This window comes from Camellia sinensis, chromosome 9 (assembly GCF_055761805.1).
Source record: "Camellia sinensis isolate YWXY chromosome 9, ASM5576180v1, whole genome shotgun sequence".
NCBI lineage: Eukaryota > Viridiplantae > Streptophyta > Magnoliopsida > Ericales > Theaceae > Camellia > Camellia sinensis.
Genome location: NC_138969.1, coordinates 92,558,610 through 92,630,698, shown reverse-complemented (window position 1 = coordinate 92,630,698; position 72,089 = coordinate 92,558,610). Strand labels below are relative to the sequence as shown.

At 39.0% G+C, this 72,089-nt stretch overlaps 1 protein-coding gene across 1 annotated transcript; it reads right to left on the bottom strand.

Annotated features, from left to right (window-relative positions):
- Positions 1–26,585: 26,585 nt before the first annotated feature.
- On the bottom strand, positions 26,586–68,237 carry LOC114294061 (uncharacterized). The gene is made up of 4 exons (XM_082889220.1): positions 67,884–68,237; positions 67,704–67,802; positions 67,344–67,543; positions 26,586–26,781 (listed from the first exon to the last, which is right to left on the bottom strand). Exons 1-4 carry the CDS (start codon positions 68,235–68,237, stop codon positions 26,586–26,588), a joined length of 849 nt encoding a protein of 282 aa, XP_082745346.1.
- Between the last annotated feature and the right edge of the window lie 3,852 nt (positions 68,238–72,089).

Below are 72,089 nucleotides of genomic sequence, written 5' to 3'. Positions count from 1 at the left end.
TAATAACTTTTTTTTTTTAAAATGAAATTTTCAAACTGTGACTGAAAGATCAAAATTAGTGACATTTTTTGTGACGATTTTTTAAAAATGTTTTAAAACTTATAATTAGTGACATTTTTCATGATAAAATTTTCAAACTGTTGCAGAAAAATAACAATTAGTGACGTTTTTAATTGTGTTTGATGAAAAATACCATTAATTATTATATGACTTATTAGACAATAAATCCTCCTATTAAAATTTACATGTGAGTCTCCTTTTTAATTTTGTAATTTAAACTATAAGGTAGCGTTTGATAACGTTTATATTTTTTTATTTATATTTACAAAAAAAATTTGTAAACTAATTTTGTTTATTTTTAGAAAAACAAAAATTACAAACATGTTTGGTTTGATCAAAATATTTAAAAAACAAAAACTAAACAACGGGGTCATACAAACAATAAAATTATAATAATTAACCACAATAACCGTATTGGTACAATAGATCAATTTAAAGTTAGATATACATAATTGGGTTCTATTTAGAACTTTAATTAAAAGAAATGCCAACACTGACAACAAAGTGAACAACGATTTTTTAAATAATTTTTTATGAAAAATATACCATCAATATTTTACATTAAAAATATATAAATCCAGGACACAATCCTTTTCAAGTTAGATGAGACACTCATGAGATCCCCATCTAATTAGATTAAACACCAAACATAAGGATCATGAGATGCAACACTCATTAAAAAAGGGGAAATTTCACTGCAGTGGAAGCATTGAAAAATAATTACAAATAAACGATAAATTTTATAAATATTAATAATTAAAAAGATAATTTTTTATTATTTTGTAATAAATTTTTAAAATTACCACTTATTAGTAATTTTTCCTTAAAAATATATATTAAAAAAAAACGATAATTAGAGAAATTATGAAAAATTGCCCATAATTCTACCATGAAAGTGAGGTGTAAGGTGTAAATTTATGACGTATTTGGTTGAGTGATTTGGGAAGGAATTTGGAAAAAGAAAAGGATAAGGTGTGTGAAATTAGGTGAAATGCAGTTATATTTTATTTACATTTCACCTACTTTTTTCCTTTCCTTTTCCAAATTTCTTCTCAAATCTCCCAATAAAATACAACATTAAAGTTAGAGTGCTGTGAGTCATAGGTAGAATAAACCTTATCCCCATATTTAAATTATGGGTAAAATTCTAAATGTTTTTTTTTTTTGTTTTCTAGATATGTAGCACAACTGATAAAAATAAATAAATAAAATTTTCAATATAAAAATATAAGTTTCAATATAAAATGGAAGAGGAGGTTTTGAAGAAGTACACTCGGGCCAAAAGTCTAAATCCCAATTTTATTTCAAGGGAAATTTTTGGTAGCCCGAATTTAGCTACCTCGAATAGCTCGAACCACTGTTCATTGGTTGACCACCTGGATGACTAGGTGAAACATTTGTTTACTGTGGTTGTCACCTTGTCGACTGCGGCTGTCATTCTTTTCACTGGACAACCAGCCGGTTGACCGGGCGGACGACCGACAAGATGAAATTTGAGCCATTCGAGCCAAGCTCAAATTCGAGCTATGTAACAGAGCTCTTATTTCAAACATCTCTCTTTCAAATGGGGGTGCAACTTGGACGGGTTTGGTTGGGTTGAGAGGTTGTCCAAGCTCAACCCAAGTTGTGCTGAGACCTGCCCAAGCCCGCTCAAGCTCGAATTGTAACCCGAGGTTACCTGCTCAAGCCCGACTCAAGTTAAACCCGAATTGCCCGAGTTGTCCAAATTGTAAATGAACATTTTTTTTTTTGCAGCTACATTATTAAATTATTAAAATTTGACTCTATTTACATTTTTTTTAGAAAATCATAAATAACATCAAAATAAATAATTTATATAATATAAGAGAGATGCCATTATTATAGCGATCCCAGTTTTGACCCGGCTCTTGTGATGTTCCGGACTTGGGTTTAATGCTTTCATATTGTTGTCTATCTCTTTCTTCCCTTGTATACCTTTGAAATTGGTCTTTGGGTTGTTGTGGTTGTGTTTGAAACAAGTTGGTTACTTAGTTTTCAAACTTTGTGTTGCCCAGATTTTTGGTCCTCTGCTTGATCGGCCATTCTTGTGCTCGAGCGGGCTTTGTTAATTTTGGTCCTTCGCTTGAACATCCTTTCTTGCGCTCAAGCGGGAGTTGCAAACTCTTAGTACTCTGCACGTCTGCAAAAGTGCTGGAGGAGTGTTTTTCACGCTCAAGCGGTGTTTCCTACGCTCGAGCGGGTGGGAGCTCGAGCGTCCTCTCTTGAGCTCGAGCGGTTGGTCTGTCGTCTGCTAAATACTGGAGGTGTGTATTCTACGCTAGAGCGGGCTTCTTCTTGCTCTCGAGCGGAACAAATCTTTGTGTTTAACGCTCGAGCAGACTGGGCGTATATTAGATCGCGAAAAACACTTTTTACATCACTTTTTCATATCTTTTCAGCCAAAACCCTAAAGTTGAGAGTCTCTCTCTCTCTCTAAAATACTCCATCTTTCTACATTTTGGTTTAGATCCTTTGATCTCTCCACCCTACTCCCTTCGATAAAGAGGTGGAGCTTCTCAAGATCTTCTCTTTGAATCGATTAGAGTTGGATTTCGGCACTTTTGGGGTTTCTCTCTAGCTTGGCTCATCTTCTCTCTTTGAGGTAGGGATATTCTATACTTTAGTATGAGTTTTAACCTAGTTATTTGTGGTTATGTATAAATGGTGGAAATTTTGGGAACTTAAGGTTTGGTCTCAAATTGAAAGAGGGATTTCTATGTTGTGTTACATAGATGATTATGGGGTTTTGACTATGAGGATATCTTGTGTTAAAATGGTGAATTTTAGCCTTTGGGCTAATATTTGAATAATGGGGAGATTTACCCTAAATGTGTCTTGAATATTATTTTGTATAAATAATGAAATTGATGTGAGAAATGTGAAATCGGAAAAAGGTGTAAATGAATGGTGTAGTTGGATTTGTTTAATCACTCATTCATGGAAATTCGATAAATTATCTGTTATAAAGATTGTATATCTATTTAGAAATATCTGTATTGGGCTATTGGTGGAGGATATCTATGATTGTTGTAGAAATTGCATGAGGATTAGGTGAATTGAAACTACTCATTTAAGTTTGTTGTTGAATATGACGGTATGATTAAGGCATTGAATATGTGTTATGATTAGTCATTGTATATGACGATGAATTTAAATGCATTGTATATGTGTAATGTTTTGGAAGAAGAAAGGGGATGTACTCCGTTGTTTGGGCGGAGATAGGGGATGGACTCCATTGAGAATTAAGTTGGCCGGAGTGTCCAGGGTAAAAGACCCAAAATTTTGTGTATACATGGGTGTCGATCCTGCGGACGAAATTTTCGTAAAATGGCAATGGTGAAGTGTTTGTATGATAGTTATGTTAATAGAGAACCATTTGAGTTGCAGTCTCAGTTGGATCATTTGGAGAATTATGTATATCTATCTTATGTCATGAAACGAAATGAATTAACCAAAACTGAATAAATGAGAATGGATCGAGATGTGAGTACCAGTATTGAATGGTCATTGGAAGGATGTAAGTTGGTCATAAATATTGAACATTTGTCTGACGCTTATACGTTAGTTAAACTTCGTACATTGTATTAGACTGTTTCTACTGGGCTTTGACTCACCATACTTGGGAAACCACTTTTAAGTACTGGTGACATGCTTCCTCCAAGGATGTAGCTTGGAAGGTTTTAGGAGCTTGATGCTCTATTTTGTTGTTTTGTGTTGAAATGTTTATTCAAGCCGAGGGCTTTACATGTGTAGAGCTTAGGACTCTCTTTTGTTGTAACCAAGTGATATCTTGGAAAGATGTAAGACCGTAGGGCATTTATTTTGTTGTTATTAACTAATATTACATGCTATAGATTCAGGATGAACATTTATGAATGTATGATGCATGTAATACCTTTTGTAATAGAAACTTTGATGAATGAAAGTATACCCATTCTATTTAGCAATCTTCTCTTATGGATGGGTTAATTGTATTATTTTGGGAGCGTTACAGCTATAGTAGTATTTACAATTTATGAGTAAGAATAATAATAAAAAAAAGAGTAAGATTTTGTGTTATTTGTATATATAATATATATTCAATATAATTTAATAATTCAAATTACTTTAATATCATGTAATGATTAATAATTTATATACATTTAATATTTTTATATATCTATATATGTAAAATTCGAGTTTCGGGTTGCTCGGGTTGTTTGATGTGTTTACCTAAGCCTGCCCAAATTTAATTCAAACTTTTGAATTTTTGCCCAAGCCCGTACAGAATTTGAAAATATCTTGTCTAATCCCTAAAAAAATTCTGGCTAGGTTCGGATTACTCGGGTTGAACCCACCCAAGTTACATCCCTACTTTCAAACACATCTCTCTCTCTCTCTCTCTCTCTCTCTCTCTCTGTTTGAAGTCACCTCTTTGATCGTTTCTTCGATAGCTTCGACAGTCTTGGCACCATCATCATCGATGATGGAGGTGACTATCTAAACCGCTTCAGCAACAACCACCAGTTGGAGATGAGATCCAAGGGTTCTGATCACTTTATTGAGCTAGGTTCCATCATGTACGAGCACGAAATAATTTTCTCGTATAATCCTATTGACCAAGTTTGCACTCCTCCAAATGTCATCGCTTTGCTACCTGAAAACACACGTGAACTAGTCGACGGGTATGTGCTAGAAACCCCTCCGATGCCTAAGTCAGCAAGTTGACAAGAGATAATAACTCTGTGTATTTGTGTTTGATCATTGAATACAAAAGAGTTCTTCTTCGGTGGAGTCCGAGGGTTCGAGCATGAAGTCTTTGAAGGATGCTTGTGGTCATGGATTCGACGTGGATGTTGTGGATTCGACATCAAGTAGATCAATTCCAAGACAAAGGCTTAGTGAAAGAGGAACAAATTGTTGAAGGCAATTTTATAGAGTTTGGATAGATTGTTTGGTAAATTTGTATTTTTTCATTCTTCATAGTAGATTGATTTGTGGCGTTTCGTTCGTAATTTTTTTTTATTATCACAATTAAAGGTGCTCCAACTGTGATTTTTTTCCTATAAAAGTCGTTTGTGTTGATTTATTAATTGTGAAACAACAATCTAAATTTCTTTTGTACGTGCTAGATGATTTAGATTGTCAGTTTTAATTGTTTGGGATTTGTTGCAATTAAATCTATCATGAATCACAAATCACGTAGGTTTTTCAATTGGTATCAAAGCAGGTCATTCTTTATTTTCTAATAAAACTATATGAGTGTGATTTTGTGTGATTCGTGTCATGGATTCAATTTGCGAAGGTAACTCGACCCATAGACCTTTACTTGATGGGACAAACTATTCTTATTGGAAAGCTCATATGAGGGCATTTTTAAAATATATTGATGAGAAAGTTTGGCATTCTGTTATCTATGGGTGGAGTGAACAAGTTATTACCATCGATGGTATTGATATCCCTAAACCAATTGATAAATGGGATATAATTGATTATCAACATTCGAGTGGGAACAGTAAAGCGCTCAATTCTCTCTTTTGCTCCGTCCAGAAGAGTTCCGTCGTATTTGTACGTGTGAGGTAGCAAAAGAGGCTTGGGACATTCTCGAAACTATTCACGAGAGTACTATTGCTGTTAAAAGATCAAAACTTCAACGTCTCACCTCTTCTTTTGAAACTCCTTTTATGCGAGATGATGAGACGTTTGATGATTTTTATGCCAAACTTAGTCACATCGTGAATTCATGTTTCACATTCAGTGAAAAAATTCTTGAATCTAAAGTTGTCGGTAAAAGTTTGAAGTCCTTACCCGATAGATCTAATAAAAGCTGACAGCTATAGAGGAGGCTGAAGATGTTGAGAACCTCAAGCTTAATCAGTTGGTTGGAAACCGACAGATTTATGAAGCCCATCAGATTTCTAAGAAAAAACAAAAAGATAGTGTAGCCTTCACTAGTGCTCATGAGACTGCTAAGAACCCTGAGGTAGAAATTGATGGCTATGTTTACTAATTAGTTTAAAAAAATTTTAAAGAAAAAGAAGCCTAAATTCAAGGACGCTAGTTCTAAAGATAAGGGTAATGAAAAATTTAAAACTATTCCACCCAAAGTTGCTCCTAAAGTTGAGAAGATGAATTTGAGAGTACAAGGAGTCAAGTGCTATGAATGCCAAAGGTTTGGGCATATTGCACTCGAATGTCCTTCGAAAAAGAACCGGAAGAAAGTTTACATCGTGACTTGGGATGATGAAAACGGGTCAAAGCAGGAAGAAGAAGGAATCGAATCCGTTGAAGACGAGATAGTACATACATGGCATTCTCCTCCTGCTTCACTCAACCACCTCCAAAGCCGGTTGAGTTTGCTCGTGGCCCTAGTGTGCATTGTGTTCCAACTTTTGATGGGAGCAATTATCTGTATTGGAAGTATAAAATGAGAGTCTATAAAACAAGCATCATTAAGTCACTTAAATCTTTCTTTGTTAACATAAATAATTTTTTTAATTTAATTTTTCTTTTTTTATAATGATTATCACTAGGAATTTTTTTTCCCCCTTCTCTTGTCTGTAATGCTACTAAAATTTTGCATTTTTAAATTATTATTATTATTTTCTTACTATAAAAAATTCACTTCTAGACCATTAAACCTTTTGTGTTATGAGTTTCTTATAATCATAGGCCTCAACATACATGCCAAAGTTGAGGGCGAAAATAAATTATAAGAATACGAAAGCTTAAATCTTAGGGCTAGCTCCTTGAATTACTTATATTTAGACCAGTTTGGTACATTGACATAAATAGCCTTAACACTCCCCCTCAAGCTAGTGCATGTAAATCGTATGTACCTAAGCTTATTAGAAATATATCTAATTCGTAAACCATACAATGGCTTTGTAAATAAATTTGCCAATTGGTCAATGGACTTCACGTGTTCTATGAAATATTGAATTCTGCTGTTATTTCTCTCAAATCAAATGACAATAAACTTCAATATGTTTTGTTTGCTCATGAAAACATTGGATTAGAAGCAATGTTAACAGTTGCGTGGTTCCTATCTAAAAAAAAAAAAAAAATAGTTCCGTGGTTGTCACACGATAGATTCATTGGATGACGATATTCAAACTCAAGTTTTTCGAACATATGCTTCAATCAAATCGACTACTAGTATAGGCCATAGCTCTATATTTAGACTCAACACTTGACTAGGCAACAACTGTTTGTTTCTAAATCTTCCAAGACACTAAATTAGATGGAGACCCAACCCACCCAACCCAGTATATAACCCTTGATATGAGTATCACCATGATTTTGATATAGTAGACCACAATTAGGTGCACTTCTGAGGTAACTCAAAATGTGCACAACAGCATCCCAATGAGTGGTTTTGAGTATCCAGAAATTTGACTGGCCACAGTTACTTCAAGACAGATGTCTAGTCTAGTGTCAAATAATTCAACTTTCTCACCAGACGACGATATCGTCCTGGGTCAGGTAATAACTCACTTAATCTACCATGAATTTGGTGTTAGGATCCATAGGAGTATTGATAGGTTTAGATCCCAATATTCCTATCTCACTTGATAAGTTAAGAACATATTTTCTTTGAGAAAGAGATAAACATGATCTTGCCACTTCAATGCCAAAAAAAGACCCCAATTGTCCCAAGTCTTTAGTATGAAACTTATAATTCTTGAACATCGTTATAATAGTCCCCTTTTAGAGAAGGAGATTAGTTATAGAGCTAATATGTCTGAAGATGTCTTATGTTTACCTTAATGAACATATGACACCAAAGCTTCCCTAATTTTTGTGAGAGTATAATTGTTTGTTTCAAAATAATTGAAAAGATAGGACAATGTTTTTGATAGTTATGAAAACTTTTCATTAAGTTCTTGATGTAATTGATTATAACATATTAATTGATATTTCCTTATGTATTGAATTTGCATGGTTAACGCATTGATTGTTCTCAGGGTTTAGGGAAATGCTACTGGTCCACACCCCAAAGGGGTGCATTCAGTCTACACCCAAAATTTCAGGGAAAATGATTTGAAACTTCCACCACTTTGTGTCATTATCAAGACCATATTGATTCATAACCAAAAACACCACAAAAGCCTCGTAACCAAGGTCGCCTCGGTTCATAACCTAACACCACAAAGTCTCATAACCAACATAAAATCTCATAACTAAAGCCACTTTGGTTCATAATTCATAATCAACCACCACAAATTTGACCACCATGTAGCTTCATAACTAAGTATAGACATTATTCATAACCAAGACAAAAAGCTTCATAACTAGGGAGCATAGTATACACATTTTAAGGGGTGTATACCATAGAATTAGCTAAGGGTTTATATTGGTAATGTTGATATGGGTCGATTATAACTGAAATCCATATTCTATTGAATATAGAAGTGGCATAATAAATTGGAACCCAGTGACTGATTAAAGTCTTGTTCAACTGTTGTATCATGTATCTTTTAAAAAGGGAAAGGTTAGAGAACGTGCCCAATAGTAGGATAAATAAAAAGGGTAGTACTTAAATTTTTTGCCCAATCATGAAATTCAAATTACGTTGGAGTAAAAAAAATTCCATAATGACTGCTATATATTATGGAATTTATGACTATTAGGAAATAAAACCAAACTAAACCAAGCCAAGCCTTAAGTCTCATAAAATGGGGTCAGCTGCATGAATCATTCTTCCCCGCTTGACTCTATTCAAGGCCATTTTGTAGTCAAATTAAAGAGATTCATATCTCTATTTAATACATTAATCCACGTCAATCTAGGTCTACCCTTTTCCCTAACACTACCATTTGTCGTCACTGTATCGCATTTCTTTACTACTGCCTCTGTTGGTCTCAGTTGTATATGACCAAACCATCTTAATCTATTCTCTCTCAATTTATCTTCTATCGGTACTACTCTTATCTATTTTTGAATATACTCTTTTATAATTCTGTCTTTTCATATTTAGTAGCAGATTGGCTTCACGTAGAGGTGATTAGAGAAGCATATTCATGTAATTCATCTTAAATAATTGAATTCATGCCTTCTAAGTTGAGCATCCTGCATTAGAATGTTGACATCCAATCCAGGATGTGTATGTTGGCTGATAGTTTAAACCTATATTCATTGCGGTTACCCATTTTTTGAAGGTGTTGACCTCCATTCCAGGATCTGTATGCAGGATGTGTATGCCTTCTTTGAAGGTGTTGCTTCTGTCAAAGTAGGCTTTGATAGTTGCAACAATAAAATGGAAGTTGTGACTTGCTCGTGTAGCGGCTTTAGCTGCACTTGCAACAGGTTTACCCAATTTTTTGATTTCTTTGCATCTATAGATGTATATACAAACATATATATAACAAATATAGGATTGTGGATTTTGTTCTGCTGTTTGGTCTTAGACACTCTAATTGAGTTATTGATATCATCTTGATAAGAAATCAACTAAATTGAGACAACAATAGTATGCATGTCAAGGCCTTAACTCAAATTCAATAGTTATAGAAAGCTTCTAGGAATACAATATAGAAAATTACAGCTAGCTAGTCTCTCATGCAATGATATTATAATTGTTTGTACAAAAACAGTAGATTTCCATCCAAGCTCATCAAGCCATGTCCTTTTGATTCAAGATTCTAACTCGAGGAGTAAAAACCTAGCAATTGAGTGAGAAAAAAGTGCAACTTCAATTGCTTTGTGGGAAACCCCTTTGGATGCGAGGACTTAGTGCGAAAATATTGAAACTGATCTTTGTACCTCTTTTAAAAAGTACATAGAATTGGTTATATTGGAGGGTGAAGCAGAAGTAGGGTTGGAAGATGAAGATGATGATGAACTCTTTGGAGACAAAGAAAGAGAATCAGTTGAGCCGATATCTCTTTCTTCTTCGTTGATTGTATCTAACATCTTTGATGCTCTATGTCTCATGACACTCACAAACTGTGGCGGTGCTACCTCAGGGACAAACCTTGCGATGCGAGCATTTGCCATTTTATTGTTCAAAAGATTATGAGACTAAGAGTTGAGGAAGAAGAGGGTGTTTGAAGGGGAAGGCAGGTTTGTGGATGAGCTGTGACACACCCTTCGGATGGAATTTATAAGGCCATACTTGGGCTTAATTTGTGTCATTGGGTAAGATTTGCAAGGGCATGTTTCAATAAGGTTGTTGTGTTGTTGCTGAAATTGTTTTGGCCCCACGAAAAAAGCTTCCAATGCTGTATTCACATAACATTCTGTGCAAAATTATGTGTCTAGAGTATTATTGGGCTTGTGTAGGATTTAATTGAATCACTGGTCCTAATCACCCAAGTTAAATCACTTTTAACTTTTAGTGCCGCCTCTTACTTTTGGAATTAATTGCATGGGCATTGATATTCCCTATTCATTTCAAAGAGACAACTTCACTAGTAGGATCATGGGGGCTTTTCCCAAATTAAGTCAAATTAGCAACCTATTTCCCAAACTAGGCCTAGTTTGGACGGAATTCCCAAACTAGGCTAAAACGTGGTTGTGAACCACGCTTTCAACGTTTTTGTGGCTGTCGCGCGGAAATTTTGTGAAATCGTAAAAGCATGTTTCCAAACCACGCTTTTAATTAATAAAGCGTGATTACAAACCACTCTTTTAATTAAATTTTTTTTTTCTGAAAACGTGGTTGTGAACCACGCTTTTAATAAAAAAATTTTGTTCTGAAAATGTGGTTGTGAAGCACGCTTTTAACTAAAAAAATTTTTCTACTAAAAACGTGGTTGTGAACCACGCTTTTGCTGTTCACCACAGAAAGCGTGGATGATAACCATGCTTTTAACCAAAATCCGTTTTTAAAACTTATATAAAAACTCCCCCAGCCCCGTCATTTGCCAAACCCATTTTCTTTAAAACGGCTTTTCCAATGCCATTTTTGATTAATAAAAAAATAATAAAATTTTCCTTCGTAAAAACGGTTTTTGTAAAACCGTTTTTTAGTAATTTTTTTCCCAATTTATATTTTTCAACATAAATATAAATTGCCACAAAATAATGTAATTCAGAAAATGGGTTTGGTAAAACCGTTTTCTAATACGACTTTCCTAAAGTCGTTTTCATGTTTTTTTTTTTCCTGTTGTCTTTGTTCTGGTGTAATTCAAAATACGGGTTTGTTAAAACCGTTTTCTAATACGGCTTTCCTAAAGCCGTTTTAATGTAAATTTTTTTTTTTAATGTAATTCGAAAAACGGGTTCACTAAAACCGTTTTCTAATACGGCTTTCCTAAAGCCGTTTTCATGTAAATTTTTGTTTTTTTTTTCTGTTGTCTTTGTTTTGGGGATAATGTAATTCAGAAATTTTTTTTGGCTTTGCTAAACCCGTTCTCATGTTAATTTTTTTTTTCTTTTGTCTTTGTTTTGGGTTAGAAGGTATAATTCAGAAGTTTTTTTGGGCTTTACTAAAGCCGTTTTCATGTAATTTTTTTTTGTTTTTTCTTTTCTCTTTGTTTTGGGTTAGAAGGTGATAATGTAATTCAGAATTTTTTTTTGGCATTACTAAAGCCGATTTCATGTAATTTTTTTTTTCTTTTGTCTTTGTGTTGGGTTAGAAGGTGTAATTCAGAATTTTTTTTTTTGTCTTTACTAAAGCTGTTTTCATTTATTTTTTTTTTCTTTTGTCTTTGTTTTGGGTTAGAAGGTAATATACATGCTCTATAGTCCGAAGCACACCCACACACTCTGCAGTTTGATGAACAGCGACGAAGGGTGAAATGCGAAAAGCATCGCGGAGGAGGCCAAGAAGACGAAGGCCACCACGAGAGCTGCAGCAAGAAGGAAGAAGAGAAAGACCTCAATTTTTGGTGATGTATTTTTTACATACGAATGGTACTTTTTCTGTTTTTTGCTATGTAATGTAACTTGTATGTAATTTGGTGTCTGATTACGAATAGAAACTTATGTAATGTAAATATTGGGTTGGAGTTGATGTTATTGTAATTCACTTGGTTTCGCTTATTTCATAAGACTGATGTTGTGCAATGAATGAATGAATGGAAATGTTATTTGTTTTATTCAATTGGTAGTGTATTTTTTGTAACAATGAGAACGTTATTTGTTGTATTCAATGAATAATGGTTGCATTTTTGGGTTGTCACGATTGAGAAGATGAACAAGTTAAGAGAATGTGTATCTCCCCTAAAATAAATTTTGTCAACATTTTTGTAATAAAACTTAATACATAATATACGAAGTCACTAATTTACTAAATACTCATACGGGCATGAAAACAACATAACTGAAGTTGCAACTGTAACAGTTTTCAGTTACATAGGTAGTACAGACATAAGTCTCCCACAAAAATACAATCTGGACACCATGAACTGAACACACAATACATACATCCTGGACACCCTGAACTGAACACACAATACATAAACATAACAGTTAGATAGACCAATATTAGGCAGACAATCTGACAGACTCATTACGGAAACACTTAGTCTAACACACACAGTACATATTAATGCATGACCTAATATTACCGAAGTATAAACATAAACACCTAATTCGCGCTTAAATCGGCAATCTCAGAGTCTGAATACCCGAAAGCTCAGGGTCAGAGACAAATTCAGGATCCTCCATGATACCCTTGATAGCCGCAACATTTGGTTCTGTTCTGTTCTGTTCTTCTGGACATCCTTCGTAACTATGTATAGTTGCATATCGCGGGCTAACCTACGGCGCATTTGAGAAATCTTACGTTGTAGTCTTTCATATAGTCGATCAACATTATCAGGACCTTCCTTTCGGATCTCAACAGAACGTGCTCTTGGCACCTTAAGTTGATTTTCCCGACTTAAGGTTTCCAGCTGTACCTGCTCTATAAATAGTACGGGTCACTTGAGACGAGCAGGGTCAGATAAACCATATCCTGCTTGATTGTCAGATGGCTCCATACATGAACCTCCTTGAACTCGATAATACTTGGGCATAAAAAAATGTCACTTCCCAAACCTATCACGATAACCACAAGCATAATCTAAAACAGGTATTGTTGTTTCATCTTCAGCATCGCCACGTCCCCTTCCCCTTCTTCGTCGAGAACTGTCACCCGTTTGCAAGTTTCCACCACCTTTACAATTCGCACTCCCTTCCATGAATCGTGTAGCCATGCTGATTTTTTTAAACAAATGAATGATAATTTCGTAGGGCGAAATGAGTTGTAAGGTTGTGTCTTCACCTTTAGTCGTTTATATAGTTAGTTATGAACGGCTTTAGAAAGACACTGAAGGAAAAACCATAGAAAATAAATGCCTTTGCATTACAATCCCACATATACGAACAAGGTATGAGTTGTCAGTAGAATAAAAAAATAGAGAAAAGCAAATACTGTGTACCAAGTCACGTGACTTGACAATCCATCTGCATATACTGACAAAATAAGGGCATGCTCACTGTAAGGTAAATCAGTGAATTCACTGTTGCCATGTGACTTTCTAAATTGACAATCCCACATATATCAATAAGAGATGAGTTGTCACTGTAATCAGAAAACATGGAAAAGCAATGCCTGTGCACCAAGTCACATGACTTGACAATCCATCTGCATATACCGACAAGTCGCTCCACGATTTGACTACTCAATGTGTGAAAAAAGGAAGCTTATGTAGGCAATGTTGTGCTTCACTTAGCTATGCATCATTTGTTGTTACGAGCAACTATTTGTATTTCATTGAAAAGTATGACTATTTGAATTTTTGTTGTCATTTGAAATTATTTTAAAATCAACTTTTGAATATTCAATTTGTAATATTTTGGGAAACATTTACAACATCAACTGAACATTGGTCGTAACGTACCCATCCGTAGATCAATCGTAACAAATTTATAAATCCCACGCACGCCCACTTAACCCCATAGGTATAGAAGATTAATTGTTGTTTTGATTTTTTCTGGAAATCACTCGTAATAAATTTGCAAATCTCACGCACAACCACTTAACCCAATAGTATTGAAAGACTAGTGTATGAAAATGTTGTTAGAATGAAAATGTATATATTAAAATAATTTTTATAAATTTTAAATCCAAAACTTACTTGGTTTTCGAATTTCCAAGAACAGTTTTTTGAAAATTTATTAATCCCCCAACTGGACCAACCACATGGCTTTGAGCATGTTTGTCCTGCCCCCAAGTTTAGTTTTCTGTCAACCCCCCATTCTTTACCAGAGTCATCATTTTGACTGGACTACCAAGAATTGAAAGGTGACTCTTGCTTCTTTCCTGATGGAGATTGAAATTCTTTACGTAGAGGATCACTATTTGAGGAGCCCCAATTAAGGGAAGCTTTTGATTGAGCTACCTGTTCTGTTTTCTGTGTTGTTGAAAGCGGTAGTTCGTTTGTTTGAACTTTATTAGTCCCCCAACTGGACCAACCACTTGTTTTTGGGTAATGTTTGTCCAGCCCCCAAGTTTGGTTTTCTGTCAACCCCCCATTCCTTACCGGAGTCATCATTTTCACTGGACTTCCAGGAATTGGAAGGTGACTATTTCTTTTTTCCTGATGAATATTGAAATTCTTTACGTAGAGGTCACTATTTGAGGAGCCCTTGTTGAGGGAAAATTTTGACTAAGCTACCTGTTCTGTGAGAACCCGAATATAAAAATTAAGTACATAATTAAATAATAATAATATTACAATCTCAAATATTTTGGTGGTCAATCCTAACGTGCAAATTAAATATTTGGAAGGTCTTTTAATTAATTTTTAAACCTAAAATAAATTTATGGTGGAAATCTCTAATTTAGAGATAAGATTTTAATAATAACAAAATAAATAAATAAATAAAAGCAAAAGGATAAGGGAGTCAGATTTTTTAAAGTGTGTGGGTAACCCTAAACTCTCATATTATTCAACTAGCAGCCATGAAGAGGAGATAGGAGTAGCTTTTGGTGAAAATTGAACAACTAGTTTGGTGCTTTAATAACTCCATCTCCAAGGTTGAAACCAATATTCTGTGAATATATTTATTTTGTGTTTATGTTTCTGTGCATTCATTGGAAGAAGAAGGAATGAAAGCTTAACTGATTAGGTGGCTTGAATATCAATAAGGTCAATAGTTGGTGTGAAATAGTGTAATGGGTATAGAATATCAAATCAGCGTCATTAGAATTGGTTACAAGTCTAGTTTCTTACATTTTTGACCTTGCGTTGATTGCTATTCTATACTAAGAGAATCGTCAATTTCTTTGAAGAGTTGCAGAAAACAATCTGTTTGGGTATAATTAATTGTAAATAGTTATTTTGACAAGCAAATCAAGTAAAACCAATTGGGTTTGAAACTTAGTCCCCCAACTGGACCAACCACTTGGCTTTGAGCTTGTTTGTCCGGCCTCTAAGTTTAGTTTTTTGTCAACCCCCCATTCCTTACCAGAGTCATCATTTTAACTGGATTTCCAGGAATTAGAAGGCGACTCTTTCTTCTTTCCTGATAGAGATTGAAATTATTTACGTAGAGGATCACTATTTGACGAGCCCCAGTTAAGGGAAGCTGTTCACTGAGCTACCTGTTCTTTTTTATGTGTTATTGAAGGCGGTAGTTCGTTTGTCTGAACTTTATTAGTCCCCCAATTCAATATTCACATAATTCAACATACATTAATCCATTCATTAATCCGGAACATTCATTAACTCATTGCAATTCAACAAAGAAAGTCATGAACTAATAAATGTGTACTTATAAATGTAGTTATTTCATAAACTTCAAGTTCATATAACAAATAGTTGAAATACATCCGTAAGTTAGATGAACAACAACATTGTCTTACACTCCAGTAACGAAGATACGACACAACATACAAATATATATGAAAGATAAAGGTGTTTGATTTCTCATTCCTCATCTGACATGTAGTAGTCAGAGAGATATTTTTTATTGTTTAAGACATTATTTCGCTCAATCATTGTCAAATCTTTGTTGTTTGCTTCTGCCATTTCGGTGGCTAGCTGAAGCATGAAATGTCGACATCTCTGCATCAACATTCTGTTGTTCTCCTTCTTAATTCTGCTAACGGCTTTTTCATAGTCAGTCATATTTCGTCTAGCCATGGTCAATGAACGATGATGAGGTACCGGTGCCCCAAAGTTACATAGATCATTAAACAATCCTTCTTGCTCCGTTACCCTGAACGCCCATTCTGCTCGGATACCCGCATAATAATCCTTCGGACTCGAGTACTTTTGGCTCTTGTAGTCATAAGTAAAAGGAGGAAGCAACCACACTTTCGGATTTCTTGGCCGGCGTGAACTTCCTGCACCTCTTGAAGACATTGTTCATAAAATAGAAAAATTAATAATAATAGTAATTGTAGATATATTACTATTGTTATGACTTGAACAAACATCATACTGGGGGTAGCGCTATTTATAGACATCATACTGAGGGTTAACTAGAGATGATCTGGTGACGATAATTGAGTTGGGGCACTATGGAAGAAGTGATACCTGTGATATTATTTTATCTTATTCATTTCATGCAATCCTGAGTACCTGTGACTTTGTGTACCTGTGATGAAGTCACGGACGTGGTTGTCAGATAAAATCATAATTGTAGGCCGTCCTTTTCACAATGCAATCCCTTCATAATCGAGCAGTGAGTTGTCAAATTAATCAGTAATGCAGTGAGTTGTCACATCGCCACATTAAACTATTTTTTCATGCTTACTTTTTTAATATAGTAAGTAGTCACTTCGAACTGACGATTTCAGTACAAATTGGTGTTTTTAAAAAATTATAATTAAATCATAAAATGAAACAGCGGCTTTAATTTTCTTTGTTTTAAAGTAATACTGTTCATAAACAACTATGAAACAGAGTGCAAGTAAATACACAACCGTCCAACTCACTTCGACCTACAAAACTATCGTTGATTTTTTCACCAAAACAATGTTCAAAACGAAAGAAAACAAAATAATAAAATGGTCACCTGATATGTAAAGAAGATTGGCACTGCAGCTTATATTTTATCTTATTTTCACTTAATGAACTTCACAGTCATCCCCTTGTCTCCTCTTTGCATTTTCTGCTTCTTTTTATATTCGGTAAATTACACTTCACTCCTTCAGTCCTTTATATAATTGTTTATCAACACTATTGCCATGTGGTCGTATTAATGTGACTTAGATGAATTCTGAAATGTGAGAAAAAAACAAAGCATCTAAGTTGCGCTGCACAAAGTCACATGCATCACGTAATGTGAGGAAAAAAAGTCACAAAGTATATAATTTACAAAGTCAAAAAGTGACATGCATCACTGCATCACTGCATAAAGTGACATGCATCACTGCACAAAGCCACATGCATCACATGCATCACTACATCGCTGCACAAAGTCACATAGCATTTGAGGAAAAAACAAAGCATACAAATTATTACGTCTGTTCAAGTCACTGCACTGCATCTCTGAGAAATGTTGGACGTATCACTGCACCGAGCTACAATTTATTATCGTACCATAGCTACTGTGCCCATGTGAATTTTGCAATTCATAATGGGATGAGGGGGTGTAAGAACAAAATAAAAAAACAATTAGACCGTTTGTGTTTAAAAAGCCACCCTATGCAGCTCCAAATAGATTCATAAAGGTTGAAGATAAAATATTATAGAGTTAGAATGTATTGAAGATTAATTTGTAGTAGAGTTAGAATGAATGGGTTTTTCGATGTACAGAACTTCAAAGTGTTACAGATAAAACCTAGCCTAGTATGCAGACAAGAACAACACCAACTTAAATCAACACATAATTAACTTCAAATTAAATTGGTCAAATTTCTCCAATTAAATTAAATGAAATATGTAAGGTGAAAAGTGAAATTAAATATATTGTCAAGGCAAAATAAATTGAATTATATTTGTAAGCGGAAAAATTAAATTAAATTTCTAAGCGGATTTGAACTTTGCTTAAAACCTTCAAATATGCATTGAGTAGTAAATAAAAGTCGAAGTGACAACTCCTATAAAGTTGATGCATAGTTGTTCAGTTCATAAAAGTTGACGTGATAATTCTAATGCATAGTTGTTTACAATAATTTTATACATATAGCTACCATGTGTATACGTGGTATAAATATCGCATCATACCACAACAAAAGTTTTATAGCTATTTCGAGCGATATCATCAAGAGATATACGGTGGTCGATCTATATTCAGCAATGGGTCGCTATTGGGTTACAGATGGAGATGAATTTCAATACCTATTAAATCCAAATTTGTGTTACTCACATACCACAGTCAATACCATGAGAGCTGAGTGGGAATTTCGCATAACTCGAGCTAACATTCTCGTTGAGCTATGTCATGAAGTTAATATTAAATTTCCTCACCGGTTAGCCATGCGTATGCCAACTGACACTCCACAGCTGTTGCAAAGGGCATTGCATCGTATCCGCGACGAAGTTAATCGCATGACCCAATGTTTGCAAAGGTCCGAACTAATGAAGACTGCAAATGAGCGTGCCGAAGATAGGTTAATGGATGATGCACACCAGTACTTCGCCTGGAGCATGGATTTTATGTATGAATCTGATATTGAGATGTCAGATGATGATGATAATGAATGAAATTGTTTGGATGAATGACCAAACCATTTATCTTGTAATGGATTTGTAATGTTTATCCACGACTTATCAATGATGGGAGATATTTCATTAGTTTTGAATAGTTCTTGTAATTTTATAAATAACAAATACCTTTGCTTTCTCTCTGTTATTGTTATTTTGAAGAACGCTACTTGAACTAGACTTTCATGATTTCATGCATTATTGATGTGAAATATAATGATGCTACTGAATGAACTTGGTTGCATGTATGACCAAACGTTTTCATTCAGTATAATGGCTTTGCAATGCTTATACATGAGTTATTAATAGGAAGAGAAATTCGTAACGAATCTTGACATGTGTACTTATAAATGTAGTGATTTCATAAACTTCAGGTTCATATAACAAATAGTTGAAATACATCCATAAGCTAGATGAACAATAACATTGTCTTACACTCCAGTAACGAAGATACGACACAACATAGAACATTGTTTAAGACATTATTTCGCTCAATCATTGTAAATTTTCTGTTGCTTGCTTCTGCCATTTCAATGCAGTAAGTTGTCACATCGCCACAGTAAACTGTTTTCTGGTGCTTGGTTTTTTAATACAGTAAGAAGTCACTTCGAATTGACGATTTTCAGTACAAATTAGTGTTTGCAAAAAATTATAAATTAAATCATAAAATGTGGGCCACAGTGACAATAGGAAGGAGGAATGTGGGGTTGGCAAATCAAAGAATTTGGGTGCTGGAGAAACTATTTATTATTACAGAATTTGGGCCCAGTTGGAGGGTTAATATATTCTATTATTAAAGGGGATCACCAATTTTGGTGTCATGAATCTGAAGCCTGGCTTACAAATTTTTTTTCTATTTTTCCTAAAATGACCATAACTTGTTAAATAATCTATTATTTTAACTTATATCAAATTGTAATTATGGGTAAAATCGTAAATTAGCAACTCAGTAAATAGCTTCCACGTTTCCACTTCCCACATTTTAGAAACTGCTGTGCAGTTCCACGTTTCACCATCTTCTCTTTTTTTTAATTGTTTATTTTTTGTATTTTATATTTTAAATTTATAACAAATTGCTGTATAAGTTCCACAATTCATCATCTTCACTCTATTGAAAAACTAATTTTTTTTTTTCCAGAAAGACTATTCAAGTATTAAAAAACTTTTTTCTTTCTTTGTTTCTTTCTGTTTTTTTGGGGGAAAAAAAGCAGAGTATATAAAATTTGTGTTTTTGTTTTCTTAATGTTGTATGTGTGTGTCTGCGCACGTTGTTTAAAAAAATCAATGTTCTTCAAATTTTTATTATATTATCAGGTTCTGTACCTTTTTTTTTTTGGATAGTCTTATGTTATCTGAAATTTGTGTGTTTGTATTTTAAAAAAAAAAATTGTTCTTAAATTTATCAGTATGTTATCAAATTCTTTGGGAAAAAAAGTACAAAATAATAAATAAAATTTATGTAATTATTTATTTTGTGTTTTTTGTAAAGAAGTAATTATGTAGTTAAAAAAAAATTATTTTAAAAAAAACTACATGAAAAATTATATAGCTTATTATTGTAAAACGAAAATCCACTTGGTACCAAATGCAGCACAACTTGAATCTCTTATGTATATAGCCACCCTGTTTAAATCCATTGTGACATCATGATTTGAATATTTGAAGTATTTAGGAAATCATCAAAATAAGTAAGGATAAAAAATTGTAAAATTATATTTTCAAATAAATAAGTATGACACATTTACATCCTCTGTACAAGTTTGATTTACAAAAACTATAACAAAAACTACAAATAAAAGAAACTATACACTCCATATCACACCCGTTAATGCCCTAACCTGCCCCCAGTCCCATAATCCCGACTGTGGACCTCCCTCCTCGGTCTCCTGTGGTAGACTCTCCGAATATCTGGCTCCCCCAATCGTAAATGCATATCCAGTGGCACTCCCTCCCCTGCATGTGTCCCTCCACTGACTGCCTGTGGAGCCTGTGAGTGTGACCCCCCTCTCCTGCATGTGCTGCCCTTGATCCTGTCTCCGGCCGAAGATCGGATACTGCTGTGAGTTGTGAAACTCCCTCATCTGGTGCAACTGTATCACGATCTGCAGCTGGACCTCGACCTCTACCTCTGCTCGTACCGCGACCTCGGCCACGACATCCGCCACGACCATAACCTCGGCCTCTCCCTCGCGCTCTGGGGGGAGGGGCTCAATATGGGCCTGATCCTCAACGTGGGAAATGTCAGTGAGAACTGCATCATGTGTACTCATGGTCGCGGTCGAACTAGTCCCCAGAAAAGTAGGTGTATGTAGCGTGGGACTATGTGATGTACATGTATCAACCCCAACACTACAAACACCTGAACTGTCTGGTGGTGGTAACTGGGTGGATGGGGTAACAACGTCATGCGTGTATTGGGGTGGTGTCCAATCAGGGTCAGCTACATAAGGTATGCCAGTATGCTGGGTAGGAAGTACGTGGAGGGAATCTGGAGATATGCATGGGGTAGCATGTGGTGGGGTGACTGATGTCCAAGGAGCTGATGTGGCTAGCGCTGAAATGGAAGGCGCTGACGTGGATGGCGCTGATGTGTCTGGAGCAGCTGCTGCACTGTGTACACCGTAGTGGCCAAAATGCAGACGATCTCCCTGATGGGCAAGCTGGATCGCCTCGTACAATAACTCTCGGATCTCTGTAACGGCTTACAAGGCATGCTATCCATCACGTCTGAAAAGGGCATCCTCAGCCAAGTGATATGACCTCCCAGCTCCAACCACCTGAACAAAAATTCAAACGTATTAGGCTACAGTTGAGTCAAAGTAAATTAATAATTATCTGACACATACTATGATACTCGCCAATGCCTCAAGATAAGGCCCAACTCCGTGATATTCGAACTCAGACAGGTGGCTCGGATTACTGACTAGTAGATGTGTGTGTCGCCGATACCACAACATGTATGGTTCGGAAGAGGGGAGCACCTCATCGCTGTGGACAGCCTGTACAATACTGTCCCGATGGGCATCCCACAACTGTATATATCGCATATAAAACAGACTCCAGTCAGTGCCAGCTTGGCCAAGCCTATCAGTGACGTGCAACCGCCACTCGGTGTCGAACCGATCCGGCACGGACTGGACCCGACCAAACTGTCGGAGGACACGATGAGGAAGATGCCACTCAACCACGTCAAAACAAATAAGTGGCACTCTCGCCATCTATATCTCCTAACCTAGTCGGTAGTAGTCGGGGAGCATACTGAGGACCCTAGTGTAAGGTTGCCAGATAAACTACAATAACGACAAGTATATTAAAATTCGCTGGTGACCTCAAAACATATACAATGAACAAGACAACTAAAATTGAGAGCAAAATTTCTTACCTCGCCCTCGATCATCCAGTCGAGCTGGTCTCTATAAACTACGACTACGTTGGTTGAGACGACCTCGTGGCCCAAGTCAACCCTCCACCGGCTACCTCGAGGTCCGGGTGGCAACTGCATGTCTCCCTCGCCCATGGGAAGCTCATCAGGACGAACCACTTGTCGCCTAGACGGGGCAACGCGAATCAATTTCTCACATGCCCAAATCTGCAATAGTTTGAACACAATTACAATACTGATATATGTCATACAATATGAATTGACATGTAATAAAATTCTTTCTAACTTGTATCAAGACAAGTGGTCCTCCAATCTCCCTCGTACCCACCTGAGCTGCTTGACATAGCATCCTCTACAAGCATGCCAGAGCTGCGCTACCCCGGCTGTACTGGACAATCTCGTCAATGTCTCTCAGCAGTGGCAAGTACATCAGCTTGAGCAGGTTCTGTGACTTATCAGGGAGAAGTACCCCCCTAATAAGTCACCAAATATATGCTCGGGCATGCTGCTGTACCAACTCATCTGGAGCATGATCTGGAAGAGGAGCAAATTGTTCGGCCAGCCACCTCAGCCTCAGTCTACCTGCATGTAAGTCTGTAGGTGTAGGTGCTACTCCCAGTAGCTCAGCATATAGGGCTATCCACTGCTCCCTCGTCAATGATAGGTCAACTCCAGTAATTGCTCGCCCATCAATCAGTAGACCATACAGGACAAATACGTCCTGTAATGTGACCGTGGCCTCCCCGATCGGGAAATGAAATGTATGAGTTTCGGTGCACCACCTCTCGACGAGAGCAGTGATGAGTGGGTGGTCCAGTCTAATATGCCCGACACGGTAGACACCATAGAATCCCATGCATAGTATATACTGCAAGACTCTATGGTCCAAAGGATGCTCCCACAAGCCAGAATATGCTCGGCGGCAGGTCAACACGGTGCATGCCTCGTCCTGCATAACAGAATGACTAGTTTAAATAATAGCATTATCACATAATATAAAACAAAATGCAGGGTATTTTAATTGTATGTGTAAAGTCCAACAAAGGTTATTGCATGCCGAACGCTCCCATATACAGTTAGCCCGATGTGGCTGACTGAAAAGTGGGACCTCCTCAGGTACATGTGCCATGCAGCCTGTACAAGTGAAATACTAGATCATAATCATAACAGAAAAACTGTAATTATTCCATAAATTACGATTTGTAAAAGAAAAGTATACTCAGCTATTTCAAAATTTAAATTTGTGTCATACTATTTATGGAAGCAATTCGCTAAAATGTAATTAATTTTTATTTCAAAAAACTCTATTGGTTAACTGTAATTTAACTATGACAATTAAACTCTAATTATTCCATACACGACGACTTGAAAAAAAAAGTGGTCGGTTATTTTAAAATTATCAATTTCTGTGCCACTAACATGGAAGCAATTCACTAAAATCTAATTATAATCATAAAAAAAACTCTAATTATTCCATAATTTTTTTTAAATATATACATATATATATATATATACACATTTGTACTTTAAGATTTAAAATTGTGTGTCATTAAATAGGATAAACAATTCAACAAAACCTACCGTTATCTATGCTATAACTAATATAGAAATCTTTTCCAAAATAATTTTAGGGTCTCAGTTACATAAGCTTAATAATGACCATGAACATAGTACAGTAACATGTGGATAGTTTTCCTACATAAATATTTGCTAAAAAATTGAATGACAAATTTTTTTTTTCAATAATAGGTTGATGATTACATTTATGGCATATTTGACAAAACTGAATTATTGATTTTGTAATGCTAAAAGTTTCAATAAAGTTCATAAAATTTTTAAATTACGTAAATGTATTCATAAATTGTAAATGTGAAAAATGCTTGCAGCATTCGAAAATATTAAATTTATTCATAAATATTAAATTTTCAAATGGTAGAAGAACTATGTGATTAAGTATAGAATTTTGTAATACACATTTTCAATCAAGTACACAATAAAAAACTTAGGCCTATGTGGTACAGTTAAATGTTTTTGCATACATATTTAGTTTAATTTATTTGCTTAGTATGTTAGTTGTAAATTTATTTTTAATATAAAACAATTACAATATATAAAGACTTAAAAATTAGAAATGATCTATTACAAATAAAAAATTATCTATTTAAATGTACGACCCCGTTTACAAATAAAGAATTAAAAAATAAAGAATTAAATGATCTATTACAAATAAAGAATTTAAAAATGATCTATTACAATATATAAGTATTACATAGTCTTCATCGACCAAGTCGCGCCGGACGTGTTCGCCTGTCATGACCTGTCTGCTGGCACTCACTGCAACGAGCGGTCAAATGCCTATCTGATATATCCATCTCATTCGGAATACGAGACATAGATGTACGACCCCATTTTACTTCTCGCAAACGAAGTACATTAGGCATTAAGGTCCACTGCGGATCATCCCAATAATCTTGATGCGTTATTGGATTGAATTTAGTTTCCCAAACCCTCATGTATACAGGAAGCCTATATACTCGATCAACGTACTCGAATGGATTGTCACCGCATTCAGACATTACAGCGAACATATGGGAACATGGATAGTGTCTTATGTCATATTTCCCACAACTGCACGTGGGTTGATTCATCCGCACAATCTGTCTATTGCGACCTCGTCCATGGCGAAAAGATGTTTGCACCTCAGATACGCGGCGGGGCCTATCAGACAATATTGATACAAACTAATCAAGTTCATGTTTTTAGGTGTAATTAACTTAACAACATAATAATAACAATTTAGTTCACATTACAAACTAACTTGTCATACGATATCAACTGGAAAGTATTTCCCCTTGCAATGCCCTCCTCGATAGTTTTTTGCATCTCTCTAGGGTATTGGAACTCATTCCGTACATCTGTTTCAGCTTGGGCTTCCATCTCGTCAAAATATTTAACGAGCCGTCAAAATGTAAATTAACCATAGCTGAGATAGGTAAGTTCCTTGCACCTTTCAAGATGCTGTTGAAGCACTCTACATCATTGCTGGTCAATACCCCCCACCGATATCCACCGTCATATGCAAGGGCCCACTCCACAGGATTCATCTTGTGGAGCCAATCGATGGCATCTTGGTTAATAGCCTGTATCTGTTCTAAGTAAGCCTGTATCGATGGCATCTTATGGACCCAATTGGGGCGTATCTCACAATCATGACAGCCCTGATCTAAGTCGACTGTACCCCCGACTGGTGACTCAACTCTGAGTGGAGACGCTAATTGTACCACATCTAGCCCCAATGCAGATGCGAATGCAGTAGATATGAATGAATGAGACACTCCCGTATCTATCAACACACTGGCCAAAGAATTACACATAACAAAAATACCTCTTACTACTGAGGATCCTGGCAACTAATCTAGTGTGGTAACTGCATACACGCGCCCCTGTGGCCTCTGCTTAACCTGCTCATCCATCGGAGCATAGGCCTGCTGTACTGACTGAGCCGAAGCGGCTCCCTGATGAACTCGTGAAGCCTGAGCTGAGTGAGCCTGCTGGTGGCTCTGTGTCTACCTAGACCCTGAAACGCCAGACGTGCCTCCCAACTGAGGGCAAGCTCTCTTCATATGCCCTGACTACCCACACTGAAAGCAAGTAGGCCCCTGACCCCTACTTTGAGACTGACTCTAAGATCTGTTAGGTGGTGGTGATGGCAAACTCTGCTGTCCTCCTCCCTTCTGTGGACAAGCAAAAGTCTTGTGACCCGGCTGGCCACACTTGAAGCAAGAAAACCCACTCTGTGCATTCTTTCCCTAGCCTACACTAGGCAAGGGGTAAGTAGATCTAGACTGTTGCAATTGAGACTAAGATGAAAAGGTGCTCTTACTCTTTTTGTTGGGCCTAAAGTCCCCCTGTGACCCTTGGCCCCTAGACCTCGAATTCTAAAGTCTCTCCTCCTCGGCCTCCACAATAATCTCTACATATGCAGCCGCCTCCACAAGGCGATCATAATCTCAGATCATGTTCCCGGCAAACTTGAACAAAATCTTCGTCCTCAACCTTTGCTCGAACTCAAAGCAACGGCACTCCTCCGTCGCTACCAATTATGGTGCAAACTGGGACAAGCTAGAAAAGGCCGCTTCGAACTCGGCCACTGACATGTTTAGTTGCTTAAGGTCCTTGAACTCCTGCCTCAACCTCTCCCTAGCAGTGGGAGGTAGGTACTTGTCTTGGAAGGCTATCACAAATGCCTCCCATGTTGGTGCTATTCGACCCTTGGCGTACTTCCACCATTGCCTTGCATCCCCTTTGAGGTAGTAACTCACAAGAGTCACCCTCAACTCACTATCTTCTATATGGAGCATCTCAAAAAGCTTTACCGTTTGTTCTAGCCATTCGTTTGCCTTCTTCGAATCGGGGCCACTATGGAACTCATCCGGTTTGGCCCGTAAAAACTCCCTCGTGAGGAAGCTCGCCCTTGTTTCCGCTACATTCTCCCTAGCTTGAGTCTCAGCCCTCAAGATATTAATAGACTCCCTCAATGCCCCCGCCATTTCCTAGGCTAAAGCCCCCATTGCGGCTTGGCCGGCTTGCCCCGGCACCTCCGCTTGCCCTACTTGTTCACCCATATTAGCTTGGCCTACACCTTCTTCTTGCACCGGTGCCTCAGGGACCGATACTTCATGCACACCGCGGCGTCCCCTACCACGCCTTCCTCCTCTACCACCATGACTTTGAACCCTTCCTGACATCCTAATTAAGGGACAAGATAAATAATTTAGCGCATGATTTCAAATGTGCTCGCAACTTGCCTCACACGTTAAACTATAACAATTATATACATTCTGCACACAAACAATTCAATTCACTCCACATAAGCACGTAGTCACATAAACACATACGAATTATCCTTTAGTGATGGAATTCGTCCCATGAGAAACGAAGAATTCTTAGTAGAATGAGTATTGATCAAGTACCCTTCTAATAAGACCTCAAGGGATCTAATAGGCGCAAATAACATCCCAAAAGTCTAATCCCATACCCACATAGTCACATAAACATGCTGTCACATAGTCACAAATAAACAAGACATTTCCTAATCATGCGAGATGAACCCATTGTGGTATAACAACCACTCCCTGCGAGCCCCAAGTATTCAAACCCGGTAGCTCTGATACCAAGTTTTCACACCTCGAAATAATCCCAACATGAATGATACATCAACCACATACATTCATTAATTACAACTATTCTCCATTTTCTATATCAAAAATCTCCATCGTTTATACAAGGGTTCCACATGCAAATTATACATTCATAGGTAAGAAGACACATGAATCTACATCACGTGAAGCATAAAATTTCAAAATAAATAGGATGCCCTTACGGCTACAACCCCCAAGGCTTAAGCCCGGCTACACAAAAGTGGTCTCTCGGACCCATACAAAAATAGCCCTTGGCTGGCAATTTAATCACAACAACAAAAGAGTATTACTCTTCACAACAATTCCACGCCTTCAATTCGGCTGGATCACCACATCTTTACCTGCACCAAAACCCATAGGGGTAAGCATGAAGCCCAGTAGAGAATTCTCACAAAGTATATACAGTTATGCATATTCCTCGACATAAAAGTGAAGAACATAAATGTAATGCCATGCCAAAGTTAATAAATGAGGAAAATATTCATTTCAATGCACTATTTCAAAATCACTATGCTCTCAATGTTATCTTGTAATCTCTTCAATTTCAAACTTCCAATATTAATTCATTAGGGACGGTAAATGTGACACTGGTAATCCCTAGGCTGGTGTCTGCAAGTAGACTCTACAAGTACTACCAAACTGTCATTTTTACTAGTATTAACCGGAAGGCTCGACACCTATCCGCGCGGGTTTCTGGTCTTTCACCATGGACACTTAGGCCAACTTATCAAATCATCTACACCTCCTATCTGGACTTACCACCATATTCGCCCCATAAACATTTCTACAATTCTCATTACACTATAAATCTTTCTCAAGATAAACATTTTCCAACTCATTTCATGATGTGCAATAATGACAATAAATCAAAGTAGGACATGATGCAATGCATATTATTTCATAACGTTTCTCCATTTCAAACATTTCTACAACAATATCCATTTACCAATTTTATCATTTCTTCACCTCAACATTATGTCACAAATAGCCGAACCATCAATTCATAGCAACAATAACTTTCCATCGTGCTCAAATCTCAACAAGCTAGCCTCTTCTAGGCAATATGTGATGTTCTCAAAATAATTTCTTTAAAATTTTACTACATTCACATTCCATGTGCTTAATCATTCACCACTTTCCCACAACATAATTTCAAGCATTTATCAACATGTTAAAATAACATTTTGTGTCTCATATATCAAAAAGGTTTCCATTTTACCAAACAAGCTATGAGGTTTACTCTCATTCATCCTGTTGACACAAAATGGTATAAAAAGTTTGATAGATATTTCCTTATTTTCCAAAATCCCAAAATTCTAGGGTTTTCAGAAAAGAGCAAACCCTTCTCATTTTCCATGAAAACTCCCTCAAAATACCTTTCATGAGTTTAATAGAGGTAAACCCTCAAGAAATAGTAAAAGATTTGAGATTCAAACCCTCTTTCAAAACTCTCTCCACAATATAAATTAAAACCTAAGATTAACACAAACGTCTCAAGAATACCTTTTTAAAACAACATTAAATGGCAAAACTTGTATATATGACTCAAGAAATCCCTACCTCAAGGATTGATGAAGAAGGAGAAGTGAAACCCTAACTTCAAGGGTGAGAAGGAGCCTTGATTCCCACCACACCAAGGAGAGCCCCAACTTGATCTTCAAGATTAGAGAGTGAGAATGATGATCTAAACCCAATGGAATGCAAGAATCAAGGAGTTTTGATGTTTGGGGATGTTTTCTAGAGAGAAGGAGGAGGAGAAATGTAACGCTCTCAAAATTAACCCATTATATATATCATTGACATGCATTATTTAAAGAAAACACTTTAATAATTCATTATAATATTCATCAGAGTCTTACCAAACAAAAGCATTACATGTAACATCAAATTAAATGCCCTAACGGCTTACATCTTTCCAAGCCAACACTTGGACACAAAAGTATGAGTTCTAACTCAAATATAAATAAAGCCCTAGGCTTGAGTGTTTACATGTACTAACAATGAAAAACAAATAACTAAAAATAGTCTTCAAAATCCAAGTCCTTCCAAGCTAAGTCCTTGGAGGTAGCTTATCACCTGAACCTGAAAATGATGTTCCCATAAAGGGTGAGCCACAGCCCAGTAGAAATATACTAAACCAAATATAAGCTTTGAATAAAGCAATAGCATTCAATAGATGGTTAACCAAGATAATCAATTACATCATTATCCAATCTCATGACACTATTGTCAACGACACGTTTCACTTTCCAACACTATCAATATGGCTCAGAACCTGGCCAAACTTACAACAGTTAATTATATATATATCATATTCACACTCTTCCAATGTCAACAAACAAATGAGACTCAAGCTCAAATCAAAACACTTCATACTTCCAGATTGATACACATTTTAGTGCTGTATCAATAAAAACACTTCTATATAAATAAGCACACATAAAAGTGATGCTAATGGAGTCCATCCCCTATCTCCTCCCAAAAAAAATCTGGTTTAGAGGTCCATCCCCTATCTTCCCCTAAACCGTGGAGTACATCCCCTATCTCCTCCCACACAAAACAATGTATGTAAACACATAACGTATACAAAACACAATCAATACACATAATGTCTGTATTAATTCAACAGTCAAAATTTATGACTTATTCAATGATTAATTTCAGTTATCCCTAATCCACATGCAGTGTCTACAACAATCACAGCTATCCTCCACCGATAGCCCAAAACAGTTATTTCTAAACTGAAACTAAATATATCAACGATTCAATGGGTAAGTGATTTAAATTATCCAACTACACCACTTAATCAATGAATTCCTCAATTCCATGAATTTAACCATATTTCCCCAATTTCCTTTAATTAATTATACAAATTAACTTATTAATACAACTAGGGTTTTTCCCAAAATTACCAAAGTATCCCCAACATATCAAAATACCAAAACTTAGAACAAAACTTATAAAATGGAGTAGGAAATCCCTACCTCGAAGAAATAGCCCCAAAAGAAAAGATGGAGATGAAGACCCAAACTCCAAAGTGCTCCAAACTGCCAACAATTCAGATTAAATGGAAGCCCTCGACCCACTCTATCTTTTTAATAAAGGATCTAAGGTAGAAACTCACTCTAAGTAGATCAATCCTAAGAGAGAAGGTGTGTAGAGGGAGAGAGAACTCGTACCTAGGGTTTTTGGAATCTGAAAGTGGATGAAAAACTGATCTGAAACACGCTGCTGGCTATTTAAACCTGACAGTCTCGCTCGAGCGACCAGACACAGAAAAGCTACGCTCGAGCCAAGGAAGCCTTGCTCGAGCCAACAACCCAAAAGCTCGCTCGAGCGAAAGAAATCTCGCTCGAGCAAAGAACTCAAACCCTCAGGTCTGTAACCAGACACACGCTCGAGCGAAGGAACTCTCGCTCAAGCGAAGAACGAACTAACTCGCTCGAGCGAAGAAAAGCTCGCTCGAGCCAAAAACCTCTGCTCTCAGGTCTTACTACAAAACGTAATCCTCGCTCGATCGAAGAAACCCTGGCTCGAGCGACGGACCAAAACAAAGAGCTCGCTCGAGCGAAGAGCTGCTAGCTCGAGCGAAGGGTCAAAATTCTGGGCAGCAACCCTTTGCTCCCAAGCTCAACCAACCTGCTACGAACCTGCCCATTGCATCCCCCAACTCAGAAATAGGAAATTCAAGGACGGTAACAATCATAATACAATGGCAGGAGCTACGGAACCTAAGTCCGGATACAATAATCAAATGGGAAAAGACCGGGGTCGCTATAAGAAATAGGTTTTAGAGTGAGAGAAAAGAGCCCTAAATGAGATACACTTCGGCCAAAAAGAGAATTAAAAACAGAGATCTGGACTGCCCATCTGCCGCACGTGCGGCGCACCTTCTCGTACGTGTGGAGCCCCTCTCCCGCACTTGCGGCCCTCACTCCCGCACGTGCGGTGACTCTCGTGCACCACTTCCCGCACGTGCTTTTAAAGCAGAAGGCAACCCACAGAAGTTCAAACCTCACCGCACGTGCAGCCCCCATCCCGCACGTGCCGCCCAAGGCCACCGTACGTGCCGCCCTGGCCCAGCAGCCCATAAAATTTCGATTCGGCTCCTGAGCACCCCGGACTCGACCGTACCCTCCTCGGAATGGGCGAAATTCAATCACCGAACAAAAACAAAAAAGGAAACTTTATTTGAGTGCGACCTCCGAACGTTCGAAACCTATTCAATCAAAAAGAATGGAGTCGAGGAAAAGGAAAAAGAAAAAGAGGGAAAAGACCCGGTCACTATAGGTAAAATACATTTGATTATAAGAAGATATGATATCTTACATGTCATTAATTACGTGTGTTATGTCGAGATATTTGCTGATATTTTTAATATCATATATGATGATATTACATTAAATAGTACCTAAATGTGTTAATCAAATGTGCATAACCAACTGAAATAATTTGTTTGATCAAAATGTATGTATCTTATTAGGAGGTTAGTTGTTTGAATAGCTCCACATAAATGTGAGTATTATTCCCTGTTTATTTATGAGAGTTTTTTTTCATACAAATTATGTATTTATTAGTTTTTTTCTTTTCTAAGATTGTTCTTCATATCTAGTAGTCGTATGTAACGTAGATGCGTGCACCCATCAATGGTTACTTGTATATAACGTAGATGTGTGCCCATAGATATGGGTGTAGGTGTAGTTAACTGAAGTATATGTTTGGTTTTGGCTTTTTGGCTAAAAAAGCACAAAAGATAAAATTAGTTACATAAGTCAATAAGATAAAATGTCACATTCAAATCATAATCATTACACTTTTTCTCTTACAAAGTCAAAAAAGCCAAAAATAAAAACCAAACGAGACTAAAACAGCCAGGTTAAAATAACTAAAAAACTAAAAAGCCAAAGTATTTTAACTCTTAACAAACGAAGAGTGAGATTCCATAGTGTTGATACAATATGTTATTTATTTTGCATAACTATTTGGGTGTAATTATAGGTTGTAATTGAAAATATAGTAATCCCAATTGTGTTACATCGTCTTTGTTTGAAATTAGTGAATTAATGAAATGAAACAAATCACTCTTAGTCATTCAAATCTATGTAATCTATATGATACTAAGTAATAAAGACATATAATAGGTGTGGGTGAGACCTTTTTGAAGATAATGGATTATAAAATTTTATTGAAAAAGGTTTGACCCCCTGTTTGAGAGGTCATGCTCTCAAGGATAGATGGACACCTAAAATAATGGATTATAAAATTTCAATGACTTGTAATGTAGATGGAGACCTAAAATGAGAAAGCTGATGAGAATATCTTTTTTAGATAGTGATGGCCTTCTAAATAATTGTGAGCCGGCCCTTTCCAATGAACCCTGACCAAACCACACATTTGTAATGTTATACAAATAAATTTTTTATACAAAAATTTTAAACACAATGATGTGTCTCATTTATATCTATTTATTGAAAATCAAAAATGTTATTGTCATATTATTCTATTCTTAAATTTTACAAAAAATTAGTGTATGAATATCGTTTTTTTTTACAAGGTAACTTAACAACCAAATGAGCACTTCATTTTGGGTGCTTTTAAATACACTCTTTAATTTTTATATTTTTTTATTTACATATAACACATGCTTTGTAACACTTATACAACTGTTGCACAAATAAGAGTAGAGATTTGATTAGTGGGTGCATTTAGAAACTCCTTATTTTTTCCATCTACATTCTTAGCAATTGTGTATAGCTATTAATTGTGTTATCAACAATTAGAAGGACGAACTCCAGAATGAACTGTAAATTCAAACATCTTTTGGACTTAAATAATAGTTTAGTGAGATTCCTTGTAAAAAAAAAGAAAAAGAAAAGTAAAAATAAAAGTGACAGTTTAAACTCTTAAGAAAAATTTTTTTGTCTGCAATCTAAAATTGTTGCTTCATTTCTTTGGGTAATCAAGAAATAAGCTTTTAAAAAATAGAACAAAGTTTTATTTGTGTAATAAGCATAAATGCGATCTTTGATAACGATACAGCCCAAGTAATTTTATTCATAATAAGATTCAATTATATAATTAGATTACATGATTATGCAAGAACATTCAACATCTTCAAGATGTATTTAATTTTAGTATCTAAATCACGATCTTGAATAGCCTGAGCATAATCATTCTCCAAATCCAGAAGAGTCTTCAACAAATTATGATATTTAGGATGATCAATTAACCTTTTCTGGGTATACCAGTCGGCGTGTTTTTGACAATCCTCATAACTTAAAACAACATCTGACATCGCCAGAACTCTTGCCCAAAGGCCAAATTCACCTTCATCCAAATAAGTTCGGACAATCGATATAACTTCAAAATCTCGCTTCCTTATTCATCGTAATCCAACTTCAAATGAACGCCTCCTTCTAAACTGCTGCTTCCTATTGAAAACATTCTACATATCTGAGAACGACGGATACTGATTCTGAGCTCTGGCGAGATCTTCTTCCATTTTGATCTAATTCAATCGTCAAAGAGACGCTTATTTATAGAGAAGAAAATATCCTCGATTTAATTATTCCTACACACACGTTGATGATGATGAATCTATAACAATCCTTTCTATTTCTTTGGCTCAATTGGTAAGAAAGTAAAACACCAGGCATGACGATGATAGAGTAATTGTATTAAAGCAATGCATTACTAGGTAAGTAATTATGTATAAAATTTATGAAAATTCAATTATCAAATATAGTAAAATCACATGTATCATTCATTACTAGGTATAAGTAATTGTATTAAAGCAATGCATCTTGTTTTGATACGATCTTATTTGAAAAAATAAACTATATCATTTTAATCAAGATTCAAATATTAAAGTGTTGTGCTATATTTGGCATGGATTTTTTTTGACTATTTTAGTCAAAAAAAAAAAAAAAACAAAATAAGCTACAAAATTAATAAGACAAAATGTTACATCTAAATTATAATTATTTTATTTTTTTTCTCACAAAGGTTAAAAAAAGTCAAAAAGTTCATCTCAAATGAAACTTTTTAATCCCAAGTAAAAAAACCAAAATATTAAAAAGTTGACCCACATCTCAAACGAAGGTTTGCATTGCAGTCCCAACACAACCATTAAAAAACGAAGGCTTTCACTTTAGAAGATTATTCAGAGATCTCACACTAGAGCATCTTGATATGAGGCCGAGCACGTGTACAAGACAATATGACGGCATGTCACTCCCATATCCTCAAACGCCCCGACACAGTTTTTAGACACATTTGCTATTTGCTATTGGGAAAAAAGGTACAATTTGGAGCACCAAACCAAATACATGAAATAGAAGGTGTAAAAATTGACATGAGTTTGTCCCCTCTTCCCTACTCCTTTTCTTGATAATTACTTCATCCCATGTTTTCTTTTTTTAACTTGCATTAAAAAATAAAAATAAAATAAAAAAAACAATATTTTTCACTGTAATCTCCTTATCTTTTTTTTATTTTCTTTTCCGGCACTTTGCATTATTATTGTTGAAGTACATCATGATTTGTTTGCTTCATTGCATTTAATTTTCTCAATCTTACTGATTTAAAAATATATGATATTTTTGGGTATAAAATATAAAAGGAAAAGTTAATTGTCATAAAATGACCCAAGTCAGATCTAACAAAATGATTCAATAATGCTAAGGTAAAATACATTTGATTATAACAGAATATGATATCTTACGTGTCATTAATTACATGTCATTAATTACGTGTGTTATGTCGAGATATTTGCTGACATTTTTAATATCATATATGATGATATTACATTAAATAGTACCTAAATGTGTTAATCAAATGTGCATAACCAACTGAAATAATTTGTTTGATCAAAATGTATGTATCTTATTAGGAGGTTAGTTGTTTGAATAGCTCCACATAAATGTGAGTTTTATTCCGTGTTTATTTGTGAGAGTTTTTTTCATACAAATTATGTATTTATTATTATTTTTTCTTTTCTAAGATTGTTCTTCATATCTAGTAGTCGTATGTAACGTAGATGCGTGCACCCATCATTGGTTACTTTTATATAACGTAGATGTGTGCCCATAGATATGGGTGTAGGTGTAGTTAATTGAAGTATATGTTTGGTTTTGGCTTTTTGGCTAAAAAAGCACAAAAGATAAAATTAGTTACATAAGTCAATAAGATAAAATGTCACATTCAAATCATAATCATTACAGTTTTTCTCTTACAAAGTCAAAAAAGCCAAAAATAAAAACTAAACGAGACTAAAACAGCCAGGTTAAAATAGCTAAAAAACTAAAAAGCCAGAGTATTTTAACTCTTACCAAACGACGAGTGAGATTCCATAGTGTTGATACAATATGTTATTTATTTTGCATAACTATTTGGGTGTAATTATAGGTTGTACTTGAAAAAATAGTAATCCCAATTGTGTTACATCGTCTTTGTTTGAAATTAATGAATTAATGAAACAAATCACTCTTAGCCATTCAAATCTATGTAATCTATATAATACTAAGTAATAGAGACATATAATAGGTGTGGGTGAGACTTTTTTTGAAGAAAATGGATTATAAAATTTTATTGAAAAAGGTTTGACCCCCTGTTTGAGAGGTCATGCTCTCAAGGATTATTATTATTATTTTTATTATTAATTTCATTGACTTGTAATGTAGATGGAGACACAAAATGAGAAAGGTAAGGAGAATAGGTTTTTTAGACAGCAATGGCCTTCTATATAATTGTGAGCCGGCCCTTTGCAATGAACCCTGACCAAACCACACATTTGTAATGTTATACAAATAAATTTTTTATACAAAAATTTTAAACACAATGAGGTGTCTCATTTATATCTATTTATTGAAAATCAAAAATGTTATTGTCATATTATTCTATTCTTAAATTTTACAAAAAATTAGTGCATGAATATCGTTTTTTTTTACAAGGTAACTTAACAACCAAATGAGCACTTCATTTTGGGTGCTTTTAAATACACTCTTTAATTTTTATATTTTTTATTTACATATAACACATGCTTTGTAACACTTATACAACTGTTGCCCAAATAGGTGTAGAGATTTGATTAGTGGGTGCATTTAGAAACTCCTTATTTTTTCCATCTACATTCTTAGCAATTGTGTATAGCTATTAATTGTGTTATCAACAATTAGAAGGACGAACTCCAGAATGAACTGTGAATTCAAACGTCTTTTGGACTTAAATAATAGTTTAGTGAGATTCCTTGTAAAAAAAAAAGAAAAAGAAAAGTAAAAATAAAAGTGACAGTTTAAATTCTTAAGAAAAAAATAATTTGTCGGCAATCTAAAATTGTTGCTTCATTTCTTTGGGTAATCAAGAAATAAGCTTTTAAAAAATAGAACAAAGTTTTATTTGTCTAAAGCAATATGAGATTTAACAATTACACTCAAATAAAAATCTGAAGGAAAAAAAAAAGGTGTAAACCTACTTTGCAAAGTAAAGAAAAGAAAAGGAAGCAAAATGCTTTTTGAATATTTGGAAGGAGAAGAAGAGAAAAAGAAGAAAGCAGAGGAGAAAAAGAGAAAAGAAGAAGAGGAAAGAAGAAGAGAAGAGAATATCTCACCTCGATCATCGATCGCCTTTTAGTGTGTCACTCGTTGTTGGTTGGATGATGAAGAAGATTGCCGTCGCCGTCGTCGGTAGATGGGTAGGGTTTTTTGGGGGGAGAGAGAGAGAGAGAGGGAGAGTCTGTCGAAGAAAAGGGCTGAGAAAGAGAGAGAGTGTGTCTCTATCTCTTATGATGGGTGTAAACAATATATTAAAAAAAAAATTGAGAGTAGCGGACAGGTCAGGGTGAAATGGCGGATCAACCGTAACCTAACCTGAACCCGTGAAAAGGCAGAATCCTGGCCTGCATCCGCCCGCCACGTGTCACGCATCCATCCATATGTGGTGGGGTCGGGTCGGGTCGGGTCGGGCAAATTTGGCGGGTTGGTGGATTCGCTGCACAACTCTAACATATGATGCTCTTTTAAAAGTGGAACGTTATATCTCTTCCATTAGTGGAGCCTATTAAATTTAAAAGAACCATTATGGTTGTACATATAAGTGGATTTATGAGTCGGCATTAGGTTAGGTTGACCCATGAATCAAAATTATAGGCCCAAGCCATATCCAATAGACTTAGGCCCCTTTTGGGAAGTGGGTTATAATCCACTTCCCAGATTATAACCCACTTCCCTCCGTCACAAAAAGCTGATTATAATTAGCTTATAATCAGCTTTTAACCAAAAAGTTGATTATAACCATCTTCCCAAAATAACCCTTAGTCTAGATAGATTGAGTTGTGTGCTTAACCAATAAATTAAGACTAAGTTATATATTTTATGAGTTATTATTATTATTTTTAAATATTTTCTCCTATCGTTTCATTTTTTCCATTTTTAGGATATTTTTTCCATTTTTCATTTTTAAATTATTATTTTATGAGTGGTGACTGGTTTTATTTTTTTTCCTATTATTCTAGTCGTCTAGGATATTTCATTTGTTGGGAACTATTTATTGTTAGAAGTTTCTCTCTTTGGGAACTATTTTAGATAGAAGGCTTATCTTAGGTTGTAACCCATCCAGGCCTTTAGAAGTTTTAAAAACTTTTTATTTTGGTGTCATTTGAGTGCTATTGATGATATTCTGATTCATGCAATTTTGGAAAGTTTAATTTGTGGCCATATAAGGATTTTTAACATCAATGAATTGGGCTATTTCACACTAGATCAAAAGCCATTTCAAAACTAGAGAATTTCGGTCAATTTTGGTGATACCGGTATTCTGGGGGTTTTTCCCAAATTAAACCAAATTAGCAACCTATTTCCCAAACTAGGCCTAGTTTGGACGGAATTCCCAAACTAGGCTAAAACGTGGTTGTGAACCACACTTTCACTGTTTTTGTAGTTGTCGCACGGAAATTTTGTGAAATCGTAAAAGCGTGGTTACAAATCATGCTTTTAATTAAGAAGACGTGGTTACAAACCACGATTTTAAGTTAATCACAAAACGTGGTTTCAAACCATGCTTTTAAGTAAAATTTTTTTTTTTGCTGAAAACGTGGTTGTGAACCACGCTTTAACTATGCTTTTAAATAAAAAAAATTTCTTCAGAAAACGTGGTTCACAACTACGCTTTTAAGCGAATTTTTTTTTTTTGAGAAAATGTGGTTTGGAACCACGCTTTTACTGTTGAGCTTTTGTCCACAATCCGTTTTTAAGTAAAAGCGTGGTTCGTAACCACGCTTTTAAAACTTATATAAAACTCCCCCATCCCCCTCATTTGCAACCACGCTTTTTACACTTAGGTTTTTTGACTTCAGGCTGTCTCACTCTCTACTCTCGCTCTCACTCTCTCTCTACTCTCGCTCCCTCTGTTCTCAGACTCTCTCTCTCTGCTCTCTCTCCGTCCGTGGGTTGCTCACCACCGCTGGTATGGCGTCTGTCTCTCTCTGTCTCATTTGAATTTTATGTGTTTATTATGTTTGTGAAAATGTGAATGTGGGTACAATGTGGGTATAATATGGGTAGAATAGGGTTTATGAATGTGAAAATGTTGTGAATCGATGAAATGTTGGTAGAATAGGGTTTGTGAATGTGAAAATGTTGTGAATTGAAATTGATATCAATGTGGGTAGAATAGGCTTTGTGAATTGAAATTGTGGTTTTGAATTGGTAAAATGTTGTGGTTTTGAATTGTGAAAATTTTCTAGGGTTTTCAATTGAATGTGACATCATAAATTAGGGTTAGTGTTTTGAATTGTGAAATCAGAAATTAGGGTTAGGGTTTCAGAAATTAGGGTTTTGAATTGTGAATATTGTCTATATTTTTTGCATTGTGAATTGTGAATCCTGTCTATATTTTTTGAAATTAGGGTTTTGAATTTTAAATTGTGAATCCTGTCTACATTTTTTGAATTGAAAATTTTATTTTTTGCTTGTTAATCCTGTCTATATGGTTAAATCTTCTTATTCTTTCGCTTATCTCTTAAGCTACATCATTAGGCCACTATAACTAGTAGAAACAATTTTTTTGGGTTGTTTTAGGAAATATGTTAAAAGCTAATTTTTTTATTTTTTTTTTAAAAACGTGTAAAAAAAAAAGTAGAAAAATAATGTGACCCAAAAAAAATTAGACATCAAAAAATGACTTTTAACCTCTTTGCCAAAAGAGACCTTTGAAGTCATCTTCAAAAATGTTATTATGAAAACATTTTATATAAATTAAAAAATTTTGTTTAAAAATTATGTTTGAAAAAATTAAAATTTTTTATTTATAAAATGACTCAGTCTCGAAAATTTTTACACACTTGAACTATCCAATTGACTTATTCCCTATGCATCTGGATTATGTTTATTCAATTAAGCTTTATATTTTTATGATAGTCGGATGTCTAAATCATTTTACGTATTTCTCGACTAATCTAAGAATACACACCAAACGTTCCTTCCACATAGATTGGACAAATCTCAAATAATACCTATAAACATGATCTCAAGAAATTGATAACACATAATGAGAGTTCAACTCTAGACCTGAAACGAGCATACCTAATTTTTAACACATAATGAGAGCTCATTAATATTAATGAAACTCAAGTTTGACTCGGTTTGGCTCGATAATTTTTTTTAATGTTATTTATATTGTTTAAATAAAAATAAATGAGTCGAGCTTGACGAACCGAGCCAAGCCCTTAACAAGCTCAATCAAGCTTGTTCATGAAAAGTTCGACTCATTTGCAGCCCTATTTGAAACGACTCATGATTGGGGATTTGGGAGAAGTATTTCAAATATCACCATACTTTACTAGAAATAATATAAAATTATAACTCATAATTATTAACTTTCAAATTTTTAATTTTTATCTTTTATAACTGAGTATGTAAGTCAATTTATACGCACCTCGACTAAATTTAAAATTATAATATATACATCAAAAGAGTCTTAAAACATTCTAATTAATAGTCCATATAAATTTCCTAGGTAAGAAGAAAAAAAAAATGGCATTTTTATGGCTAAGTCTGTGTTTCATAGTACCAAATAATTGCTACGGATGACCCAATAGATTGACATGGATTAGTATCCAAAATTTACTACATAGATTTAACCACCAACATAAGCCCATAAGCCAAGGCACAAGCCTCTTTTGAGAACATGAAAAAAATTAATTTATTGGTTTATTTTGATTATATTATCTCTCTATTTTTTTTTTGTATGTTTAAAAAAAAAAGAGTAAATAAATTAATTTTTTTTTCTTACTTTTCAAAACAAGGCAAACTGAGCTTTTTGTTTGAATTTCATGACAAAGTCTCTATGACCTCTAAAAAGTGGACGAGGGTTACCATTTCACATAGGAAATAACTTTGTCATTAAGGGACCTTAATGGCACAAGTTTGAGCAAATAAAAGTAACTTCTTTTTAATTGTCCATAAATCTCAAGAATTGGATCACCAGTTTTAAAAAATTAAGAACAATGTTTGAAACCTCTATTTCATATTGTCCAAATCAGTCGAGTTATTTTAACTCAATGAAAAAAAATAATAATTTCATACGAAACTTACACTATGATTTAAGATTTTGGTATAACTTATCCAATTTTGTCCAATCTCACTGAGTAAAAACAATACTTGATAGAATGAAGTTGTTTTAAAATTATACTATAAAATTATATGAAGAGAAAAATAAAACAAGAATCCTCATAATGTCTTAAGATTCAAAATTAGTAATCCATTATGCTATTTATTAAATAAAAATACTAAAAAAATAGAAATTAAATGTGTGATATATCTGTCTACTTTATCAAAATACTAAAAAATGGATCAAGATTTATCAAAATAAAACAAAATAAGTATTTAAAAAAAAAATTGTTAAACAAAGTAACTGAGATGGACATGAGTGTAGGTTGTGACACAAAATGAAGTTAAAAATTTAAATTGATGAAATTAAAACTTTCGAGTTTAAATTAAAAAATACGTAAAACTCTTGAGTTTTTTTTTTGTAATTTGTCTAATATTTTAAACATGTTTATGTTCATTTGTTGGCAAAAATGAAAATAAAAATATATTTAGTATACACTGTAATGTAAAAATTTCATGCCACTAATAAATGTAATTTTAAGAAACCAAATAATTTAATGCTAAATGGTATACCTTTTTAAAAATAAAATTTTGTTCTTCACAGGATAGTAATTCATTACCAAATGTCTAATTTCATCCTTAAATAGTAGAGACAATTGGTGAAAAGTTTATTTCAAAGGGGTATAAAGTATTACATTCAAGGTAAAATCTTGTTTGGTAACAAGGTGAAAATTGTTGACGATGTTGAAAAAGTTGCCAGAAAAAATTATGTTTGTTTTTATCACACACCATAGATTCGTCATTGTATTTGTATCATAGAATAGCATAATAGACTTTTAATAATTCTAATTTTTATCATAAAAAATTAGAAATCTCTTGTAAAATTTATCCAAAATTAATAAAAGATCTTTAAAACAAAAACTTAGCTGAATTATGACATAATGTGATTAGTTATAACATATTGTGAGGTCAATTATGACATTATTTTGATTATGATGTAAGAGTTGTTTAGTTATTAAGTGTGTAAAAATATAATTTTCCCGTCCCCATCCTATTTTCTCATTGAAGTGATATTGGGAAAAATTACCATCTCTATTCAAAACTCAATTAAGTTATGAGCTCTTACCATAAAAGTTCTTCAAGTGGACAAAAAGAGAGTTTTTTTTGGGTATCATCGGCATTGGCTGAATCCCTCGCTCCAATTTGTTGGATATCATTAGCACTGCCTTCGACATGTTTGTAGTAAATTTAACACAAAGTTCAAAAATAAGGAGCTGAAACAACTTCTATGAAAAGCAGGAAGTGCTGATCAACAACGAAAGTGTAATGCTTACTTAGAACAGATACAGGCTATTAACCAAGATGCCATCGATTGGGTCCACAAGATGAATCTTGTGGAGTGGGACCTTGCACATGACGGTGGATATCGGTGGGGGGTATTGACCAGTAATGATGCAGAGTGCTTCAACAGCGTCTTGAAAGGTGCAAGGAACTTACCTATCTCAGCTATGGTTGAATTTACATTTCGACGGCTCGTTAAATATTTTGACGAGATGGGAGCCCAAGCTGAAACAGATGTACGGAATGAGTTCCAATACCCTAGAGAGATGCAAAAAAACTATCGAGGAGGGCATCGCAAGGGGAAATACTTTCCAGTTGATATCGTATGACAGGTTAGTTTGTAATGTGAACTAAATTGTTATTATTATGTTGTTAAGTTAATTACACCTAAAAACATGAACTTGATTAGTTTGTATCAATATTTTCTGATAGGCCCCGCCACGTATTAAAGGTGCAAACATCTTTTCGCCATGGACGAGGTCGCAATAGACAGATTGTGCAGATGAATCAACCCATGTGCAATTGTGGGAAATATGACATAAGACACTATCCATGTTCCCATATGTTCGCTGTAATGTCTGAATGCGGTGACAATCCATTCGAGTATGTTGATCAAGTATATAGGCTTCTTGTATACATGAGGGTTTGGGAAACTAAATTCAATCCAATACCGCATCAAGATTATTGGAATGATCCGCAGTGGACCTTAATGCCTAATGTACTTTGTCTACGAGAAGTAAAACGGGGTCGTACATCTATGTCTCATATTCCGAATGAGATGGATATATCAGATAGGCGTTTGACCGCTCGTTGCAGTGAGTACCAGCAGACAGGTCATGACAGGCGAACACGTCCGGCGCGACTTAGTCGATGAAGACTATGTAATACTTATATATTGTAATAGATCATTTTTAAATTCTTTATTTGTAATAGATAATTTAATTCTTTATTTTTTAATTCTTTATTTGTAAATGGGGTCATACATTTAAATAGATAATTTTTTATTTGTAATAGATCATTTCTAATTTTTAAGTCTTTATATATTGTAATTGTTTTATATTAAAAATAAATTTACAACTAACATACTAAGCAAATAAACTAAACTAAATATGTATGCAAAAACATTTAACTGTACCACATAGGCCTAAGTTTTTTATTGTGTACTTGATTGAAAATGTGTATTACAAAATTCTATACTTAATCACGTAGTTCTTCTACCATTTGAAAATTTAATATTTATTGTAATAGATCGTTTTTAAATTCCTTATTTGTAATAGATCATTTAATTCTTTATTTTTTAATTCTTTATTTGTAAACGGGGTCGTACATTTAAATAGATAATTTTTTATTTGTAATATATCATTTCTAATTTTTAAGTCTTTATATATTGTAATTGTTTTATATTAAAAATAAATTTACAACTAACAAACTAAGCAAATAAATTAAACTAAATATGTATGCAAAAGCATTTAACTGTACCACATAGGCCTAAGTTTTTTATTGTGTACTTGATTGAAAATGTGTATTACAAAATTCTATACTTAATCACATAGTTCTTCTACCATTTGAAAATTTAATATTTATGAATAAATTTAATATTTTCGAATGCTGCAAGCATTTTTCACATTTACAATTTATGAATACATTTACGTAATTTAAAATTTTATGAACATTATTGAAACTTTTAGCATTACAAAATCAATAATTAAGTTTTGTCAAATCTGCCATAAATGTAATCATCAACCTATTATTGAAAAAAAAAATTGTCATTCAATTTTTTGGCAAATATTTATGTAGGAAAACTATCCACATGTTACTGCATTATGTTCATGGTCATTATTAAGCTTATGTAACTGAGACCCTAAAATTATTTTGGAAACGATTTTTATATTAGTTATAGCATAGATAACGGTAGGTTCTGTTGAATAGTTTATCCTATTTAGTGACACTTTATTTTAAATCCTAAAGTACAAATATATATATATATATATATATGTATATATTTAAAAATAAAAAATTATGGAATAATTAGATTTTTTTTAATGATTATAATTAGATTTTAGTGAATTGCTTCCATGTTAGTGGCACAAAAATTGATAATTTTAAAATAACCGACCACATTTTTTTTTTCAAGTCGTCATGTATAGAATAATTAGAGTTTAATTGTTATAGTTAAATTACAGTTAACCAATAGAGTTTTTTGAAATAAAAATTAATTACATTTTAGTGAATTGCTTCCATACATAGTGTTAGGTTTTTATTCTTGGCAACCCCGTTTGACAAAACTCCTTTAAGTTGTATTTGTTTTCGCACTTTTTATTTCAGTGAGGCTATGAGTGTTTAGATGCGAATCCAACCTGAATTGTGCCTTGCAGAGAAGTTTGTGATGTTAATACTTTCAAGATTGCCACTTCGCTGATTATGACGGGGATCGAGCTGTCCGGTCAGCTCGCGGGGGTCCAGGGGGTAGCGCCCCTTGGCGGGTCCGGGGTAGCGCCACGGCGGGGTCGAGAGGCAGCGCCCCTGAAGCAAAATGCAAAATTGCATTCAAAGTTGCCTGTCCGCCCTTGCTCGCTCGAGCGAAGAAGTCGTCACTCGAGCGAAGGGTGCGTGGCTCGAACGAAGCCACTTATGGAAAACACGCGTTTTTGGTTCCTCGCTCGAGCGAGAGAGTCTTCGCTCGAGCGAGCATCGCGATTCAAATTTCTATAAGTACGTGTTTCTGTCAGATTTTTGGATTACTTCTCCAGATCTTCTTCTTGGGTTCTAGGGTTTATATATGGGGATATTTTGCTAGTTTTTTTTGATATTTTGATTGAGTATTCAACTCATGGTTTAAAGAGTATACATCAAAGGATTATTTGTTTGTTCTACACAAAAGAGAGAGTTGTTCTTCGGTGGATTCTGAAGAATTCAAGCTTGAAGTTTTGGTAGATTCCGAAGTGGCTCATCGTCAAGACAATTCCGAGGTGAAGACGGGGTTGGAAGAGGCACATAGAGGTTGGTTCAATTCGGGCATGGATTCGCTAGGTAATTGAGAGTATACCTGTGTAATTCCTTTATATCTTCCTAGTGGATTGTTTTGTGGTTGTTGCCCGTTGTTTTTTTTATCACAATTGGAGGTGTCCAATTGTGGTTTTTCCACGTAAAATTGTTGTGTCGATTTGTCTTGATTGTTTGATTGGGATTGTTATATACTGCTTAAAATTGATACATAATCACAAATCAACATCTAGGTGATTTCTAGATTTTTCAATTGGTATCAGAGCGGGTTGTTCATTTGTTTTTTAAAACTTTTGCGCGAGATCTTGTTTGATTTGTGATAATGGATTCAATTCGTTAGGGAAATTCTATGGTTCGACCACCCCTACTTGACGGATCCAATTATTCTTTTTGGAAAGCTCGGATGAGATCATTTTTGAAATCTATAGATGAAAAAGTTTGGCAATCTGTCATGAATGGGTGGACCGAACCAACAATTACCGTTGATGGAGTAACTTTCCCCAAGCCAATTGATAAGTGGGACACAATTTATTACCAAAATAGTAGCTGGAATAGTAAAGCTATCAATTCTCTTTTTTGCGCTGTCACATCTGAAGAGTTTAGTCGTATTTGTAATTGTGCAGTCGCAAAAGAGGCTTGGGATATCTTACAAACTATTCATGAGGGCACTCGTTCTGTTAAACGCTCAAAACTTCAAAGGCCCACGTCTAGTTTCGAAAACCTTTCAATGAAAGATAATGAGACCTTTGATGAATTTTATGCGAAGTTGAGTGACATTGTAAATTCTAGCTTCAATTTAGGTGAAAAAAATACTAGAATCCAAAGTTGTGGGAAAAATTTTGAGATCCTTGCCCGATCGGTTCCAACCAAAAGTTACGGCTATTGAGAAGGCTCAAGATGTTGACAACCTCAAGCTACATCACTTGGTTGGAAATCTCCAAACTTATGAGGCACATAGGAATTTCAAAAAGATATTGCTTTTAGTAGTGCTCATAGAGTTGGAGAGGTTTCTAATGAGGATTGTGAGATAGATTCCAAGATTACGGCTGCTTTTGTTAAACAATTTAAAAAATCTTTTTTGAAAAAGAATCCTAATCTTTTGGAATCTACTCATACCCATAAATCTAAAGGCAAAGATAAACTCAAAATTAATTCTATAGCCAAGAAGGAGAAAGGAAAGATACAAGGGAACTCTGAAAGAGTCCAATGCTATGATTGCCAAGGATTTGGCCACTTTGCTTCAGAATGCCCCACTCGTTTGAAGAAGAAGAAAGCCCTCGCCATCACTTGGGATGATGAATCAGAATCTGATGAAGATGAAAGTGACAACGAAGATCAAGGCGAAGAGGGACATAAACAATTCCTTGCTTTCATGGCGGCTTCCGAAACTGAAGGACGAACAAAGTATCCGAAGTGCCTAGTTGTGAATGCCACTGATGATGAATCCTCGGGAAGTGATGATCAAGAGCTTGAGCAAGCTTATGAAAAGTTGTATAAGTAATCTCTTAAGTTATCCAAATTGAATGACAAACTCACTATGAAACTCACAGCATGTGAAAGTGATAATGTCAAACTAAAGGAGGAGATTTCCGAGGCTAGGATTGATGCCATCAAGATAGCTAATGATCGACAAGCTCTTTGTGCAAAACTCATGACTTGTGAGACAGAGAGGAACGAGCTACAACAAATCTATGCAACATATGAAGAAAATATTGAAACTCTCGAGATGTCTCAAGTTGCTTTGGAAGAACTAATGATCAAGAAAGAGGAAGAACTCAAGTGTGCTATGGCTACCATTGGTCTTTGGAACAGAGGATCAAAGACTTTGGACAATATCATTGGGTCTCAACAAATTTGTTCTGACAAGAGTGGCATTGGCTTTGGTGATAACAAAGAGCAAAAACAGAGTGCATCTACATCTCATGATACAAGAACTCAAGAAAAGGAAGAACAAAAAATTCAACATAAGGATGGACTTCTCAAACTTCCTAGAGTTGGTAAGATAAAAGAAAAGAAGGTCCACCCTGTACACCCTGTTTTTATTTGTCATCATTGTGGTATGCATGGTCATATTCGCCCTTATTGTTATAAGTTGCATGGGAGAGTGTCTCATAAAGATGGAAGAAATTCTAACATCTCATGGGGTAAGAGACACTTCATTGGTCGTAAGGAGGTTAAGGGTCATAATAAACCTTGCTATTTTGATTTGCTTGTGACCAAACATGAACAGGGGTTGTGTTTACCTAGACCTAGAAATAGGAAGTTGGAAACCATGTCGAGACAGGTTCCCATTGAAATGGAAGGGAACCACAATGTCAAGACACCACCCAAGAACCGCAATTCTCACAACTTTGTTCGTACTAAAGCAGTTTGGGTGAGAAAACTTGACTTGTGTTAATTTGTTTTGTCGTTTTAGTTTTTGGGTTTCTGTGTGTGTGTGTGTTTTTTTTTTGTCATTACATGTGTGCTTGTTCATTTTTTTGTCTTGCTTTATTTTTGAAAAAAAAAAAAATCCCAAAAAGATTTTCTTTGTATGGTTTAAGCAAGCTTAAAATTTTTGAGTGGTCCTTGGGGCATATTGGAATTGATAAGAATATCCATTACATGTTAATATGTGTGTGCTTTCTGTGGTCATTACTCATTTTGGAGTGTGTGTTTTTTGATTAGTATGTCTCATTCTGTACACACTCTTGGATTAGCAAATATCAGAGTCTTTCGCCTTAGTGATTATTTTTTTTCTATGGACTTCTGGCATTGTATCTTTTTCTTTTCTAGAGGAATTGACCCATACTAGCAAATCATGGGTGATGCTGAGTCTCTTAACCATCTTTCATCTTTTTGCATCTCCACGACTTTCCCCTCTATTCTTTGTAGTCCAGCCATGAGGAAAATGCTACCTCAGAGTCACCAACTAGGCCATCCTTATTATATCCATGCTTCTCTGGTTCGGTTTCCATATTCTTGAGCGTGTCAGCCGCCAATGAGTGTGCAAAAGAAAGAAAAAAATGTGCAAAAGAAAGAAACAAAAAAAAAAAAAGGAAAAAAATAAAGGATTCATTGATTAAGGGGGAGCCTCCGCCTTTACTCACCAAATACCCCTTGATTCTTAGTGCTTTGACTTTCCTTTGTTGTGCTTAGATTCTCTTGTTGGAGGTCCAACTTTCAGATCACTACTAGGATTGAATCTAGTGTTTGTCGAACTCGAAGAGTCACACACACACTTTTATCATGGGATCTATGCTTTTCACATAATGCATCACTTTCTTTTATGAGGAATCTTCTAGAGGCTGTGCACATTGTGTTTTCAAGTAATTGTGCTTCTTGGATAATCTTGTGTGTTTTAAGGTAAAAATCTGAGATTTCTTGCTTGCTCCACCATATTATTTTTGTCGTTTACTTTTTGTTCACTGTTTTCAGTGTTTGTGGTTGCTTTTAGTGAGGGGGAGTTTGGTTTATCTTTGTAAGAGTTTATTAGCATGGACACTTTGATTTGTTTGGTAAGGGAGATTGGCTTTAGTTGTTTTGCATGTTGCTATGCACTGTTTGCTTGTTATTTCCTTTTTGCATGCCCCTGATATTTACATCATCATATTATTGCTTGTGTGGTTTATGATCTTGCTTTTGTTGTTTGAGCATCCTTTGTCAGTTCGTGACAAAAATGGGGAGAAAGTTGTTTTTCATGTGTCGTAGGATTTCATGTATTCATGTCATGTGTTTTCATCTGTCCATGCTACATGTTCTTAAAATCTCCAAGTCACATCTATTCATGTTTTCCATCTCATACTTCAAGTTAATCTTGTCATATGTTTATTGTTTTTTCATATTCTCTTTTGGGACTAATAATTGTTTTGGAGATTGTGGCACTAATAGCTGTTTTGCAGATCATGACCTCGAGAAAGAAGTTTGCTTTTGTTGGCTGTAAGGGTTGGGGTGTTTAGGATTTTATTTGTTAGGTGTGTTTTGTCACGACATTGCCAAGGGGGGAGATTGTTAGGTTTTTATTCTTGGCAACCTGGTGTGACAAAACTCCTTTAAGTTGTATTTGTTTTCGCACTTTTTATTTCAGTGAGGCTATGAGTGTTTAGATGCGAATCCAACCCGAATTGTGCCTTGCAGAGAAGTTTGTGATGTTAATACTTTCAAGATTGCCACTTCGCTGATTATGACGGGGATCGAGCTGCCTGGTCAGCTCGCGGGGGTCCAGGGGGCAGCGCCCTTTGGCGGGTCCGGGGTAGCGCCACGGCGGGGTCAAGGGGCAACGCCCCTGAAGCAAAATGCAAAATTGCATTAAAAGTTGCCTCTCTGCTCCTGCTTGCTCAAGCGAAGAAGTCCTCGCTCGAGCGAAGGCTGCGTCTGTGTAAAAGCCTGAAAGAGATGAATGTATGCTTAAGCGAAGGGTGCGTGGCTTGAGCGAAGCCACTTATGGAAAACACGCGTTTTTTCCTCGCTCGAGCGAGAGAGTCTTCGCTCGAGCAAGCATCGCGATTCAGATTTCTATAAGTACATGCTTCTGTCAGATTTTAGGATTACTTCTCTAGATCTTCTTCTTGGGTTCTAGGGTTTACATCTGGGGATATTTTGCTAGTTTTCTTTGATGTTTTGATTGAGTATTCAACTCATGGTTTAAAGAGTATACATCAAAGGATTATTTGTTTGTTCTACACAAAAGAGAGAGTTGTTCTTCGGTGGATTCTGAAGAATTCGAGCCTGAAGATTTGGTGGATTCCGGAGTGGCTCATCATCTAGACAATTCCGAGGTGAAGACGGGATTGGAAGAGGCACATAGAGGTTGGTTCAATTCAGGCGTGGATTCGCTAGGTAATTGAGAGTATACCTGTGTAATTCCTTTATATCTTCTTAGTGGATTGTTTTGTGGTTGTTGCCCGTGGTTTTTTTTTATCACAATTGGAGGTGTCCAATTGTGATTTTTTCACGTAAAATTTTTGTGTCGATTTGTCTTGATTGTTTGATTGGGATTGTTATATACTGCTTAAAATTGACACATAATCACAGATCAACATCTAGGGGATTTCTAGATTTTTCACATAGTATGACACAAATTTAAATTTTGAAATAGCTGAATATACTTTTGTTTTACAAATCGTAATTTATGAAATAATTTCAGTTTTTCTGTTATGATTGAATGAGATTTTTAGTGTTATGATCTTGTATTTCAGTTGTACAGGCTGCATGGCACATGTACCTGAGGAGGTCCCACTTTTCAGTCAGCCACATCGGGCTGACAGTATATGGGAGCGTCCAGTATGCAATAATGTTTGTTGGACTTTACGCTTACAATTAAATTGCCCTGCATTTTGTTTTATATTATGTGATAATGCTATTATTTAAACTAGTCATTCTATTATGCAGGACGAGGCATGCACCGTGTTGACCTACCGCCGGGCAGATTCTGGCTTGTGGGAGCATCCTTTGGACCATACAGTCTTGCAGTATATACAACGAGCGGGATTCTATGGTGTCTACCGTGTCGGGCATATTAGACTGGACCACCTGTAGACACCCCATTTTTTACCGACCTTAAGACTCAGATGTCACCGATTGAGCGCTTGGTGATATTACTTAATGTGCTCGTTCAGAAGTTTCAGAGTCGCGGCCGTGAGCCCTGCCTCCGGACTTCCGAACTCTCTTTTGTGCTTTGCCTCAGTTTGCGAACCAGGCTCGGTTTTCTCTGTTTCTTTTCCTGAGAGGAGGGAGAGGTCCCGTAGACCATCTCTCAGTGGCCGTGGGCTACATTTGGTGGCCGTGGGCCATTTTGCCCATTTCAGAGCTCGGTTTCCGGTTTTTCGGGACCGTTGGCCATGTGCCTCGGTTCGGGACCGCCTAACCATCTCCGTTTGCTCTGATTTTCGGCATACTTCTTATTTACTCCCTTTTGATGGACACTGGGGTCTGAGAGACCCACTTCGTCCCCGAATGCCACTTTCAGTGCTTAATAGGCAATTTTCGGGGCCTCGAACTGCGCGTTTTGGCCCCCGAGCATTCGTTTTGCATCGGTTTTTGTTCATTTTTGGCAGGTACCTCTGTTTTATCACCGGGAAGGCTGTAGAAGGGTGGGAGGCCAGCAATTGTTTCAACAACCAGTTTTTGCTCCTCCGGCGCCCTCCGACGCCCGTTTTTCTCACTTCTGAGCTAATGTTGAACAACCTGGGCCCTTTTTCTTGAACTTTGAACCACATATTTGTGATGAACACACATGGGAGGACCCTAAAAGTTGGTGGTCGGCCACTAATGTTGCTTGACCCTTTTGAACCCCTCATTTCGAGCCAATGTTGAACACCCTTGGGCCACTTTCTTGAACTTTGAACCACATATTTGTGTTGTACACACATGGGAGGACCCTAAAAGTTCATGGCCGGCCAGAAAATCCAATTGAACCTTTTGAACCCCTCCTAAAAATGGCTTGTTCTCCCTCCTGTTTTAGAGTTTCAAAATTCGAACCACAGGGTTGTGATGAGGGGACTTGGGAGGCCATCTTTTTGTGGTGGCCGGCCACTAACTCAACTTGACCTTTTTGAACCCTAGTCGGCCAGCTAGGGGGGGTGGCCAGCCGGCCACCTGCAAGTCCAAAAACCAGCCGGCCATGTTCCTCACAAAACACACTTTACAGCTGTATAGCTGTATCCCCCAGAAAATATCTCAATCCGGGGGATATTTTTTGGGGGAAAACTTGCCTCCTTTTCCCCCACATTTACACCCTCTTTTTGTTCCATATAACCAGGGGCTAGCATTTGTATTAGAGGTTAGAAAAATTTGCTTCAAGCATAGGCATCCAAACCTCCCTCTATCTCTCTCATTTTCTCAAAAGCTCCTAAGTTCTACCCCATTCCTTCATCACCACCAAGCACTACCACCAGCACTCCATTTCTAGCAACAAGGAGGGCTTCTCAGAGGCTAAAGGTGCTGCAACTTGGTCCAAGAAGCAACCAAAGATTGGTCTACAAGGGTGAGTTGCCATTTCCCCCTTTTTGAGCTTATTTTTGCAACATTTCTTAACCATATATGCTTTTTGCTTTGAGCTCCATCCATAACTGAAAGTGGCCTTATTTTGAGCTCTTTTTCACTTTTTCTTAAGGGCTCAACCCTGTTTGAGCCCCCCATCTTGCACTTGCTTCAATATCTTCCTTAAATGCTATTTTCTTGCATGCTTTGGCAGCCTATTATGCTTCGGTTTTTGGCCTTTTTACAGTACTAAAAATAGTCTTATTTTGGTCCATTCTTCATGTTTTATTAAGGGCCTTTCATGGTTTGGGACCTCCATATGCTACTTCATGTTATATCCCTCCTTGGTCCCCTTTTCTTGCATGTTTTGGCAGCCTATTATGCTTCGGTTTTTGGCCTTTTTACAGTACTAAAAATAGTCTTATTTTGGTCCATTCTTCATGTTTTATTAAGGGCCTTTCGTGGTTTGGGACCTCCATATGCTACTTCATGTTATATCCCTCCTTGGTCCCCTTTTCTTGCATGTTTTGGCAGCCTATTATGCTTCGGTTTTTGGCCTTTCTACAGAACTAAAAATAGTCTTATTTTGCTCCATTATTCATGTTTCATTAAGGGTCTTTGGCTTTTTGATGAATATTTTGTATACTTTGTGTTATAGCCACTTTTGAGCCTCATTTTGCATTGCATTTCTAGCATGTTTGTATACTGATTTTGGGGCTTCCATAAACTGTAAATGTGCATATTTTTGGTCCCTATTCAGTGTTGTAGAAGGTAATTTTTCAGTTTGGGTTTTGCATATACCACTTGTTTCATTGCCCTCTCTTGGCCCCTATTTTTGCATGCCATTGTGGCCCTATCTTTTCTTGCTGTTTGGCCATGATTTGTACTGGTAAAATGCTTATTTTGGGGCTGCCTTGCTTCTTTCTTTTCATTCCATGTACCAATTGTGCATGCTTTGTATAGCTGTAGTTCATTCTATGTGCCTAATTTTGCATTTCGGGAGAGATTCCATGCATCGGGTGTACTTTCGCCTCATTTCGGGGCTGTTTGCCCCACATTTCATTGCTGAAAATCCATTAGCATGTTTGCATATCATTTTAGCCATATTGCATTGCGTATGCCATTGCCTCGGTTTGCGTGCCCGTGTGCACGCATTTCGAGGCACTTCATCTTCATCCATCGGCCTCTTATGTGAGTGTGGCTGAGGCTCTCTCATGTTAGTATAAGTCCATGTTGCATTCTATATGCCATTTCCATGCCATTGCATTGCATATGCCATTGCCTCGGTTTGCGTGCCCGTGTGCACGCATTTCGAGGCACTTCATTTTCATCCATCGGCCTCTTACGTGAGTGTGGCTGAGGCTCTCTCATGTTAGTGTAAGCCCATATCATATTTCCATGTCATTTGCATTGCGTATGTCATTTTCTCGGTTTGCGTGCCCGTGTGCATGCATTTCGAGGCATCTCATTTTTACAGCATAGTGCATACTAGGTTGTATCTTAGATCGCATTCTGTCATTTTCTCGATTTGCATGCCCGTGTGCACGCATTTCGAGGCATCTCATTTTTACAGCATAGTGCATACTAGGTTGCATCTTAGATCGCATTTTGTCATTTTCTCGGTTTGCGTGCCCGTGTGCACGCATTTCGAGGCATCTCATTTTCATAGCATTGTGTATGTTAGGATTGTATCTTAGTCGCATTTCATGCATGTCATGCATATTGCATCGTGTTCGGGATAGGAGTTAGCCCGGACACGGGAAACGAGGTGCGTTTCGTACTCCGAGTGACGGAACGTGTCTCAATTCCCTAGTCACCGACACTCCGGATCATCCATGATGGAGTTAGGTTCTTGTTGTGTTTATACGTGCATTCATTCTATATTGAGTTGTGCAATTCGACTCCTCAGTCATCATGCCTCGGTATGCGTAATTGGTGGCACGAGGATCGAGGCATGCATATATTTGTGAAAATACATTGCTATGCCCCTTTCCTGCTCTCTGCTGCAGCAAAATGAAGAATCAGTAACTTTTCGGGGCTTGGCACGCTTTTTAAGAACAGGTGTAAACAGAGGCTAATTGGGGCATCCCAGTGGATTTCCGCGCAAAGCAGCCTAAATATACATCATTCATCAGAAGCAAGGCAGTCCCTGGCTTGCACGCTAGTTTTACAGTTTTCTTAGTTAATTTGATTAATTAGGAATTTGTATATTATTCGGACTGTAATATTTGGACTGTAATATTCTTTTATTCGGGACTGTATATTTATTCGGACCCTCCGACGAGGGCAAAACTGTAATAAGTGTGCGTGAGTGTGATGTATGTCTTCCAACCCCACGTCTTTCTTCCCTTTTATTTATCTGCTTATGATGGTTAGATTAGGGCATATTTCAATTAGCATACAGTATGACAGCATGTTTGCATTATTCGTCTGTTTTGCATGCATCGGGCTCGGCGCATCATACTAACTGCATTTGTATTTGAATTTCAAGTTGAATACATGTTAGCTGTAGCATTCCATATGCCATGTTTAGAATAGCCGAGCCTGCTATAGTTTGCATTCTTGCATGTGTTGCATTAGGCATTTTTGTATACTTAGGATCATGCATGATTTCTAATGTAGTTTCTATTTTGGCTTGGAGTACTCGGTAAGTTTTATGCTTTAGCATCCTTGCATGCGTGTGAGTGAATGCCATGATAGCATGCTTACCATGAGGCAATATGCTTATGTGATATAACTGCCTGAATGCCTGTGGGTGAAGGTTGGGTTATTTGAATTGGAATAATTCATCAAATGTTTGTTTTAAGCCCACTAGATAGTGGCAAAACCATCTTTTCTAAGCCCACACGAGGGTGGCAAAATCTGCATTTTAAGCCTACTTGCGAGTAGCAAACCATCTTTCGAAAAAATAAACATGAAATGTTTTGTTCCAATTCAGGCGACCCAGTCTATACTTATATGCTGTGTGCATCACATAGTAACCTAGGCTAATAACCGGAATAAGGACACACAAAGTTTTCAAAAATTAATATCATGGTTAGTAGAGGCCGATCTTTGATCGGGCGAGCGGGGGTGCTCACGAAGTGACCTTCCCCAATCGTACCCAAGTTCCCGAGCCGAGGCAACTTTGGTGATGACGGACACGTGGCCTTTGGCACCGAGTCAGGGTTTCCTAAATTTCCCATTTTAAAAACATTTAGGTGGCGACTCTGTATCTGGCAAAGCAGTCCATGTTTGGCACTTCTTTCAAAAATCACTTTTCTCAAAACGATTTGCCGGATTTGGACTCTTTGGTTCAGACTTAGAATCGTGACAAATTTGAGAGTCCTGAGCTGTAGTGACCCCAAATGAACCGAACGGGAGCTCGTTCCTCCCGGGGCGTTCGGGGACGTCTACAGTTTCTGGCGACTCTGCTGGGGATTTAGAGAACTTGACTCGAACTCGTGATATCTGTTTTTGACTACACTTGTGTGTTTCTTTGCATTGCATTTGCATTGGTGCGCCTAGGACACCGTGTTTGCCATCTGCTATTCCTGAACGGTTTGCCGGAGGCTTGTCTTGTCAAGGCATGACCATAAGGCTGACCGGTTGTGGGCTCTGCCAGTATGGGAACACAAACCCCGGTTTTACCGGGGCACCCTTTTTGACCATTCGACCTAGTGCATATTCGGATCCATAGTGACCATTCCAAACTAGGACAGGTTGCTTACCCGTTTATAGGTTGTTTGAAACCGCTGCGTGCGTAGTGAAACCCTAGCTCCTGACAAGATAGGACAGGGAAACCCTACCCCAACATAGGGGTGTTTTGGCTCTCACTTATCTGTTATGTTCTTTAGAGTGCGTCTCTACAGGAATGCATGTATCAGTATATGAGTTTGGGCATCAAGCCTGCGGGCATCAGTTCAGTATTGTCAGCATCAGGCCTACGGGCATCAGTTCAGTATATGAGTTTGGGGCATCAGGCCTGCGGGCATCAGTTCAGTAGTATGGGTATCAGGCCTGCGGGCATCAGCCAGTATTTGAGAATTAGTTATCTGCGGGTATCAGATTCTGTTTTAGGGGACAGTGATACAGGGATAATAATCAGTGTTTGAGGACAGTGTGTATTCAGCTTATTGACTGTGTGTCGTTATGCCCGGCTGTGTGTCATGCATTTTATTTTAAGCTGTTATGCTGTCCGTTTATCTGTTTATTTATTTCCTTTTCGCTTTATTTATCTTTTGCTAAGTCAGTTCTAGCACAATTGCTTCCAACCCAGCAGGCATTCCTCAAGCACTTTGGTCACGAGGTCGTCGACTCAATCGATCTGAGGATCTAATCGACGGACAGCCAGTGTTCCATTCTCTACCCTCCGTTACCAAAAGAAAGCCGAAAAAGCGCAGTGTGTCAGAACAGAGGTTGTCAGAGCAGTGGGTTACTTCATCAGAGGACTATAGGACTGAGGTCTCAATTACTGCTATAGAAATAGACATACCAGTTAGTCAGATGGACCAGCAAAATACATCAGGGATGGAGGCTCTAATGCGCCAGATGCAGGAGAGCATGAGACAGATGCATGATGATGCTGCCCGTCAAGCGGAGTTCTCCAAACAGCAGGCCGTGATCATGGCCCAACAGGCCGAACTAATCACCAGACTGCAACAGCAGAATGCGGCATCTGCTTCACACCAAATTCCTCCTCCGACAGGGGCTCCATTACCTGAGCAAACGCCTATTGTTCAGAACGCTCCGCCAAACACCCAGAACGCTGTGCCAAATCTCCAAAACTTATAAGAGGACACGAATCTTCCAACGGGGCCAGCTTCGCCCCCGCTTCCGCCACAACTGTCCAAGGTCCATACACCCAATCACCCGGACTCTCCCTTCGAGTTCGAGGTTGATCATACAGCTCTGAAATTGAGCAAACTTGAGAAGCTCTTCAAGAAATCCCAAGGGGTCAAGGCTATCCCGGATATCGAGGACGGATATACCGACGTGGCCGTAACATTGCCCGATAGGTTCAAAATGCCTCAAATTGACCGCTTTGAGGGGTCCGGGGACCCCATGGTCCATCTCCGACTGTTCTCAGACATCTTGCGGCCAATGGGCCTAACGCGACCACAGAAGCTTTCATTATTCGGCCGAACCCTGTCGGGTGTGGCCGCCCACTGGTACGCAAAGTTAGAGGATGAAGTGAAGAAGAATTGGGATGAAATGGCTGAGGCCTTTGTCGCGCAATATTCGTACAACACTCAAATCGAGATTACAACTCGTGATCTTGAAACGACAAGGCAAGAGCCCAAGGAAACTTTCTCGGACTTTGTAATCCGATGGAGGGCAAAGGCGTCAATGATGACTCTAAGGCCCACAGATAAGTACCAAATCCGGATGATTGTGCGCAATCTCCACCCAAAGTTGATGCAGAGAATGATTGTGATCTCCTTTCCTACTTTCTCAGATTTACACGAGATGGGGGTGCAAATCGAAGATGCAATGAAACAAGGTCTGTTTGACCACGATAGGGAACAACCGAGGAGGACTTTCAACCGTAACAACAATGCGGGCCCGAGTGGCGCTGCAAATACAAGAACCTCGGAAGTCAGTATGGTCACCACCACTCCCCCTCCCCCTCCAAGGCCCATGGCTGCCACACCCTTCTCCGGCGCGTCCGGAAGCAACACACAAACCACCAGATTCCAACCTCGAGGCCAAAGAACCTTCACCCCATTATATATGCCCCTGTCCAAAGCTCTAGGGGTATTGATCAGGAAAAAGCATTTGAAACCCCTGGAGCCGAAACCACTACCGAATCCACTCTCTCCCTCTCATGACCCAACAAAGTACTGCGCGTATCACCAACAACACGGTCACGACACCGACCGTCGTTTCAGATTGCGTCATGAGATCCAAGACCTTATCGACAAACAGGTGATCGCGCCTCCCGATAAACCCAATGTCACAACCAACCCTCTCCCACCACATAACCAAGCTCCCCCTCCCAACAGAATCAATTTTATCCAAACTGGGGTCGCATCTTACGATCCCAGTATCTATATCACCCCATCCTACCTACCCAAGCGGGAGGTGTTCCTCTCCGATTGCACTGACTTCTTGTGCATGGTGGACATCTCCAAAACCCAACCAGAACCGACGGTGGTGACCGTCGAAGATGGGGCAGGGCAGATTTCAGGAGAGAATGAGATTGTTGAATCTGGGACTGGACAGAGTTTTGCTGGGGGAGCCTATGATCCAAGCGAGTACATCCTATCAATGAGCCGAATTGGGCTAGGTATAGAATTGCCAGAGACAGGAGAGCTGTGCATGATCCAGGGGGATGGATCTGGGTTAAGGGCAGATGATCTGACAGCCGTAGAAGAGGACTTTGCCAACCTGCAATTTTTCGATAACCAGGAACCGGGGGATTCGGCAATCAACTGGTTCGACTATGAGGAATCAGTGGAGGCCACTGGATGGCTCGAGGATCAACCAGATGAAGTGGGGGAAGCCCAACCAAAACAGAGCCCGGCAGGGGCAGGAGTATCAGCTGTGGCCGGAATGGCCGGAAGTCAAGTTGTATCACCGGAGAGCGCCGGTGCTAAGAATTCCGCTCGAGACATGGGCATTATGGATACGAGAATTGTTGAACAACCAGCTGTACTGATGCAGCTGGAACGAGAAAGATTTGAGGATGCCGAGAGAATTAGGAAAGCTAAGGGCCCTGAGGGGACTGAAACTGCTGTGTGCACGAAGATAGAGAATGCTACGAGCATGTGGACAGAGAGTACTGCGAGTGCAACTGAACCGGAGCCAGACAGGTGTCTGTTGGCTGCCGACGGAATGTGGTGGGAAGACGATGACTTATGTCTTGCCCACACGGATGAAGACTGGGGAAATAATCAACCGGATGACACTTGGTACCTCGATGAGGTTGACCATATGACGAGAAGTGGGTGGTACTTCAAACCCCCACACCTGGACCAACCCGAGGCATCCGGGAAGGATAGAGAAGCGGAGAAACAGAAGGAGAAGCAGATTGAAGAGGAAGCTGTGCTGAAACAGTTAAAAAAAGATACAAGCAGACATCTCCATCTGGGGACTGCTAATGGCATCACGAGTACATAGGGAAGCTGTCCTGTCTGCTATGGACAAGTCCAAACTCTCCATAGATACCACGCCTGAACAGCTGGTTGGGCTGGTTTTTCCGGGAGGAGGTTCCCCGGCATTAACCTTTTCGGACAAGGAACTACCGCCTGAGGGCACAAATCATAACAAACCTCTCTATATTTCTGTGGAATGTAGAGATAAGTGGATACCGGTGGTACTTGTTGATACCGGGTCTGCGATTAATGTCTGCCCGACTAGAACGGCATATGCAATCGGGTTGAAGCCCGTGGACTTCGTCCCAACTACTCAAGTGATCAGAGCATACGACAATACCAGCAGAGAAGTGATGGGGACTGTTAAAATTCAAACCAAGGTTGGTCCAGGACAACACAGTATTGAATTTCATATCTTGGACGTTCCCGCAACCTTTAACCTACTTTTGGGGCGACCGTGGTTGCACCAGGTCAAGGCAGTCTCTTCCACTCTACATCAGATGCTAAAGTACCCTCACGGGAAAGGGGTAGCGATCGTTTTTGGGAATTCATCAATCCATCCGCCGCCGGAAGTATCCGCACCTGTCTTGGAGATCGAGCACGGCACGGAGGATGTGTTTTTATCGGGGTTCACTTTGGCCGAGGCTCGAGTGGTGCAGAATGTCATGGCTGTGAATGAGGGTATGTACGTCAGTGCTCAATCTGTCTACCTCATGAACAAGCTATAACATATCCCCGGAATGGGATTAGGAAGAAGCGGCCGGAAAGGCGTCGCAGCATCGGCCGAAGTGCCACATAACCCTCACACCTTTGGATTGGGTTATCTGCCCACCAAAGAGGACTGGGTGAGGAAGGGGAAAGAAATGGCCGGAAGAGCCAGAGCAAAGAAGGCTGGGAAGCCATTTGAGTTAATGCATAGGCCCATCTAGGGTACCCTAAACGGACGCTTCGTCCGGGAGGGGGAAGACTTTCCATTCCGCGGCTTCCCAGAACCATGGCTGAACGCGGAGAAGAAGCGCGTGCCTGGTTTCGAAATCTTCTGCGACTTACAATTACCTGGGGATGACGTTGCCGAAGCGCAGACAGACCCACCAACTGAGGTTGAGCAGTGTAAAGCAGTGGATTCTGAGAGCACCGAGCTTGAAATGGGGGTAGCACTGGCGTGTCTACTTTCAGATCCTTCGATCGACCAAGAGTGCTTGGGGGATAACTCTTCGGTTTCTATGATTGGGGATGAAATAGCTGCGGGCTTTCCAGCGCCTATCTTGGATGCATCTATTGCACCTTCTCTCATCTGGCAATATGAAGAAGGCTTTTTATCTAGTAGCACCGGGTCAGGTAGTGAGCCGGAATCTGATTCCACCGAATCTTGTGCGTCGGAATCAGGTTCCAGCTCGACTGAGTCTGAGTCCGGTATTCCTGGGGGTGATAACCCGGATGCCACAGTCCTGTCTAGGTCGTCATTTTCATTTTCTTTTGAGTCTGTTGTAACAGAGGAATCTGACAGCTTGGAAATATTTAATGAGAATGATGTGGATGTGGTTTCTGAGTATTTTTCTGTGCCTTTGATTTATTGCTTAAATCAGGATTTTCAAAATTTTGATGAAAACAACGAGGGAGAAATTCCTCCGGTTTTGCAACGGTTAATTGATCAAGAGCAGGAAAGATTTGTTAAACCCTTAATGGATGAAATCACTACCGTAAATGTTGGTACTGAGAAGGACCCGCGGCTGGTCCAGATCGGGTCCACGTTGTCTTCGGAGGAACGCGAGCGCTTAGTCGCTTTATTAAAAGATTTCAAAGATGTTTTCGCGTGGTCCTACGAAGACATGCCTGGAATCGATCCTGAGATTGTACAGCACCGGATCCCTCTTGACCCCGAGGCCCGACCTGTCAAACAAAAACTCAGAAGGATCCGCCCAGACTGGGCTCTCAAGATTAAGGAAGAAGTCACCAAGCAAATTGACGCAGGTTTCCTGCTGGTATCCGAATACCCAACTTGGTTGGCCAACATTGTTCCGGTGCCAAAGAAGGACGGCAGAATTCGGGTCTGTGTAGACTTCAGAGATTTGAACAGCGCCAGTCCGAAGGACGACTTTCCCTTGCCGCACATTGATGAATTGGTAGATTTCACGGCAGGACACACCTTGCTTTCATTTATGGATGGTTTCTCAGGCTATAATCAGATAGTAATGGCACCCGAAGACCGGGAGAAGACTGTATTCACTACCCCGTGGGGTACATATTGTTATAGAGTGATGCCATTCGGGTTAAAAAACGCTGGAGCTACTTATCAACGGGCAGCAACTACAATATTGCATGATATGATCCATAAAGAGGTCGAGGTGTATGTGGACGACATGATTGTCAAGTCCAAAGAAAGAGAAGGCCACTACACCGCCTTACAAAAATTCTTTCAAAGGATCAGAGAGTTTCGGTTGCGATTGAATCCCCAGAAGTGCACGTTTGGTGTTACAGCAGGGAAGATGCTAGGGTTTCTGATTACACAAAGGGGCATCGAGGTCGACCCTTCCAAAATCAAGGCCATCTTAGAAATGCCACCACCAAGGACTGAAAAGAAGGTGCGAGGCTTTCTGGGTAAAGTGCAATTCATAAGACGGTTTATTTCTAAATTAACCTTGACTTGTGAACCACTTTTTGGTCTCCTGAAGAAAGGAAAGAAATTCCAATGGGACGGTCGATGTCAAGCAGCTTTTGAACAGATCAAAGAATATCTACAGAACCCGCCCGTGTTGTCACCACCAGAGCCAGGGAGACCGTTGATATTGTACCTTTCGGTAACTGAGACTACCATGGGCTGCATGCTCGCGCAGGAGCCAGAAGACAAAGTGGAAAGGGCCATCTACTATCTGAGCAAAAAGATGCTGGACTACGAGACCCGCTATACACCGCCGGAGAAGGCTTGTTTGGCCTTGGTATGGGCTACCAGGAAGCTGCGGCACTACCTGTTAGCTCACTCTGTAATGTTGGTTTCACGTTTGGATCCCATCAAATATCTTTTCGAGAAACCAGCACTTACGGGTAGGCTAGCTCGTTGGCTGCTGTTGCTCTCCGAATTTGATTTGAAGTATGTAACGCGCAAGTCAGTAAAAGGAAGAGTGGTAGCAGAGTTCCTTGTCGACCACCCGGTTGAGGGGGATGAAGCGGTTGAGTACCTATTCCCAGATGAAGCCATTCTGCACGTCGAAGATGAAACTTGGACGATGTACTTTGACGGAGCGTCAAACCAGTATGGGTATGGGATAGGGGTTTTGCTGATAGCGCCTGACGATTCCCGTATCCCTTTAGCATTCAAGCTCCGGTTCAAAGTCTCGAACAATGAAGCAGAGTATGAGGCATGTATTGCTGGCCTGGAAGCAGCCCTAGAACTAGGGGCAAGACGGTTGGATGTCATTGGGGACTCAAACCTAGTTGTGTCTCAAGCAAAAGGAGATTGGAAAGTCAAGGAGGAAAGGATGATAATTTACCACCAAACCTTGGATTTGTTAATTCCTCAGTTTGAGAAGCTAAATTTCACCCATCTCGTAAGAGAGAACAACAGGTTCGCAGATTCACTAGCAACTCTATCTTCCATGATAGACATCCCGTCCGGAGTCCGGATGCGTCCAGTCATTATTGATCAAAAGTTTGCGCCAGCATACGAGTCGATTTCCGCCATAGATGAGGCTCAAGACGGCAACCCCTGGTATTACGACATTTGGAACTTCTTGGAAAAGGAGACGTATCCACTAGGGGCAAATGCCAATGATAAGAGGGCCGTCAGAAGAATGGCTGTTCAATTCATCATCTGCGAGGGTAAGCTGTACAAAAGGGGTCATCTGGGAATGCATAAGCTCTGTGTAGAAGCTGAAGAGTCGAAGCGCCTGATGGAGGCCATCCATGGAGGGGAGTGCGGTGCACATATGAATGGAGTAATGCTGGCCAGAAAGATCCTCAGACGGGGCTACTACTGGTCAACCATGGAGGAGGATTGTATTAGTTTTGTTCGGCGATGCCACAAGTGTCAAATTCATGCAAACCGCATGAACATCCCGCCGTCAAAGCTGTACAACTTGACTTCGCCATGGCCTTTTTCAGTTTGGGGAATTGATGTGATCGGAGCTGTTACCCCGAAGGGGTCAAACGGGCATGAGTTTATCCTGGTAGCGATAGATTATTTCACAAAGTGGGTCGAGGCCCAATCATACGCGGTGTTGAAGGCGTCGCACGTCGCAAAGTTCATCAAAAACAACATCATCTGTCGCTACGGGGTGCCAAACGAGATAATTTCAGATAATGGTTCCCACTTCAAGAAAGAAGTGATAGACTTGTTGGAAAAATACAACGTGGCTTTCCATAAGTCATCTACATACCGACCGCAAACCAACGGAGCAGTCGAGGCCGCCAACAAGAATATCAAGCATATACTGCAGAAGATGGTGGGAACCTACCGGGATTGGCCAGACAAGCTGCCATTTACTCTGTGGGGCTATAGGACTTCAATCAGAACTTCTACTGGAGCGACTCCGTATTCATTGGTCTATGGAATGGAGGCTGTTCTACCCATCGAGATTGAGGTTCCGTCGTTACGAGTATTGGCTGAGTGCCAAATAGCCGAAGCAGATTGGCAGCAGAGCAGACTTAAAGAATTCATGCTCTTTGATGAAAGAAGACTGAAAGCACTGTACCACATCCAAGGCTATCAATGCAGAATTGCCCAGGCTTTCAATAAGAAGGTTAAGTCCGGGAATCTGAAAGAAGGAGATTTAGTGCTCAAAGACGACCGAGCTCCCATCCACGACCCAAGGGGCAAGTTCAAACCCAATTGGACTGGTCCTTACATCATCAAAGCTATCTGGTCAGGTGGAGCTGTGGTTCTGATGGATCTAGATGGCTTGGAGTTCTCACAACCGATCAATATGGACAAGTTGAAGAAATATTACCCTTGAGAGGCTCACTAGGCCGAAACCCGAAAGGGCGACCTAGGCAAAAGTCAGAGCACAAAAAATTAGAAAATATAAAAACTAAGCTCGCAAGGTTGAAAACCCGCAAAGGGCGGCCTTGGCAAAAGTTAGAGCGCAAAAGGAGAGTGAAAATACTCGAGTGAACCTCGGCCTGAACTACGTAAGGCTTGATTCCCATCTTTGGGATACGTAAGCAACTTCACCTTGAAGTTCAGCCATAAACTCTTCCCCGATCAACTCTATCCATTTTGATCATCTCAGTCATCTTTATCCATCAGCATTTATCGCGATCTCCGGTACAGTGCTATTCAGACTTGGGGCAACTTTCCGTTGCCGCGACGGTGCAAAGTTACTCAGACTAGGGGCAACTTTCCGTTGCCATGCAGTGCCGCATTGTTCTTCAGACTAGGGGCAACTTTCCGTTGCCATGCAGTGTCGCATTGTTCTTCAGACTAGGGGCAACTTTCTAGTTGCAGGGATCTGGGGTCGTGCATCTCAGTGACAGATCTTCGGCGTGTCCAGTTCTGATCCACATCGAAAATAGTTTTGAAAAGTTTTAATAAAAGTCGACTTTGTTCAAATTAATGTTTTTACGACTAAGACCATTTTTGGACCAAAATGGATAATTTTCAGTACCACAACCTTCAATTTCATTGATTTCAAAACAGAGTTCTCCTGCTCTTGCATACAATCAAGGTTGCTTTTTTATTACATTCATAAAGAAAACTTGAAAATACTAATAAAGCAATAAATTTGGGGCATAGTCGAGTCAAGTATCTCTGCCCCCCCTCCCAGAGCTGGTCGAAGCATCTGACGCCAAGCTAGGCCCAACCTGTGCCTCCTCGTTGAGCCAATCCAAGTACTCGCCAGACAAAGTGCAACTAAAAGTGGGAGCAGGAGCCAGGAGCTCTCTAGTCCTCCATGCTGTGGCATATCGGGCAAGCTGTGCACCTCGGACCGGGAAAGCAGCTGGGTACTCAATCCCCTCCGGTGGGCAGATCTGATCGTGACCAAACTGGCGCAGGAACCGGAACGGAAAATAGAATACGCAGTGGGTTAGACCAATCAACTGGATCCCAATCAGCCGGGACATACTATAGCTCATTGCCGGGAGGTTGAGCCAAGGGTAACGCCAAGCAATGCGGTCTGCGGACAAATTGCACATCCAATCAAACCACCACCTTTCGTCAAGAGCATTGACTAGGCGCTGCTGAAAGAAATAGCCTCGAGCCGAGTAGGCTGGGCAAGAGTCCACAACCTGCAACTTGTCCATTAACCATACCTGGGGAGGGATGAAAAATGAGAGAATAAAGAATAGAGAGGTGTACGATGAGAGAAAAGTAAGACAAGGGTTTTGTGAGAAAAACCGAGCCTGAGGGTCGAGTGATGTGAGCAGATATATATGTAAGGTTGGGTGGGAAACATTACCTGCAGTAGCAGTGGACTCCCAGCAAACCTAGTCGTCTCCCGGCGATAGACAGAATCCAAGCCCATCAGCGTCTCAGCCAAGGTCATGGCGATACAGCTCTTTCCTTCTCTCAAGCCTTGGGCAACTTCAATCAGACGGATGCTAGCTCCGCCAAAGCCCGAGGAAAGCAGAAAGTGAGACAACAAACACAAGCAGAGGGCGTGTTGCCGGAAACTTTGCCAATAATGGTTGCTGCGGTCACCGGCGTTGGAAAAGCGATGGATCAAGCCGAGAATATCCAGTTCCCCACTGCAGATCAGAGATCGAGCATCATGCGCCGTGAGCCCACACATCCGCCCTAAAGCCTGGGCATGGCCAAAACGGAGCTGGGGCAAGATCACTTCAGAGCATTCAGACTCCATCAAAACCTGAAAATCTTCGAAAGTGGGACATACCTCTTGGCCGCCGAAGCTAAAAACGTGCGTCACTGGGTTCTAGAACCTTGCCGCGGCATGGAGAAAAGGGAGATGTAGCGGAGTACGGCTCAGCGTGAATAGTGCATTCAAACCAAAACCCCGAAAGTTCAGCTTTTCCGAGCCATCTAGAGAAGAGATCCAAGATGTGAGATTTTCTGCGAGAAACGCCTCCATCTTTGTGTAAAACTAAGATGAAATGAATGTTCCCGAAGTTGAGGCTTTTATAGAGGGAAAAACACTATTCAGGAGGACACGTGTCAAAATTTGGGTGCCTGCAAGGGGTAAGTGGCCGGCCGGCCACCTTTTCTAGCTGGCCGGCCATTCTCTTTTTCAAAACTGGCCGGCCGGCTCCCCCACTCCATAAAATTGGCCGGCCGGCTCCCAAAGGTGGCCGGCAATGCTCTAGTGTATCTCCTTGGCCCTGTTTTACCCTTCGAGGGAAAGTTTCAAGCATTTCCATGCAACGGGAGAGTCAAAGGCCTTCATTTCCCTCTGTTTCGGATGCGTTCCGGTGCCCAGATCGTCCGAAGTACACTTTGTTGTTGTTGAGTTTTGATTATCGAGTTGTTGTTTTGATTATCGAGTTGTTATTTTGCTTATCGAGTTGTTTGTCGAGCGGACGTGTTTCACGTTTTTGAGTCATTGCTCTCTGTTTAAACAATCTTTGTTTAAGTCTTGTTTATTTGCGTTGTCAACGTTATTGTATTTTGATTATCGAGTTGTAAACTTGCTGGGGTTCTGTTATATCTTAGTAAGTTGAGTTGCTTAGTTTGTCGCGTCGGTTCACTACCTGACTTGGTGATTACACAATGCACATTCCCATTCAATTTTATTTTTTTGCGAAATAAAATGATTCGATACGATGCTAAAAGTTTAAAATATAAACACCTTTTCAAAAGTTGTTTCATTCCATCATGTTTTACAACGAACAAAGGTACAAGTTTTACAAAAAAATAAAACTGCCCAACAATGAGCAAAGTGCTACAAACTACTAGCAAAAAGAAAAATAAAGCAGGAAACAGCAGCATCAATGTCCTCGGGAGCGGGAATGAGAAGCACTCCTCATCCTCTTCTGCGGGACAACCTCTGCACCATCATCATCATCCGGGTCGGAGCTGTCATCCTCAGAATCCCCCTCAGCCTCGCCTCTGTTCCCCGAACCAAGACCGGAGCCCCCCTCCTCAGCAGATGTCTCTGACTGCGCGGTCGGTAACCTCCTCCTCCTCCTCCTCCTCGGGCTCCGCCTCTACAACGTGTGCCCTGCGTCTGCGAGAGGACCCTCCTCGTGCTCCTCGAAAAGTCCTGGATGGCCCAGCTCCTCGAAAAGGCCTGGATGGCCCAGCTCCTTGGAAAGGCCTGGATGGCCCAGCTCCCTGAGAAGGCCCAGATGGCCCAGCTCCGTAAAAAGGCCCAGATGGCCCAGCTCCCCAAGGAGGCCCAGGTGGCCCGGCCCGCGGTTGAGCATATACAGGAGGCATCTGAAAATGAAAAGTTCAATACATCAGTTCAAATATGAAAATCAGATACGAGTACAGTATATGAGTGGGGTGTGTGTTGGATGTGCTCTACAATACAGAAGAATGCTCAAAACCAGTGTGTCATCAGAAGTGTGATAAATACAAGAAAAATGAACGGTACCTGCACACCCATAACGGATAGGTGTGTCTCTCTCCGAAGGACCATGCCCTCAAGTGCGGCCATCACCCCGAGAATCTCGTCCACATACTCAACCGGAGGCTGCAGATACAAAGGCAAAACTATCAGTAAAGGAATGAATGTCCAAGTACCCGACTGATAAATCAAAGCTATAAATCATACCGGTGGTGAATCAGGATCCCTGACATATCTATGGTCAGGAAGTGGAGGCTCTAGCGGAATCGGGTAAGGAGTCCCAAAACACCATCCCGTCAACTCGGACGGCATGTCCGGCCATCCAGGGTGAGGATAAGTCGGAGTAATCGGAGGAACCGATCTACCCCCACCTCTCGATGTACCAGTCCTACTAGTAGAAGGGGCGTCTGCAGCCCGAGCCCGGGCCTGGCTCGAAGATGACGTACCAGCAGACCTCGTCATCGGGGTGCGAGCCCCCGCCAATGGAGGCATCAAATATGTATGACGGTAAGTGGCATAGTCCCCCTCCTCGAGGTGCAACAGGGCATCACTACCCAGCATACTGCCGACTACCTCCTGGTGAGAGAGCCTATCAGCAGTCCGCATACTGACTGGGGGTGCTGCGGGAGGGTCCTGAGAAGTATACCCCCATACCTGACGCAGAAAGCGTTCCCCCAGAAACCATGCTCTACCAACAGGTCCTTCGAGCAGGAACCTGTACTGGGAGGTGCCCGATCCTCCGGGATACTGAAATCGGAGACCATCGCCCAAGGGTGCCCAAGGCTGCCATGTAATCTGCGGATAACAAGTGAATAAACCAATCAGAAATCAGGAATGTGCAGGGCAAATCAGAGATAAAGATGGGAAGAACTGAGGGTTCTGAAGTACCTCCGATGGGCGCACAGTGTCAAAATACTGTCGCAGATAAATGAGAGTCTCTCGGGGTCTCGGCCGGTGCGGGCCCTCGAACACCAGTGAATATGGGGTCATGGGGGGCCCTGCCGCCTCCAACTCTGGGGCTAATACTGGGAAGTATACGTAAACCCATAACTGAGAAAAGCAGTGCAGAATGTAAGTACAAAGTGCTGAGGGCAAAATACAGACTGTAAAGTGCGCTGTGTGTGCAATGTACAAGTAATGAAGAGCAGAAATGTAAATCAAGGGGACAGAAAAGTACCTCCCAGGCTCTCCAATAACCACCAAGTAAGTCTCCCCGCCCGTGGGAGGTGGCGCTCATATAGTAGTAAAGGGTAGCCAGGCCGGCGCCACCCCAGTCATATCGACTGACCTGTGATAGGTCAACCAGAGCGCTCAACAGATATAGCTCGACCGTGTTCCCTCTATCGGCAAACAGAGTAGTCCCGAAGAGGAACATAAGGAAACCGCGGGCATACTGCTCTGTCTCCTCAGGAGTCTCAGGCTCCATCTCCGCCCGCCGGAAGTGAGAAGAGAACCAAGTATATCGAACTCTCCCGGAGACTCTGTTGACAGGCGGGCGAGCTCCCAGTAGATGTATCCAAGCGGCCTCCCACTCGCCCATGTCCTCGTCATAAGCAATGGACCAACCTCCTATGTCCAGGCCGGTCAATACCGCAAAATCCAGAGGGGTCATGGTCATGTCCCTAGTGGCAGAGAAATGAAAGGAGTTGGTGGTGTCCCACCATCTCTCTACCAAAGCCGCCATCAGTGTCCTCCTGGCAATACAACGTGACAATCCAATGCAGAAGGCCCCGAACCCTGCCAAGTCTACTAAATCCCGGACAGCCTCCGGGAGCTCAACGTACCAATCCCGCGCGGCGGTGGAGCCATACCCCCGTACACTGCGAGAACCAACCTGCATTCAGAATGAATACATGTGTCAGTATAAAATGAATGAGCTGTGTGCCAATGAAATGAATGAGCTGTGTGCCAATGAAATGAATGAACTGCGTGTTCAACTTTCAATCAGTGTGGGCTGCGTGTTCACTATCAATCTGGGCTGCGTGTTCAGGAAATTAGTTTGGGCTGCGTGTTCAACTTTCAATCAGTGTGGGCTGCGTGTTCACTATCAATCTGGGCTGCGTGTTCAGGAAATTAAAGCTTGGGCTGCGTGTTCAACTTTCAATCAGTGTGGGCTGCATGTTCACTATCAATCTGGGCTGCGTGTTCAGGAAATTAAAGTTTGGGCTGCGTGTTGAACTTTCAATCAGTGTGGGCTGCGTGTTCACTATCAATCTGGGCTGCGTGTTCAGGAAATTAAAGTTTGGATTGCGTGTTCAACTTTCAATCAGTGTGGGCTGCGTGTTCAGGAAATTAGTTTAGGCTGCGTGTTCAACTTTCAACTAGTGTGGGCTGCGTGTTCACTAACAACCTGGGCTGCGTGTTCAGGAAATTAAAGTTTGGGCTGCGTGTTCAACTCTCAATTAGTGTGGGCTGCGTGTTCACTATCAATCTGGGCTGCGTGTTCAGAAAATCAGAGTTTGGGCTGCGTGTTCTACTCCTAGTCAGTGTGTGCTGTGTGTTCACCTTCAAATTCGGGCTGTGTGTTCAATAAATCAGTGTTTGAGTTGTGTGTTCACTTCTTAACTATTGTGTGCCGTGTATTCGCAATCAATTAATGAGCCGAGTGTTCAGAAATTCAAGTGCTTAAGCTACATGGTCAGGATGCAAACAAAGTACTATGTCATAGGCTAAACTGTGTGTTCAAGCATGGCAAAGGCACGAAATGTACGAAAAATGCAGAAAATGAAGTAAATACCTCTCGGGCCTCATGAGAGAGGTGATGCTCTGGCTCTCGGAGAAGTAAATCCCCAGGTGCTCGCTCATCAAAATCAGTGAAATGACGAAAAACAGCACGGGGAAAGACATGTGCTGGTGGAGCGTACCTCCCGGGAATAAAAGGGCGGACCCTCGGGGGCAAAGTCATGGGATCAAAATCGTCCCCGGCACCCGGAAAGCCGCCACCATGAGGAGAATTACCCGCCATTTTCAAAAAATCTGCAGAAGGAGCAAAAATGAGCGAAAATGAGCCAAAATTGGAAAAAAGTCAACAAAAGTCAACTCTCGGGAAATGAAAAAGTCAACAAAAGTCAACTCCCGAGAAAATCTTCCAAATATTGAGACAAACTCACCTCAAGTGGCGAAAATGAGAAAAGAAGCTCCGAAACCAAAATTTAATCAATTCAAGGGACTTGAAACTGAATATTTTCGCGAAAACAACTTGCGTAGGGCGTTGGAAAACGCGTGTGGAACTCAGATCTGGAGAAGAAAAATGGTGTAGGAGACAAGAGAAGAAGACCTCTCGGCTGCATTTATAGGCTCAAAGTCTTGGGATGAAGGAGCATAAAGAAAGGAGGTGAAAGGACCAAAATGCCCTCGGATTTGGTCAGATGGCCGGCCGACCACCTTTTCCAGCCGGCCAGCCATTTCCTTTTTGGAAAACCGGCCGGCCAGCCATTCTCTTTTTGTAAAACCAGCCGGCCAGCTCTCATCCCTCATAAAACTAGCCGGCCATGTCCCTCACAGGCTCACCTAGCTCTCTGCAAATTTTGAGGAAGATTGGAGTTCCCGGGACCTGAAAAAGTTCAAGAAAAGTACACTTCCGGTCGCGAAATTGCTCCGCCGGAACTTCAGCTTCAAGTTCTGACATGTGTCTCATTATTATTCATCAAAATCAAGATGTATCCTTTTGAATATGTTGTAGTCTTTCCAGGAAATTGAATCGAAGGCCGTCATCGAAGTCGCCTTCGCCGAAACACGCGTTTCCTTGCTCGTCATTTCGTAACAAACGGGCACCATGATTTATGCTCGTTTTGCACTATCATGCACATAACTTGCATTCTCATGAGCATACTTGCATTATTATGCACATTTCTTGATATTGTCATACCTCTGTGCTTGAGCATGCGTTGTCACGCACTTTCCTTTCTCGCATCACGATGCATTCACTCGCCGGCACTGCGTGTGTCAAACTTTCGGGATCACATTGAATATATGTTGTTAGCATATTGTGCTTGTTGAATTTCTCTCTTTTACAGGCACGATATTGTATGTACGGTTCATTTAAGGCTGGTGCGACCAGACGAATCGCGCAGGTATCGTATCTTCTTCGTGTGAGACGCGACGAGAATTGAACAATTCTCCGCATTCTTAACTGCATGAAATGTAGTTGTTGCTTTGCATTCTTGCTTAAAACTGTTGCATCTATTCGCGAATACTTGCTTCATTACAGCTTGCTGCATTTGCATGATCATTGAGTTATGTTCGGCTTCTTGCACATCGCTTTGCATTTTGCCCCCCTGCCTGCGGGCACATCTCTGTTTACTTTGTACGTTTGTCTAAGTCTTCGGCCTTGTCAAAAATGGGTCGTCTCTGGGGTTTGACATTCACTCCCGTCACTTGTGACTTCCGAGTTCTGTCAAAGAGGGGCAACTG

Bases quoted from the DNA above. Each gene is read 5' to 3' on its own strand.
- LOC114294061 (XM_082889220.1), bottom strand. From the start codon at position 68,237: ATGCTGGGTAGTGATGCCCTGTTGCACCTCGAGGAGGGGGACTATGCC. The intron at 67,803-67,883 runs GTATGATTTATA...TTGTATCTGCAG, and splicing joins GGGATCCTGATTCACCACCG to CCTCCGGTTGAGTATGTGGA. The intron at 67,544-67,703 runs GTACCGTTCATT...TTTCATTTTCAG, and splicing joins TATCCGTTATGGGTGTGCAG to ATGCCTCCTGTATATGCTCA.